Source organism: Papaver somniferum, chromosome 10 (genome assembly GCF_003573695.1).
Source record: "Papaver somniferum cultivar HN1 chromosome 10, ASM357369v1, whole genome shotgun sequence".
Taxonomy (NCBI): Eukaryota; Viridiplantae; Streptophyta; class Magnoliopsida; order Ranunculales; family Papaveraceae; genus Papaver; species Papaver somniferum.
In genome coordinates, this window is record NC_039367.1 from 100,399,435 (window position 1) to 100,471,523 (window position 72,089).

The following is a 72,089-nucleotide window of genomic DNA, read 5'->3' on the forward strand; positions in this document are numbered from 1 at the left end:
TCTTCAATAGAAGATCCCTAAACTATCTTATGATCAAGGAGACTGATTTGTCAAGATCTTCATCCGAAAAATCACCCTCAGACTGATAATCCTCAGAGACATAAACACTTTTACTTTTATCAAGTAATTTAATGTTCTTCTGTGCTTTGAAGGCAACATCCTTTACGATTTTGGATGTATGCTAATGATCAAAGATCTTTAGCTTTCCAACCAATGTATTTCTGGAAAGATTATCAAGGTTATTTCCCTCAACGATGGAATGCTTCTTAGACTCTTATCTAGATGGCAGTGATCTGAGAATTTTCATCACAATGTCCTTTTCAGGAACAGTCTTACCCAATGCAAAAGATGCATTAACAATTTCAGATACTTTGTGATTAAACTCATCAAATGTATCTTCATGTGCCATACGAAGGTTCTCCCAATCGTAATTAAGGTTTTGAAGCCTAGCTTCCTTTTCACCGGAGTTACCTTCAAATACGGTTTCTAAGATATCCCGAGCATCTTTAGACCTAGTGCAATTTGAGACATGGTGCTGAAGATTTTAGGTAATGGCATGTATGATGGCATTCAAACCGCCGGAATTTTTCTTTGCAGCAAGTATCTCGGCAGGATTATATTCACCAATATTCTTGGGAACGTTTACATCTCCAACTACCACAACGGGAGCATCATATCCATTAACAACATATACGCATGATTGAAAATCACGCGCTTGAAGAAAAGCTCGCATAGAAATCTTCCACCATAAGTAATTAGAGCCATCGAAGACTGGTGGTACGTTAATAGAGATAGCACCTCTGTCCATAGAGTCAGATCGTTATAAACACAGACTTGTAAGGTCTTAAACATGTTTGCCTGCTCTGATACCAATTGAAAAAGCGGGGGTCTAACAACACCACCCAATATTTCGCTTAGCAATCTGTATGGACAAACTCGAATATCCTTTTAAGAGAATCAGCAAGACTCAATCAATTAAAAGTATATCAACGAGTTTATATCTCTCTTATTGATTTGATTTACTCAAGCAAGAACTGCGAGTTCTAATCAAATACAAGGAATAACTTGGATGGTACCAAAGACCAATATCCAAGGATCAATCAATGACAATCAACAACCAAAGGTTGGATTACTCTAGTTGATGATCTAACGCACAACCTGTATTATTTCAATTATAAAGATAAAACAATATAACGCGGAAATTAAAATAACGCAGACACCAGAAATTTTGATAACGAGGAAAACGCAAATGCAGAAAAACCCCGGTACCTAGTCCATATTGAACACACACTGTATTAAGCCGCTACTGACACTAGCCTACTCCAAGCTAACTTCGGACCAGACTGTAGTTGAACCCCAATCAGTCTCCCACTGATCCAAGGTACAATTGTACTCCCTACGCCTCCGATCCCAGCAGGATACTGCGCACTTGATTCCCTTAACTGATCTCACCCACAACTAAGAGTTGCTACGACCCAAAATCGCAGGCTTTGACAATAAACAAATCTGTCTCCCACAGACAAGTCTATCAAAGGATCAATCTGTCTCCCACAGATAAACCCAAAAGGTTTTGTTCCGTCTTTTGATAATAATCAAGATGAACATGAACCAATTGATAATCCGGTCTTATATTCCCGAAGAACAGCCTAGAGTTATCAATCACCTCACAACAATCTTAATTGTATGGTAGCGAAACAAGATGTTGCGGAATCACAAACAATGAGACGAAGATGTTTGTGATTACTTTTTATATCTTTCTTATCGAAGATATCAATCTCAAGCCAATCAATTTGATTGTACTCGTACGATAGAAGATGCAAGATCAGATCACACAACTACGATAAAAGTAGTATCGGTCTGGCTTCACAATCCCAATGAAGTCTTTAAGTCGTTAACCTGGTTTTAGAAGAAGAAAACCAAAGGTTAAAGGATAATTGACTCCAGCACGCAAACTAGTATCACACATAAGATGTGGGGATTAGTTTTGCACAATACTATATGTCTCCTTTATATAGTCTTTCCAATCAGGATTTGCAATCAATGTTAGCTTAGTAACAAAGCATTCAATATTCACCGTTAGATGAAAACCTGATTTAGATTCAAGCTAATATTTCTCAACCGTTAGATCGAAAACTTAGCTTGTTATACACACTTGACAATGCATGCTTCTAGGTTTGTCAACCGTACCCAAACGTATGCACTTGTTGGTTCAACAACAATTAACCAAATGGTTAGCCATATGAGTATTTCATATCAACCATGTTCTTCTTCACCATAACTAGTTCAAATGAAAAATGAACTAGTTAGAGAGTTGTTCAATTGCAAGGAAATCTCATATACTACACAAGACACAATTGAAGCAAAGATGATTTGATTCATTCGAATCGGTTCATGAACTTTTATAGCCACGGTTTGCAAACTTCATTCCTTAGTCTTTTGAAGTTTAAGTTCACAAATCATCTTCAGATATATAACCTTCTCAAGTTCGTAGACTAGGTTCGCGTACTTAAGTTACCGGGCAGAGTTTACAAACTCCAGCAGAAATTCTCGGGTTTGAGAACTTTGCCGGTTCAGGGACTGAGCTCGCGGAATTAGCTTTACGCAAGTATTTTGTCAACTCCAGCAGAAATTCTCGGGTTTGAGAACTTCGGCAGTTCGCAGACTTGGCTCACGTCATTCTTCTGGTTCTCTTGATCAACAAAGTTCGCAAACTTTGGTTCAAGGGATAGGACTTATACATAAATGTGTTTCCACAAAAATGCTTATGTCCACCATTTTTTATGTAATCTAAACTCTCATTTCAATCATTGAAACATTCTTAGAGGACGTTATATAGTTGTTACACCATTTCTCGTCAAAGAAATTTTCAAGATGATTGAAACATATTATGACTTTCGTCACATGGTAAAGATAAAATTGATCGAAGCGAAAAGCAACACATATTTCGAGATATATATAGGCGAGGTATACTCAGCTTGAAATACCAAATGTGTATAATCCAAGTCTATATATATAGCATACGACTTCTTGTCTCAAAGAGTAGGAGATAGAGTAGATAGAATTTTGGGTGACAGATAAGTTCAAGTCTTCACATACCTTTTTGTCGAGAAGTTCCACCGGTTCCTCGAGTAGTTCTTCTTGTATGATAAATCGCCATGAAGTCCTTGAGCTCAACTACACTTTTTATCCTAGTCCGAGACTTAGCTATAATAGACTAGAAATAAAGACTTATAGTTTTGATCACTAACATTGACAAACATGCTTGAGATAGCAACGCATGCGAGTTCGACCGAGCAATGCTCTAACACTAACTGATAGAGATAGTATTGGAACTTATTTCATAGATTATTTCAAAACCCTTTATTCTTCCCATCCTCAGCAATTTCAAGAGGAAATCCTGGCAGACCTCCCCATCAAATTCTCCGATGAGGATAATGTTTCTCTAAAGCCTCTCTCTCCGGAGGAGATTAAGAATGCAGTTTTTCAAATGGGAGAAAAAAAGGCACCAGGACCTGATGGTTTTACTGGCCTTTTTTTTATCAAAAACACAGGGACATTGTGGGGGAAGCTATCATTGACATGACTCAAACCTGCTTCAGAACTGGGAATATTGCTAAGGTTTTTAACCATACTAATATTACTCTTATCCATAAAGTCCCCTTAGCTGAACTTATGTCTCAGTACAGACCCATTGGGCTCTGCAATTTCATTTACAAAATTCTCTCTAAAACACTTGCTAATAGACTTAAATCTTTTATGAACACTATAATATCCCAAAATAAAAGTGCCTTCATACCAAAGAGGAGTATTTCAGATAATATTATTGTAGAGCCCCCAAAGCTAGCAGCTGACTAATCCAAGAGATTAACTAAATAACGAGGCACTAAGAATCTAAATCATTTACTTAGACATTCAATTAAGAAAACTGCTATACAGCTTAACCCAAAAACTAACCCCTCTCTGAAATGTATACAAGAATTCCTCTCAAATAATACATATACAATAATTATTTCGTTTGCAAATAAAATAAATAACATAATAAACATGGCAGAAGATAACTAATTAACGGAGTCAACTCCTCGAAGCTTTCGTTGCGCAACTCTGATCTGTCTCTGAAATTGAAAGTGGGTAAGGGTGAGCTCATCATCCCTATAAGGGGTGCCCAGCAGGAATAACATTCAACTTTAAAGAAATCATGAGCAAGATTTGGAAAACAATACATGTTTTCCCAAACAACAAAGTGACTAAGTCACTGGTAATACTCAAACATGTATATCGACAAACTCCTTCGCCAAACAATGTATACTATGGTTGTGAAATTCTGAACCCGCAAATCCACACCTAATCGTATGTATGGATGTCGACAGTTCCGAACTCGCAAACTGCCGACCAATATATCATAAAATCTATAGGTATAAATGTGAAAGAGCGTATCCTATATACCCCAGGTGTAAATTCTTATTTCCCGTAACAAATCATAATGAAAACAAAGATTACAAGTCATTTCCAAACCGTGGAAAGATTCAAAGGATCAACGGAACAATTTGTAATGCAAGCTAAACAAAGCATGAAATGCACAAACGGACAATGCATGAGTTCGTTAAACATAAACTTTTGTAAAAGGAACAACAATGGTTTCAAAAGAGTCAAATGTATTCCCACCTCTTTTGATGACAAGCCACACCTAACTCGATATCCACGATCCACTTGTCCATCCTATGAATCGACCGTTGTTAATATAGACTAACTGTTAATCACACAAGAAGTCTAAGAATCTAGACAAAAGGCTCACACAAGAATCATACAAGTCTTTCTAATGATTCTAGGCCCATTTAAGGTTCTACACCTTTTCATTATCTACTTTAACTCATCTAAGGGTTTACTAATCTGATTAGGTTGGTTCCATAGTCCATTAGCTAAGTCTTATGAATATCTACAACTTTGTAGAAGGAATCAAAGGCTAAATCAAACCATAAGGATCCAATACATCAAACTAGGAAAACTAGTCCTAAGCCCAAGTCCACTAAACAGGCCCATTACCTAAAGTCCAGTCCATCTGAGTCAATTAGCAGTCACTAACGGTCACAGGTCAACTAACAGTCAACTCCTAAGTCAACAGTCAAGGTCCTGGTCGAAAGGTCAATTGAGTCAAATCGGGTCAAGGGTTAACTCGGTCAAGTCTGGTCCTGGTCTACTGAGTTAACTCAGTTAGATACACTGAATCAGCTAAGCTGACTGGGCTGACTAACCAGCCTAATTCTACCGCAGTTACACGAGCACAATTAACCTGATTCTATTCATTACAACATTACACAAATACTTCACTTAAACAGAATTCTAATACAACTGTAATTTTAAGATTACCTTGATCTGCATTTGCAGCCTTCCACTAAGATCACTGCCATGACAACATTACAATCTACTTCAGCTTGCACATCCTATAAGCACATACAAAATCTAAGAGTTATAAATAATTCCTATGTTGCTTCAGTTGCAACCCAAATTGAACTCTCACTGCCATTAATCAACACCTTTACTTCATGAAAACATCATAACTTATTTACAATTGTAACTTCAGCTTACCTGAAACAGTAGTTGCGAGCTTTTACTGAACTATCATCTACAGCCTTACAACTACTAGCAAAACCACTCCTTACCAACACCAATAGCATTTCAACACAACCACACCAACTCATTTAACATCATCACCAGTAACTGCATATCCTAAACATCCATCTAAGACTCAACAATCTAACACCACCTTCCTCATTTCTGAATTCCCTCAAGAACACCAGTTCAGTATTTTCCATCCCATCTGAATCATACCATAAATATAATTCTCATCACTTGAGAAACACACACACAATCAAGCAAACCTCATAGAGATACGATAATAACTCAGCTTACTTGTCAATATATCCATAGTGAAATTTCATCTCAATCATCACCTGTAACCTCAATTATACTTCCAATTACCACTACCAAGATTCATATACATCCCTGTCATTCAACACCACAACTTTATAAACATCACCAATAGCTACCGAAACTCCATTATGGAACTCAAGTCCATATGCAACAACATTTCATCTCCAATTCTAAACATATTCCACTCTATACTCATAACAACCTTATTTCCATTATCTATTACATATACAAATCAATGAACTGGTCAACTTTACCAATTTTACTCAGAGAAATAAATACCTCAAAGTAATTCATCTCAGATAATCCAATTGAAATCGAACTCTTATTCTTGCTTGACTTGATTCATCAATTCATCTTAAGACAACAACCATCCACCAATTCAGTTTAACCAAAACCCAATCATCTCCATCACCAGCATCAGTTCTCAGTAAACCTAATTCAATTCCAAAATATTATTTTTTCTAATTCAAACCCAGAACATCAATTAAAACTTCAATCTATCACACCCATATCTAATCATTCTTCCAGACATCAATTTCATCTTCAATCGAAACTCTAGATAATCTTCTGAGAAACCCTAGTTCTTCGATTCATTAATGATCAACTTCAAAACTACAATTAAACGTCAACCCATTCAAATCTCATCCATCAGGAACTCAATACGCTAATCAATTCCATGAAACCTCTATCAAACTTCATCCTTCATCCTTCATAAAACCCTAACTCTGATTCATCTTTTCTTCTTCATCAACAACAACCTCGACTCCTCCATCATCTATACAAATCATAACTAGATTCTTATCAATCAATTATCACTCATCACTCTCAATTTCTCGATTTGGAAACGACTGAAGAAATAAGAAGAGAAGAGAAAGACAAGAAGAAGAGAAAATAAAGAAGAATAAAGAAAAGGAGAAAAGAAAACGAGTTTATCTTCTCTCTGGATAAGGCCGACCAAAAATTGTTAAAGGTACCCATCACATGGATATGAGAAGCCAAGCAGCTATGATGAGAAATAACAATTTTACTCTTCGTACATATCTAAAGACATCTTCTTCGTCTGGTATCCGAATGACACGTTCGTGTAGTCCATTTCGCATAAATCCTCGAGTTATATCCAATGATACTAGTTTCGTATCTAGATCGTTGTTACAGTAATTTCTAATAATTAGTGTTCGAATTACACTAATCGAGTAATTAGCGGCTAAGACGTCTCTTGACTAGTCTAATAACGTTGACGAGCTTGAGGGTCCTTACAATTCTTCTAGCAAATGAAGCCATATATGCTGTCAATCACAATGACAAAGCTGAAGGTATAGCATCCATCAAACTTGATATGTCCAAGGCTTATGATAAGCTTGAATGGGATTTCTTAGAGAAAGTACTGACTAAAATGGGTCTTTCTCACCATTGGGTGAAGCTTATAAATCAATGTGTCTCTACTGTTTCCTACTCTGTCCTCCTTAATGGTATCCCTACTAGTTTTTTCAAACCAGAAAGAAGTCTAAGACAGGGTGACTCTCTTTCTCCTTACCTCTACATTATATGCTCTGAAGATCTATCCTCTTACATTGATAATCTTCAGAAAAAGGGTATTGTAGAGCGTATTAAGGTCTGTAAAGATGCCCCTGAAATGACACGTATTTTGTTTGCTAATGATTCTCTCTTGTTTTATAAAGCCACTGCCCAGAATTTTCTTGTCATAAAAGACTACCTTCAAAAATATTGTTTGGCTTCTGGTCAAGAAATAAATTTTGAAAAATCTGGAATCTTGTTTAGTAGGAAAATCCCTGAACATAGGAAAGCTCTTTTGGCCAATATTTTAGACATTCAAAGCAGGGATCTGGGAGTGAAATATCTTGGAACCCCTACTGTTTTTCAAGCTTCTAAAATCCAAATTCACATGGGAATTTTTTAGGCTGTGGATGCCAGAATCACAGTCTGGCTTCATAAGCTCTTATCCCAAGCTGCTAGAACTACCCTTATTAAGCACATTGGCCAGGCTATTCCTCTTTTCCAAATGGGTGCCTTTCTTATTCATAAACACCTCTGTAAACAGATGGATTCCCATCTCTGTAAGTTCTTGTGGGGTGAAACTTTAGACCCAAAAGATAGGAAACTGCATCTGCTTGGTTGGGACATTCTTTGCTCCCCCAAAGCAGAAGGAGGTTTGGGTTTTAGAAAGGCTGAACTAAACAACCTAGCCATGCTAGTTAGAAATGCTTGGAGAATTATTGAACATCCTGATTGCTTGTTAGCTATTGTTATAAATGCCAAGTATTTCCCTAGAACTGATGTCTTGAATGCTAAGTGCACTAGAAAGTGCTCTTGGACCTGGAGGTGCTTGCATGCCAGAAAAGAACTGATTAAGCCTTTTATTTCTTGGATTGTGGGGGATGGAAAATTTATTGATCCTTGGTGTGATAAATGGATTCCTTCTTTGGGTTCAGCTAGAACAAATCCCCTTGTCCCACCTGACCTTAATGTTAAAATGTCTTATTTTATTAATCCTCTTACTAGAAACTGAGATGTTTCTAGACTCAATACCCACTTCGACAATGCTTATGTTCAGAAGATTGTTACCATTCCCTTAAGCTAGCTTTGCACTCCTGATAGGAGGGCTTGAGATCTTTCAAAGAATGGCAAATTTACCTCTAAATCTTCCTATATGGGACTCGGAGGCCTTAGGCCATCTTCCTGTAAAAATATTTGGATGCGTATCTGGAAAGTTAGAATCCTATACATGATTCAAGTGTTTTTATGGAAAGCAGCTAGAAATGCCCTTCCTTCTAGAAATATTTTGCATACTAGAATGCTTATGCAGACTGTGGATTGCCTCAGATGTTCTAATCCTCATGAATCCATTATGCATGCTTTGGTCCTTTGTCCCTTTTGCTAGCAGGGTTTGGTTTATTTCTGATTTCAACATTAACACCCAGTTTTTCCAAAATAAATCCTTCATTGATTAGCTCGTTTTTTTGGCTAACTGATGTTGTTTCTAAACTTTCTGATGAAGCTCAAAGCCTGTTTGTTTCTATCCTATGGTCCATCTGGATCAACGGAAACAATTTTGTTTTTCAAAATCTGTCTGAGAACCATATCACTGTCTTAGACAGAGATAGAGCTATGCTCCTTACTAGGAAACCTAGTATCACTGTCTCCCATATGTTGTCTGTTGGTGTTTGTGATAAATGGATGCCCCCTCTCTTGGTTGGATTAAATGTAATACTGATGGTGCCTTTGATGTGATCTCTGGAGCAAATGGTGCATGGTATGTGATGCGTGATTTTGCAAAGAAAGCTACCTTTTGTGCCTCCTTAGTCTTCGAAGTTCACTCTTCCAAAGAAGCTGAAGCCAGAGACATATGGGCAGTTCTGAAGAAAGCCTTGGAGCAACAGTTCACTCACATCATAGTGCAAGTGATGCGAAATCTCTCATTGACCAATTTTATACTGGCAAGTTTGATGGAGACTCGCGGACGGATGCAATCTTCAAAGACATTCAATTTTTCTCTTCTAAGTTAGTTGCTTGTGTTTTTAGTTTTCAACCGCGTATTTGTGACTCTACAACTCATGAGCTTGCTTTATGGGCAAAGAAGAAAAATTCCTCTATGTACTGGTCTGTTCCTCCTATTTGGCTCATTCCAATAGTTGAGGGGATCATTAGCCTTTTTGAAGGCCTTTGATTTAAAAAAAAAAATATTATACAAATATGTTAAATTTCAAAATCATTTTCACAAATAAATACATAAGTGTTGGTAGACTAGTGTTTCACATCTAAATCAAACATGGTGTATTTATGCAATTAGACACGTACTAGTTTACCACCATATAATTCCTTGGATGATTACCGTGACTTATTTCTCCACGTATCAATATAATGTTATATTTTTATATGCAAGAAGTGTAAAATAAATTACAAATTAACCAAGTCGCTACCTAAAATTATACAAATGTACGTTTTCTTTTCTTTTTCTGTATGCTTTGGTTTTTGAGGTGCCTGATTTTTAGCTAATTTATGATCGTCTTTAACTTCTTGAGTTCGACATTCAACTATGTGACTTTGGTCACAAGACTCGTGATTTTTCTAAATTTTAGGAGCACGTATGTAACGTCCTCTAAACTAGCAACTGACTAATCCAAGAGATTAACTAAATAAAGATGCACTAAGAATCTAAATCATTTATTTAAACATTCAATTAAGAAATCTGCTACAAAACTTAACCCAAAAATTAGCCCCGCTCAGAAACATATATATACAATAACTCCTCTCAAATGATACATAACAATATTCATCTGGTTTACAAATAAAATATACAACATAATCGAAGTTAATCAGCTAGCGAACTCAACCCCTGAAGCATTCCCTGCACAACTTTGATCTGTCTCTGAAACTGAAAGTGGGAATGGGTGAGCACATCATCCCTAAAAGGGGTGCCCTGTAGGAATAACATTTAACTTTCAAGTAATTATTGAAAATGATTTGAAAACAATTCATGTTTTCCCTAAACGTTAAAGCGCAATCAATTTCACATAGGTAAACAATCATGTATATGGAACTAACTCCTTCCAAACAATATATAATAATGGTGACTCGTCCCGCACCTAGATAGCTATATGGTGACTCGTCCCTCACCTAGTGATTGCATAAAAGCTCAAATTCATGTAGATATAAATGAAGGAGCAGTATCCTATATACTACAGATGGAAATTCTCATTTCCCAATCAATTCATAAAGACGAACAAAGCATTACCATTCCTTTTCAAGCAATGGAAAGATTAAAAGAAATAACAGAACTTTCGTAAATCAAAGTTAAACAATGCATGAAATTCACAATCAGATAATGCATGAATTTGTTAAACTTAAACTTTGGTAAAAGAAAACAACAATAATCACAAAAGAGTTAAAGTATTCCCACCTCTTTTGATGACAAGCCACGCCTACCTCGAGATCCACGATCCACTGGTTCATCCTTTGAATCGATCGATGTTAATATAGACTAACTGTTAATCACACAAGAAGTCTAAAAATCTAGGCAAAATGGATCACACAAGAATCATACAAGTCTAACTAATGGTTCTAAACCCATTTATGGTTCTACACCTTTCATTATCTATCTTTAGCATAGCTAAGGTTTACTAATTGAACTAGATTGGTTCTATAAACCTTTACCTAAGTCTCGTGAACATCTACGACTTTATAGAAGGAACCAAAGTCTAATTCGGATCCCAAGAGGTCCAAAACATCTAATTAAGAAAACTTCCCTAAGCCCAAGTCCACCAAAGTCAACTAACAGTCATTAACGGTCGAACCAAAGGTCAAGGGTCAACTAATAGTCAACGTCCAAGGTCGGGTCCAGGGTCAATTAGTCAAGGTCTAAATTCTAAATCGGTCACTGAGTCAACTCAGGTCAAGACAATGTAACTCGGTGAGTCAACACCGATTCAATTCAGCCAGAAAACCGAGTCAGCTAAACTAACTCAGACCGACAACTGACTAGGATGACTAATAGGTCTAAACCAAAATATCTATTACAGCAACTCAATCAACTCAAATAACTATAATGCATTTACAATTAGAAAAATCTATTTACCTCAATCAGTAGTTGCAGGCTTTCACTAAGGTCACTGCTACAACAACAATTACAATCAACTTCAGCTCAAACATTCTTAAACAAACCTCAGAATCATTTACAAATACAGTTACAACTTACCTGCAATCGGCTCTAAGATTGATCTACAAGAGATTAAACTCCACACATTCACTTAACTCTATTCTAACAACACTGCCAATTTAATTTTATTAACGTCTTCCAGAACCTGGCATTCAGATAACTTCAACACAAACAAAACTGCACAAACAAATTCAATCCATACAACAACCCCATTCACTCATATCACCTGAACATTAACCACACTGCCATCCTATGTTCAACTGCAACACATCCATACAAAATAGAATTTCCAATAGCTGAACTCAACTCATCCACCTTTCATCAATCATGAGCTGATACAACTCCATCTGAACCACCAGTAACTCAAACTACCAGAACTACCACCACCCATTCAGTTCAACTTCTCCAAGTCACAGCAATTGTGACTTTACTGTCACAACGTCATCATCTCAGGTTACTAAATCTCACTAGACTGCAATAAAACTAACAATTACAATCATTTATATAAACTTCAACTCAACCACAGCTGAATCTCAATCCATTATCATCAGTTTTCCCCTTTCAATTGCAGCTGCAATCTAGCCAGCATCCATAACACAACTTAAACCAGCTACCCTCTAGAACTTCAATCATACCCTGCATCTCAACACAACACTACCATTTGCATACATGTAACACATCTCAATACCTCCAATTTCACAACCTTGCAATTGTGATTCATCAGATTCAAACCAATACAACCAGACGAGCAACACTCTTGATTCTAATTCCAACTGTAACACCACAGCCTCAACCCACTGGCAAGACTCATTCCCTCTGCAAACTCCAAACATTCATCTAAATCTCAACCATTGCAGACATCAACAACATCTCTTACAACTTCCAATTCCAACACGGAACCTTTGTAAATCATAAACCACTATAATACCAGTTTAACCGACCATTCAAGACTCAGTACAATACCATCTTCAACAACCACCAGTACCTAGAGTATCTAAACCTCCACCAGTTCAATTACAATTCATGCATTAACACCTCCAGTTCACCAACAAACCCATTTACTTGAGACTCTCATATCCAACTCCACCAACAATACAGCACCAACACCCACTGTAGTTCACTTAAACCCCAACTTCTTAATTTCACAATCTGATCAATTTCTTATCACCACAGGCTCAGATCCTCCTTGAAACTTAATAATCTTTCTACTAGTTCAACATCATCACTAACAATGATTTATAATTCCACATTCACAGCAAACCCCTTCAAATTCAAACTAAAATGAATAACTAAACTAAATTTACTGATAAGAACACTTACCGTGATTCAGTAATACTCAGGCAAATAAATTCAATTTCTTCTTCACCTGGCTTCACTTCAGCAATTCATCACAGCTCATCAACAATTTAATAATCTTTAACACCATTAATGGTTCTTGGAAACCCTGACAAATTCCCAATCCTCTATTTTTATAATTCCAACTCAAGACGTAACCCTAACTTCCATATCGATCATACCAATATCAAATCTTCCTCTTGAACTTTTAATTTCATCTTCAAACTCCAATTCTGATAAAACCCATCTCTAATTCATCTCTAATCGAATTCCAATCCAACTCAGGAAACCCTAATTCTTTGATTCATCTCCAAAACAACTTCAAAACTGCAATTAAACCTCAACCCATTGCTTCTCCACCTACCTGTAAATCTATTCTTCATCTCTCGATCTTAATCTTATTATCATCTTCACCTTCATCGATTTAAATAGAAACCCTAAATACAATTTATCTCATATTTGAATCCAGGCTGCTCTTCTTCATAGCTATCGACCACACTATCTCCTTCATCATCTATCAGTATCACCAAATGATTATCATCATCAACTCTCACTTAAAACTCACACCACCCACACAGGCGAAGAACATGAGAGAAAGAAGGAGAAAGAAGAAAGAAGAAGAAAAGAAGAGAATGAGCTCTTCTCGAACCGGCTGGGGATAAGACCAACTAATCCTACTGAGGCACCCAGCTCTTGATAAGGGCAGCCAACAATTCCATCAATCAAGGTGCCTATTTTGTTAAACTAATCTTGTGATTTCTTTTTCGTCCCGTCTTTGAATGGCATGAGCGAGTAGTTCATTTCGCATAACTTTTCGATATCTATTCAGCGGTACTAATTTCATATCTAGATCGTTGTTAGATTAATTTCTATTAACTAATATTCGTGCTAAATTAATCGAGTTATTATTGGCTATCACGTCTCATGACTAGTCTAATAGCGTTGACGAGTTTGAGGGTCCTTACAACATATCCCAAGAATTTCGTTAAAAGTAGATTTATAAATAGTTGATTCAAATATTTTATCCATGACAAGAGCACCAGCAAGATATGTTTACTTCCTTCAGATGAAGAAGACGAAGATATTTTGTACTAAAATCACGGTATTCAGAAGATTATAAGAGATATCCCCCTCCTTTAATAGCAGCAAGGAGTCTCCAAAAACGTTACCAAATTTTCGCCTCCTGCACGTTTTTTTTTCCCCACACGTATTATTGACAGGAGCCGTTGGATTTTCTTAATCTCCACATTAAAGTCGTTCAATTCAACAACTCTGCCAAATTATAAAACTATCCCTTATAGAAAAAAACACAGGAACCCATTGCATTTATGTTCTTTTTCTTCTAGAGTTCTCCTCCTCACTCTATCTCACAGCAGGAGATCATCAACTCCTCTGTTAACAAGTTTATGCGAAAAAAATAGGATATAATCTATTTCTTCTTTTCCATTAGCTCTATATCACACGAAAATTCACTTCTTCTTCTCCCTCACATCCTCCATTAACATTAACATATGTTTGAAAAAACCCTAGAACTCAAATTAGAGCTTGGTTCAAATCAAATGCTTTCTCGATCAGTTTCCGGATGATGATAATAGTTCCGCAATTATATAATTGATGACAAATTAGTTGGTAATGTGATTCTCACTTTCTTCTTCTCCCTCACAATAAGATTCTAACTAATTTACTAAAATATTAATAAATTTGTATTGACACTTTGAGTTTGATTTTGATTTAAAATTTCATACTGATATTCAATTTAATTCGAGAAATTATTTTCATTGTTTAGGGAATCAAAATAGAGTTTTTTGGGTCATTGGTACATTCAGTATTAGGTTTTATGAAATCAATGAGTTGAGATTGACAAAAGGGGTTTCTGAAATTTGTGGTAATGATTTTGATTTGGGAATTGTTTATGAGAACCTTAAAAATTAAAACTTTCAGCGATAGAAAGCGAATGAAATGCTAGATTTTAGTTCTTCTGATTTATAAATATATGTCATCTCTGATGCTTCTTTTAAGTTAGTGATGCTTACTCTTTTAAATTAGTGATGCTTCAACTGGCTTCATATTGGTAATTGTGAGGTATTGGTAATGTGAATGTCAATGTCAATTTAACAGCTGATGCATATGCCAAGTTAACAATTTATGTCAATCCAAGTTTTTCTTCATATGACAGAAGTAAATATTGAGGAGGAAGAGGAGGAGAAATTTTGTTGAAGTGTTTGATCCGTGTAGGAAGGACTTCCACGGGGCTAAGAATTTTCTGCAGAAGGTTACCCATTTGGTTAGTAAGTTGGTTTGTCTTCCTTGCTCATCCGCTCATCCATAAATTTTATTCGTTATTTACATTCTAATTATTTTGCGGCTAAGTCAATTTACTGATTCAAATTTAGCTAACATTTCAATTGGAATATATATGCAGTCCATGGCATCTCTCTACGAATGGGGTACTCAATTTCATGTTAATCTTCACTGATAGAAAGAATGGCAGACATTGTTAGGATACACGACGTGAAGTCTTTTGGTGTGGCATGTATAGGTAGGCAACTTGCTGATTGGATTCATTTTTTTTACTCCTTTCTTTTTTCTTTCTTCTTATACTGAGGTTGTGTTTTAATTTATTGGCATTCCAAATCGATTGGATTTTTTGTACGATTGATTCAGTTTCTATGAAAGGCTTTCCGAGGATCCAGAGAGATGCCCCAAATATGGTGACAGAAAAACTTATTCAATTTGGCAATTGGGTGTTCGTTATCTTGCTGAACAGTCTGGTTTTGCATTTTAATTCACTACTAATTTTTATGTAAGAGAAACAACATTGGCTAACAAGGGTACCAGAGTGTCGTTGTTATGCACACAGAGAAGATAAATGTGAAAAGTTGATGGTTTGTCGACGTGCAACGCACGTGCATTCTACTTGTATATATAAGGTAACAACCAATAATCGGCTCGGCTTAAGCAAGCTAAATTAATATCCTAAGTGTATTACGGCTCGAATATCCAATGGTGAGATATGGATTAATCGATGGGCAGAAAATTAAGTTAAAAACTTAAGTTAACTTCTTAAGTCAAGGGATCCGGTCCCAAAAATAAAAAAGATAATAAAAGTGTTTCTTTTTCAAAATTTAGTCTAAAGTTGCGTACACCCATACACAAGATAAAAGTCAATCATTGACATTGGAAATGATAAATACCAATAAAAAAATATAAGAAATAATATGTTTTGCATTGGAAATGATAAATACCAATAAAATATATAATGATCTTATAATCATTGTCATTTTTTATTGGTATTTATTATTTTCAATGGCAATGACTGGCTCTTATCTTGTGCACCCATAACAAAACCTTTATAATATACTAACATCCGAGCATCGTAAAGTGCATAAAGATAGACTCAAGAAATAGAATCCTAGTCTTAGGCCTAGTCTAAGTATTGTCGCGGCTTTTGCAACAACACTTTTCTGTTGTGCGTTGCTGTGTTGTGCTGTGAGAAAAAAGCAGTTAGGCGTTTGGTAAAATATTAATTAAAGTTAAAGCTGATTAACAAAAGCAATCAAAGTGTGTTCTGTAAAATATCATATTCAACCACTGTTGTTGTAGCAAATGACAAAAACAGACATATATCTGAAAATAATTTTGTTTCAATTTTATTGGGTTTAAAAATAATTAAATTTTTTACTATTAAATATAAACATATATAATAGTAAATTTACCTAACCACTTTATATATATATATATATATATATATAAATAATTTATAAACAATCAATCAAACTAAAATTAAGTAATTATTTTAATTGTGCCAAAAGGGTGTTGGTGCGCAGCTTGTTGCCAGGCTACCCGCCAACTTATTACCAAATGATTGTAATTCTTTAATAGAAGTAATTATTTAATATTATTATCAACTGTGTTATTAAGCAAATATTTTATTATTTAATATTTGTTTTTATTTTTATTTTTGACAAACTAATGAAATGGTATCATAAAATAGTTTGAAAATAAAATATAATAATATTTAAAGAATAAAATATAAGAAATAAAAATTAATTGTATATATATATATATATTTAAGGGTAATTTTGTCATTTACAAAATAAAATAGGGACGCAAAGGATAAATCAAACATTAAATTTTGGTGGGAAGAAAGCTTATGCTTTTGTAGCTTTTAAAAGCTCCTCCTAGTCCTCCCCAGCTTTAAAAAATTGAGGAATTTGGGAAGTGCTTTGGTTAAAAAGCACATTGATTTTTTTTTACCAAACACCAATTTCAAAAATTATAACATATATAGGTTTTGAAAGTGCTTTTGGAAAAGACAAATGCTATCCCACATGACTTTGCGGGATGGCTTCCCGCAAAAGCGGCTTCTTTATCGTTGGATGATTAAATCAACGATTCGATTTACATTTAGGAGAGGACACATCACTTTCAGAAAAGGACCCACCACTTTCAGGATAGGATCCACCGTTTCCCCTAAAGGGCTCAAAGTTGTTAGATCGGAATTTTAGCATGATCTAACAGTAAAGAAGTCGCTTGAGCGGGATAGCTTCCCTCAAGGTCCTGCGGGATAGCACTGCTCGAAGGAAAAATAAAAGCATTACCAAACCCAGCCTTAAACATAACCGAATCCTAATTGGTGTTGGTGTCCCAACACTTTCCACTCCTCCAGTGATATAAATCAAACTTTTCCGTTTCATTAATTTGTTAGTATGGCTTTAATAAGTCTTGCTTAGATTTTCTATGCGACCCAACTGATGAAGTAAAATTGGAAGAATCGAAAGAATTGAAATGTTGTGTGATCCAAGGTTGAGATCGTGAAAACCTGGTGATCCTTGCCAATTTTTGACAAACTTCGATTGCTTCCACTTTTCCTGAAATCCTAATGTAAAAGGCAAGTTTTGCTATTTATCTTGCCGTACGTACTCCGTGTTTACGTTAACGGTCTGTTAAATCGGGTTAAAATGTTTGAGCCTGAGGGCACGTCATTTCGATATCGAATCTCTGGTTTACTAAATTGGAAAAGGTGGGGCTTTTCTGGCCTACTGCACCAGGCCAACTTCGATCCAAAATAACATAAAGTAGTGAAAGAAAAACAGCACTTGCACCAAAAAAAAGGAGAACAGAGCTAGAGCTAAGCACATCTCTTTGCAAGAGCTGAACCAGTGCACTGCTCGTCCAGATTTATTGCACAGGAACAAAAAAGAATAAACAGATGGCAAGCATAACCAAATAAGTAATTTTAAAACACCACAGAATGTATTTGTTTGTAACAGCTAAAAGGATTAGCTAAAAAAGCCAGTAAGAACTTGAGCACAACAAATAGAAGAGAGAGAAAAGGGCAAAGCATATAAAAGAGAGCGTATTTGTTAACAGAGAGATCCTTTTTAAGTCCTATAAACTGGCTGTTCTGAAAGCCACATCTATCTCACGAGAAGCTTGAATATTATACCCCTGCATCCAGAAAAAACTAAAGCCGGCCAATCCAAGAAAATCACCATCTTCAACCGCTTTAAGCCTGAGGACACAAAATTTCAGAAGACTCAGTTCAACAATGTAGGCCAACGAAACTTTTAATCTTATCTGTTTGTATAAGTTTAAGAACTAAATTAATGAGAAACAAGAAAAAGCACCAGCAGCTGTTATTTAGGCACAGGATTTTTTTTTACAGGAATAGACTCGAGCTAAATATACCAGAGAATGCATAACTATTTATGGGTAAAGGTCATTTTAAAAGATTTAACCATATTTTTACTATTAGATGATTCTTCGCGCAGAGATGTACTAATGTTTACCTTGTTGGCAATGTTGTTGGATAGCCAATCTAAACCCTCGTAAAGTCCCTCCCCAGAAGTTGCGCATGTACTCTGGATGTACCTGAAAGGACCACAGAGAAAAGCACGATCAATAAAATGGGTATTAAGGCAAACCCTTGTAGGACAGCAAAGAGAAAATAGATTTTACCAATGGCGTTGGCGAAGGGAGTGGAGGCCAAGCTTATCAGTGATTTCAGCAGCATTCATTGCATTGGGAAGATCTTGTTTGTTAGCAAAAACAAGCAACACAGCATCGCGTAACTCGTCCTGAACCCACGTTTATGAGATTTCAGTTAACTTAAAACATTTCTCTTCATTAAGACTTAAGGCTCTACAAGAATTCTGAAGCAAAGAGAGAATGGTAGCAAGGCAAATGGAGAAACTGAAAACTGAGAGGAGATCCGCATTTGATCTTGCAATTTCTAAATTCAGGGTCATCAATTAGAATTTCACTATACTTAATAACGAAGCGAACAGGAATTTGTACCCAGACCACACCCATACTCAAAATACACGTGCAGTAAACTATAATGGTGATAGCACTGAGTTTGATATTCTAACATACCTCATTTAACATCCTATGCAATTCATCCCTTGCCTCAACAACACGATCTCTGTCATTGCTATCAACAACAAAGATAAGACCTTGGGTGTTTTGGAAGTAGTGCCTCCACAGTGGACGGATCTGTAAAAGATATCATATAACTAAATGATCTTTGTATCCACATAAAACGTAAGAGAGAACGAAGAAATAAAACACGTAACAAAATTCAAACCTTGTCTTGACCCCCAACATCCCAGACAGTGAAGCTGATGTTCTTGTATTCAACAGTCTCGACATTAAACCCTGCAATATGAAAAGCACTGGTAATGTGCAAAATTTCACAGCCACAAGATACCAATTGTACCAGTTACTCCAACTAAACCAACCAAACACTGTAATCTCCCAACATCCAAACACTTGATTGAGATGCCAATTATCTAAAGTTTCTTAACCATGATTATAGCTAGATGACCTATGTACTAAGACTGAGATGGAGGGAATTCTGTTAGATCCCAGTTTCAGGACTCAATTGGTCGAAGCGAAATGTTTGCCTGTGATATACAACTATTCATTTCGTAACAACTTATTTATACAGATCTAGACAAGATGGTGAATTGCGGATAAATCCCTATTAACTCTCCTCCAATACTACCAACCAAACACTAAACCAACCAAACACTGTAATCTCCCAACATCCAATACTAAACCAACCAAACACTGTAATCCCTATTAACTCTCCTCCAATACTAAACCAACCAAACACTGTAATCTCCCAACATCCAAACACTTGATTGAGATGCCAATTATCTAAAGTTTCTTAACCATGGTTATAGCTAGATGAGCTATGTACTAAGACTGAGATGGAGGGAATTCTGTTAGATCCCAGTTTCAAGACTCAATTGGTCGAAGCGAAATGTTTGCCTGTGATATACAACTATTCATTTCGTAACAACTTATTTATACAGATCTAGACAAGATGGTGAATTGCGGATAAATCCCTATTAACTCTCCTCCAATACTACCAATTAAACTCCTCAACCTCAAAGGATCTCCAATAAAGACTGGAATAAACTTACATACACCGATCTAATTCAATGCAACATTAACAGCATAATACTATCATTCATACCAAATATTGAAACCAAAAATAATGCTTAGGGACCATCATATAATAACACAAAAATATGACTTACCAATGGTAGGAATTGTGGTTACAATCTCTCCAAGCTTGAGCTTGTACAAAATGGTAGTCTTACCAGCAGCGTCCAGACCAACCATCAAAATACGCATCTCTCTCTTAGCAAATAGCCGACTAAAAAGCTTAGTGAATGATAACCCCATGATTCGTGTCTTACAATAACTCCTTCAAATCTGTATCTCAAAGCATGAATTGCATACGATCAACAATCAAAACCAAAGAATTCTAAATACAATTCAATAAACCTCGTATAGATCTTATACAGATACATAAACATGTTACACATCTAATGGATCCGGGAACTTAAACACAAAACGAACCACAAATACAAAATCTACTGATCAGGGTAGCATCTGATAACCAATCAAACCAAAATGAATACCTAAGGCATCACCAAATATTATAAAGTAACTGCTGATGCAGAATTTAATAAATTTTGAATCAAATTTAGAGGAAAATTTACCAGATCTATTTGTTTTGAGATCTTCTTCCAAAGGTTCTTCGGGGTTGAGAGAGAGGGAAAAGGTAGAGACGCGTAAAATGGGGTAATAAAGGTCAGCGAAGAAGAGAGAATAAAAAGGAAACGAAATCGAGACGCATAATAAATATCTCCTTCTTGGATAGCAGCGAAAAAGTCCAGAATTGAAGCCGAACCAAATGTAGATCCCAGCCCATTTAAAACTCTACAAGTTCCGGGGTGGGTGAGCAACCGGTGGAATCCGTGGATTTTATGCCACCCATATCCGGTGTATTTAAATGATTAGTGATAGATTTTTACCCGCGTTCCGTCCACAATCTACGGGGTTTGACACCCTCGGGGTAGATGGATGGGTTGGATGCGATAGGTCCACGGATTTGAAAGCAAAAGTTTTTTCCGCTTTCATTCTTTTGGCTAGGTTATCCATGAGGCTCGCTGGTAGGTTAGCACAATAACCTGTTCAATTAATGTAGTAGTATGTTGTTAGAGCTTAGCTTGTTAGGCTTTCAACTAGTTAATGTAATACTCTTTATCCAATAATAAAAAAATTGATTTAGAATATTGATTTGAAACATCTAAATCATTTTTAGATAAATATTTATATATAGTTACCTAAACTTTCTCCGAACATTTTATTAGGAATGTGTAAACCTAAAATTTTCCATAAATGATGTAGATGACAAAATATAACATCCACCCAAGAACAGACGGCTGAAGACTAATACAACTGAGATGTAATTAAAGAAAGACTTAAGGACAGATGTCTAAGATCCAAACCACGGGTCTTCAAATAAAACATAGACATGAAGATAGATGTTGAAGACCTGAGTTGAATATCGAAAGCTGAGAAGAACCTCGATGTTGTCAGCTGATTCAAATCCTGGAAAGCGAGATAGTTATAACGAAGAGTTGTCTGAGGTCCGAACAAGTGTAAGGCGGGAAAACTAATTGGGTTTCAACTGTCACGTGCTTAAAATGAAAGTCACTTACATGTAATCACATGTTCATACAATGTACAAATAACCTGAAAGATTAATAATGTAAAAAGGGAACATTTCATTAATAAAAATCATACTTCGAACATTTATATATCTTCTCTTATTTTCTTCTAACCGCTTAGTTCCTTAGCCGACTTATAAGGTAATCAGAAAGCTTAACTTTATATTGTCGTAAATCCGAACAGAGATTAGATATTATAGTGATAACCAAGGTTGTATTCTCAAATCAAGGAGTACAATCACCAAATTGTGATGGTATGTTTCTCGGTAGAGTTGACGCATCCTCATTAGCGCAGACTAGGCTTTTAGTACTTCATGATTTTGATCATAAAATAACTCATGAGTCTAATTTTCATGCATAATTCAGTTCAATTACACGAAAAAGCATGATATGTGTAAATTTTGATGACATGAATGTTTATTTTAAGCATGATTTGATGATTTAGAATGATATCAAACCTTAAATGATTCTAATGGTTTTAATCCTAAAAATGTATTCATCATAATCAGATTTAAAGATCGTTGATGAAAACTTCTGATGAAAATGAAATTTCCTATTCTAAATCTATAATATTCTTGATTGTTGTTCTCTTGACGAAATCTTGGAAAACATATTGGTTTTTTTAATGATAATCATAGATTCGTACTTGCTAAGACGTACTGTTGATTTTAATCGTAAAATCTTAATTAGTCGCTATATAGCATGTGAATTTATTTTGATTTCTGCACAAATTTGTTTTTAATATGTTGATGCTACGAATCAATTGTTCAGATCTAAATTTCCAATTAAAAATCACATGTTTAAAGTTATTTATGATGTGGATCTGAAGTCTTGTTTGGTTTTCACCGATAAATCTTTATTTATGATTTAGATTTGAAATCTTGTTTGGTTTGCACCGATAAATATTTAATTTGATGTTTCCATAAACATAAATTGTATGAAATGCATGATTACCGCCCATAACATATAAAAATACATGCGCTGGATTCATTTAGATCTTAAGATATTCATATGAAAAATAGATCCATAATTAAAACATATTTCAATTATTCTTTAGCGTTTAATTTATGTTAATATGTCTAACGCACAATAATTAAACAATGTTTAATTAATGATAATCAAGTCATTTAATCAACCGACCAAAAAAAAATTGTCGTCAAAATTATAAGATGGTGTTCTTTAAAAGCCAGACCTAGTCAGTGATTTTCATCTTGACATTCTTTATTTATTTATGAAGTTATAAAATGAAATGCCAACAAAAACATTTACCATCTAAGACCAGGTGTAACCTCACCGTTGCGACAAACACCAATAACGCCTATTGTGGAATGCCAAGGTGTGATCACACTAGATATAGCCATGACAAGCGCACCGACATCGACTACACCAACACCAATTGGAAATACAATAAAATTTATACCCGAAATAATAGTTTTACCGCGAATAATCACATCCTCAATTAATAGCGATGGCAGGTGAACAACCACAAGTTGTTCTAGTTGGGCCAGCTATTACAACTTAACAAAGCAGAAGGTTACCAAGATCCCCATTTCCAAACACAATACATGTGGTACAAATATCAGGTGATATGTTTCAGGACTTGCTACGATCTATCAGCTCCCTAGCCGAGAAGGTCATTCAGCTAACACCACTTCAGCCTCAGTTTAGCGCCACACCAATTGTATAGCAGCGTCTATTACAATTACCTCATAATACAGAGCCAGAACAATCAAATTTTCATCTCAATATACCACATATGCCAGCTCAATCATCCATGTTAAATAAGCTACCAAGTCAAGAACAAAGAGATATGAGACAAGAGTTTAGGAATTACAACTTGCTCGCTAATCAGTACACGCAAACCTCAATGCATATAATTTATGAATCGGTACCAGCTGTCATAGTTGACTTGGTACAAGAATCAGTAGATTAAAGATTGAAAGGATGTTGAAAACCCAAGAAGATATAATCAAGCTAATGGTCAGCAGGTCAAGATCTGACTGAACATATATGTTTAAAGAAAATACACTATCCAAGAAAATACATGACTGTCGGCTGCCTAAAATTTTTCAGCTACTGACCTTTAAAGGGTTCAAAGGTTATTCATACCAAAATGAACATATATTTCATTTTGATGATGGCGTACCTGGATAATACTTGGATAGTCTTCATATTCTTTCGAAGTAGTCTGCAAGAGGATGCTCTAAAATGGTTTAGATATCTTACATCAAACTCAATTCAGACATTTAATGACTTGATAACGATATTTATTCAGATTTATTACTGCAATATCAAGCAAGGATATGTTTTTGATGATATTTGAAAAATAAGTTAAGGAAATGATGAAAGCTTCACTGATTTTCTAAGAAGATTCGAAGTAGCAGCTGCTCCAGTTGACATAGCACATGAAAAAGTATTATACATATTATTCATAAATTGTAACTTCCCGAGTTCCGGATCAGGGTCAAACCCGTATGGAGGTCTGAACTCGAAGCGTTACGGTTGGAAAGAGACTTATGCATATATTTCTCTTACTTAAATTTTTATATCAAACATGATAAAAGCTTTATGAAACATGAATCGCTGAACTTGAATTTACTAGAAATCTTTAACATTTTAGTTCAAATTTACATTTCAAACAATTACAAGAAAACAACGCAATCACTAAGCTTCTATTCCTATCTTCCGCTGCGCAACTCCGATAAATATGCAAAGATGTCAATTGGGGTGAGATGGCAGCTTAGTAGAATGCATTTCCAGTTCTCTAAAGATGCGCAAACATAATCATTTTGTTACGGAAAAACATATAACAAGAAACACAATACAACTTCAACGAATCAATGATATATTCAACAATCACAATACCAACAATGTTTTCGATAAATTATCCAAACTAGATTTCAGACTATGAGTTCACCTATCGTTTCTCGGCACTGACAACCTCCATAAACGGCCAGGAACAAAAGTTCCTATGGGGATCATACCCATATGCTCTCGGGGATCATCGCCCGTTTCATTTTCGTTATCCAGCACGAATAACCGCCATCGATGGTTAGGAAACACAAGTTCTTACACGGGGATCATTACCCATTTAACTCTCAGCGATCATTACTCGTTGTTAGCATGAAACCATATTTCGTCAAACGGAAAAAACATGAACTCATTTCCTTTTGAAAATCATTTTTACAAACAACACAAACAACCATGGCTTAACAACATAAATTTCTTTCAAGCATTTATGTAAACAAGCTAACTGCATACATTCTACATCATGCATCTCAGGGTGATTACTTTATCTGATCATCCTAAAATTTTATGAAATACATAACTCAGTAAACAACAACATATCTAAATTTCACATGAAACTAACAACTCAATCAAAAGATAATGATTTTTCAAACCCATCATGTTATTAAGATATTCACGGTAAATTCATATTAATCTGAAATGTAGAAAATACAGAGCACAATGAAATATAAGATATTTATCTACAACTTATGTTAAGACCTCAAAGCATTTTTAACATCATTGAGACTGCCTATGAACATCAAAACCGCAACAAAATCAAACTCTCCAGAAATTCAGAAACTATCACACAAATTCAAACAAACATTAAACGGTGAATTTACGGTGGATTAACCTCAAATTTTAACTATAGATACCTAATAATATTATCTATCAATATTCAAAGGCTGATCATCAATCGGGTGAAAAAAACCACACAGGTAAATTTCAAAATCCTAATGATACAAGATTAAACGAAATTAAAATCAAGTATAAACAAAAACACAAGGAGAAAGAGGATTTAACATTCTACCTTAATTCTGTTAAACCTCTACTGATTTTTATCAATAAGCTTTCCTCTCAAGAACCCTAGCTCCAATTTATCTCCTTTCTCTCCTTCTCATTCTCTTTAATTTTTGGTTTTTAATCTAAAATTTATTTCTCCCAATTTTGGTTATAAATCCTATATTAATACTAATACTAATAATAACACATATTTTATATTTTATTTATCTTAACCAAAATATGTTTTTAGAAAATTATATTATCCAAAATATAATCCTTACAAGGATTCGTACAAGCTTTAGTTGGTAACCGAGCAACGAGTCGAGCAACGAGTCCTTTTCGAATAGCAACACCCAATATATGAAAAATAAAACTGCCTAGACCACTACCAGCATCATTACTAAATAAACAATTCTTCAGACGCTTAAAAAAACAGTATCCTCACTAAGCTCCCCCAAGGTTGTGAAAGCTAAAACACCCAAACCATACCCATGTGAAGTACATTCATCTAAGTATTTAGCACGTTTACACTAACTATTTTATTTATTTGTATCCTAATTCTACCTATTACTAGGATTTAACCCGTACCGTTATATAAATTATGTATAATCATGTTAGATTACTAGGATATGACCCCTGCAATAACGGCACGGGCTTGGGTCTATTTTTATTACTTCCAAATGTGATCTCCACCAAACTAGTCACTAACAATATGCTCACTACAAATGAGTAATTCTACTAAATGACTACAACATATAGATGGTAAGCATTAAAAGTAAGATAATTTCTTATCTCTTATCGCGTATTTGTCTTGATTTCTCCCTCGGTGGGTAAAATGTCATAAACAAAAAAAAAACAATGTCATTAGTTTTATCTACCAATAATCAATACAAAATTCTTGCAGGACAACCATTTTGAAGTCCCTAAAAACTGCCAAGACACAAACAAATAACAAAATGGGACCCCGGATTTTTCCAACGTGACATGGCCTACCATTTTTGTGTCTTGACGACTTTAGAGTGGTTGAAAAGGACGTTTTGTCCGGAACCACTCTAGTTAATAACTACCATGATGCATATATAAGGTGCAAAAGAGTGATTTTAAAATGGAAAATGTAAAAGAGACTGCAGAAAAGAAAAGCTTATCACCAAAGTATTTGGACAGTGGAAACATAGGGTCTATATTTTAGCATTACGTTAACCATCATCCCGAAATCAATAAAATTGCTAAAACATTGGACTATTAATTGTGAGATGCCTTGCAGCTTCGATGCAACTTCACATCCCGAACATGTTTCCTTCGGAGTTATATCCAAATAAATAAGCGAAATCATGCAAAATCACCTTTAAAAACAAATAATGCGTGTGGTAAAAAATGCAACGTTTTGCGAAACTTTGCCGAATGTCCGTTGTCAAAGGCCTCTTTTCTTGTAGTGTTGTTTACAAATAAGAATAAAAAACCACTGCACAAAAAGTTGATTTCCTTAAGGCACCATCAGTAGAGTCAATATTGTTCATACTCTCTGCTTCTTGAAACATAGATGAAAAGTCTACATTAGTGGGAAATAGAAAAGAAAAAAAAGCAAGCGATTCACACCAACTTAAAAAATTAATGTGGGAGAAACTGGACCTATGAAACATTTAGTGATGAAAAATTCTAATTAGCGACAACATAAGCCACATGTTGTAACTAATGCATGTTTTTCGGTGTATCCAATTCCTTTTTTTTTAGTTTTAGTCCTACTTGAATAGTGGTTTGTAACTCATAGCTAAATAGTCCTTTGTAATGTATAAGAAAATACCTTGAAACGAACATTTACTTACATTTATTCACCTTGATTATTGATCAAGTAGTCCACTCCTAGCTGCAACATACACGGTGTTGGCTAGGCTCCAACCAAAAAATGGTCACTCTCAACATTTCTAAGAAATATAGTAAAAATGAGTTAACAAAACATTATACTTATTTCAATAAAATAGCGCGCAAAAGTTATATGAAGATACTTTTATGAAGCACTCATACAGATTACACATTTAAGGTAGGTAAGTAAATCATGGTGGAATACATTGGCACAGTTTTTTAACCTCATTATATACCACTGATTTATTATGCTATGTGATTCATGTTTATTAATCTAAATAAATCATGGTGGAATACATTGGCACAGTTTTTTAACCTCATTATATACCACTGATTTATTATGCTATGTGATTCATGTTTATTAATCTAAATAGTTTTTTGTACCTCTCCCATCATGATGACCTCTGATGCTGGTGCTAAGACAATATTTAGCACCTCACTATCAAGTGCAATAAAAATTAGTTAAGCCGGCCTTGGAATTCTAACCGGATCATGAACCTATTCCAAATAGAACGATGAGAGATTTAGTGCTCATATAACAAATAAAGGAAGTTTTTCAATAAGAAACTATTTATAACAGCGGTTGGGTGTGGGTACATCGAGCTTTTCTTTGAATTGGTGCATCATTGGTCACTCTCTTATACAATGAATTCCGTTGTGCAGTTGCTGCATACTCAGTAGTACAAACAACCATCGGTCATAAGCCTATTCACAGTTGCACGACACAAATATATATTATGTTCCTGCATTAATCTACAGTTAGAAACATAGCTGGTATGGTTGGATTTTTCAATTCAAAAAGGAGAAATATACATTATGCTCCGCATCTCATTGGTCATCATTAAGTCAGAGATTGTCTTCCGGTTCTCAGACATCAAAAGTGTGGTCGTGGAATTCCCTCTTTTGATAGGTAGAGTTACTTGACGGGGTGTGTTTTTTGTAGGGGTGGGACTTGGGTTGTGTGACTCCCCAAATCCTAAACCTGCTTAGCTAATAGGATTACAAATTAATTGAAGCATAAAATCTAGATTAACGATCTTAAGAATCTAGACTACATAAGCTAAGCCCAAAAGCAAACCCTTACACTCCGATGCAATAGAAACGAAGATCTCTCATGTGATATGAATATAACCATGTGTTGTTTACATAGAAAGTATACATATATAAGATATAAATAAGCATCTTTAATTCGCTGAAACTTTACGCTACGGAAACGAATATCTTCACGTGCGCCTTTTCTTATGAATACTGAAACTGAAGTGGGAACGAATGAGCACATCATCCCAAAAAAGGGGCTCAAAGAAAACATGCAACTCTCAAGTAATCATTAACATTCTTCACAGTTCTAAAAGAATATAAATCGAAATAACAAGAAGAAATTAATCAGTCAGCTATTTACGCATCATGAAGCAAGTGTCACTCTAACGTCGCCAAACTCATTGGAGAAGACGACGCGAGAGCAACCCTAATCAATAATAATAACATCATCCATACAGATTGCCCAGACAAACCATGATTCAGAATATTACTATCAAGATCAGAAAGTTAGACAAACAAGTATAATATGCATACAAGTGATTTCCCCAAAATAAAATAGTATATATTATAACGAAACGGGGAAGAAGCCGCCCTACTAGGTACTATTATAACGAGGAAGCCCTACTATATATTATTTATATACTATCGAAACGGGGAAGAAGCCACCCTACTAATATATTGAAACGGGGAAGAAGCCTCCCTACTAATATATTGAAACGGGGAAGAAGCCGACATACTTAACTTAGCAAAGAGCCGTGGGGAATCATATACACTCCTTGCGGGGAAATCATACAACGCATATTACATGCACATCAAGGCACATATAAGCATTTACATAGATAATAAACACACAAACATGCCAAAAGTAACAAAGACTCATCATGCTCGCAATAGAAGGAATGCTTAATGATTACAAGAAGGTTACAAAGTTCCCACCTAAATTGATGACAAGCCATGCCTACCTCGAGATCCGTGATCCATTAGTTCATCCTTTGAATTGATCGTTATTAATAAAAGAGTAACTGTTAATCACACAAACACTTTAAGATATTAGCCAAAGGCTCATACCATATTCTCACACAATTATCTAATTATAGGGTAAGTGAACTATCTAATGGTTTTAAGCCCATTTATGATTCTACACCCTTTCTTTATCCAACTTTGGCACATCAAAGGTTTACTAATTCAATTAGGTTGATTCTATAGTCCATTAGATATGTCTTATGAATATCTACAACTTTTTAGAAGGAATCTAAGGTCCATTCGGACCATAAAGGGTCCAAACATCAAACTAATAATACATAATACTAAACCCAAATCCTCTAAACAAGCCCATTAACTAAAGCCCAGTCCAACTGGTCAATTAACAGTCAAACTAACGGTCACGGGTCAGTCAAGGTCAAAGTCATAGTTCAAGGTCAAGTCAACTAAATCGGTCAAAAGGATCAACTCAGTGAATCAGACTGATTCAGGTGAGTCGGCTCAGTCAGATAAACCGAGTCAGACAACAACAAATCGAATCACTGCAATTCTAACTCCAGTTCTACCTGAATCTATTCATTACATTCAATACATTCATTTCAATACAAATCTTATAACTCATATAAAGGATCTAACTTAAACTATACATAAGCCATGTCGACAATCTAGCAACATCATTTAGTCTAAGCTAAACCTCAGCCTCCTCATCATTCCTAGTTGCAGTCCAATTTCGCATTAGCGCCTCAGTTCTATACATGAAACTAACCCAAACTTATCATTCTAAAACAATGTCTTTTCTACACCCAATACAACAACAGCGTCACCACCCTTCACTTCATATTTTCACCAGCTGCCATGCATTTTGAACACCAACAACTTCTTTGTTTCTTTACCAAGAACTTGGATCACAATAGAAACTCCATTACCTCTTACTCATACACACCCATTTATCTATTCACTGCCAATTCCATGAACTGCAACCCAACAACTCATCCACACAATCAAGTTTAATCCCATACCACCATAACTCTAACCCACTATTCAGATGCACCTAACAAACTCTATGCACCTCCACCAGTTCATATCATCTACTCTGTCATACCAACACCAACTCCATACCTGTACAACGAACTTCAACAGTTCCTACCTAACGTTCGTCAATTAGTAGCACCACTATTCACTTTATCTCAAACACCATTGTACATCTTACATGTACCAACATCAACACACGAAATTCTATTTCCAGGCAATCACCACCACAAGTCAGAATCTAACACCCAACTAACACACAACATCACTATCTGAGATACAAGCTCAGAATTCTAACAACACCATCATTCATACTTCAACTAAGACAAACCGTTTATAAAAAATTACAACACTGCCCCCAATTCAGCTTACAACTCTTATCCGCACCATAGTTCAGTTAAACTCAACTTCTACCATTTGAGCTACATCCCCTGTAATTCGTCTTACAACTGTAACTTCTAACTTCCAAGACCATAAGACAATCTTCATTATCTTCTTGTTTCAAAACTCTAATTCCAGACCACTAACAGCAACCCTAATTCTCCAATTCAAATTCCTTCCAATATTATACATTTAATTCCTGATTAAAACTCAAATCCTAATTCTATAACCAATCCAACAAATAAACACGACAATCAAATTCACAAATAAACAAAAGTAACTAAGAGATTATTACCTTGAATCGAAATTCTTAATTCTTCATTTCTTCTACAGAACAACTCCATAACATCTAATTAACTTGATCTTTCTCCTCAATCATCTAAACCCACTCCTCAATTCTTCTTAATCTCCATCTATAAAATCTTAATCTCAATTTTGGGGAAGAACAGAAACCCTAGATTTTCAAATAATCATTAGAACAACTTCAATACAATAATTCGTCCAAAACCCTCGAGTTCTTCATCCATCCACAGCTCTATCAACCCATCAGTTCACCTATAAACTCGAACTCATTCTCAAATCCTAGTTCAAATCTTACAGCAGCATCCACTCCTTCTCCCGGGCTTAAATAATATCAACATCACCACCAAAATTCAATTCCTATTGTTTCCTTTAAGTTTCCGATCTCAAAAACACAAAATCCTCTCACAGAAACATGAGCTGAGAAGAACAGGAGAAAGAGAGGAAGAAGAAAGAAGAAAGAAGAAAAGAAGAGAAGAATGAATTTCTCTTCCTCGGTTGTGAAGATAAGGCCGACTAAAAATGCTAAAGCACCACTAAAAGGATAAGGGCAGCCAGGTTGGTTAAAATGCCCTTCATACATATCTAAAGATATCCTCTTTGTTCGGTATCTGAATGACGCGTTCGAGTAGTCCATTTCCCGTAATCTTTAGAGATATATCTAATGATACTAGTTTTGAATCTGAATTATTGTTATATTAATTTCTATTGATTAAAATCTATGTCAACTAATCGTGTCATCAGCGGCTAAAACTTCTCTTGGTCATTGCTAGACCAGTCAAATAGTGTTGACGAGTTTGAGGGTCCTTACAGGTTGGGTCAACCCACCCAATCAATGGCCAACTCGAACGTTGGGCGGACATGGGCAACGTATTTCAAAACTTTGGGCAAACTTCGATATAAATTTTATGAACCCGAGTTAAATTTGGGCAAGCATGGGCACAAATATTTTTAACCTAAACAACCCGCCCAACCCGAAGAATTATATATAAGATATTTTTTATAATTGGTATTATCATCTATTTAGAGAAATTTTAGATATTATCTTCAAATCTATTAATGAAAATATATATTATATCAATCTCATTAATCATTCAGTATGAAAAGAGTTTATATTATTGTAAATAATCTTCAGTTATTTGGAAATTTAAAATAAATTGAGCAATTAAATTTTATTATTATTAAATTTATTATTATCACATTAAAAAACTTGTATGTCTAGTGGAACTTGGGCCAACACCCGAGGAACATAACTTGGGCGGACTTGGGCAACACCTCAATGAATTCCACGTGTTTGATGGATAATCTGGGTAAATAATTCCTAGTTCGGGTCTTCCTCGGCCAAGCCAAGTCCCACCTCTAGTTTTTTTGCCAGTATTTGTATTACACATTAGTTTAATATGAGTGTGCTTCATTGTATGTGGATCACTCCAAGGCATGACTACGAAAATATGAGAAGGTTCCTTACCTTTGCCGCATTTCCATAACTTCAGGAAGGTCCATGTTGAAGTGGATCTTTGTGACATTCGTTGATGACAAAGAGAACTTCCTTGGATAGAGGTTAGGGGCTATTAGTTTCTTGTATAGGTGTAAAAATTATTTGAAACTCATATTCAAGAAAATAAAGCACGATCGGTGTCTAACCTAGATTTTTTTTTTAACATAGGATCCACTACCACAAATACAAATGATATTTGTTCAATGTCATGTTGGTCCAAGTTTCATCTTAGCTCGTGAAGTCATCCCGCAAAGTAATCTTCACATTAGCACCGATGCACATAAACAATGGAAGTTCGATATTAGCGGGTATCCAAATAGTTTATAGAAAATCTTGGTAATACCTCCATTATAGAGATGTTAGATATAAAACTTAGCATACTTGTTCCTGGGGTTTTTAGAGAGAGAGGTTTTTTCAAGTTGTTCTCTTTATTTTTGGATTCGCTGTGGGTGAATCCAGAATCCTAACCTCGGTATTCCTTTAAAGAAAAGGTGCAAAAGTTATTCCTAGTAAAGCCATATTAGTGAGATATATACATCAAAATAAAACCTGAGAATAGGATAAAGATCAATGACAACATTTCCTGACCATATTATACATAACGAAATCAAAACAGTTAACCAAAATAGCTAGGGTAGAGATCAAACAAAATCGATATATTTAAAGCAAGGTTAAAAAACCAATACCTGGTGTTAGGGATGTGAAGGCTAGAGAAGTAGGTGTGGTCACCAACGATAACAGTGATAATACAGTTCTTTTGCTTGTTAGGTGCAAGTTTTTCTGCATGAGATGCCCTCTGTTCATATTAAAAGAAAAACCTAGTCAACATTTTCCCAAAAAAATATTGCATAATCAATAATGAATAAACAAGCATGAATTGGTGGACCCTAAATTACATGCTACAAATTAATTAAGAACTGAAAATTGAAAATCGGTGTAAAGAAATTAGATACCTGAGTACCTACGATCTGTTCGACGGAGAAAGGTTCGTTCATCTTGTGGTTTTTGGAGGTGCGTGAAAAAAAGAGAAAGAAGCGAAACGGTCAAACGGATGTTATCATCCAATATATACAGTATAAGATTAATGGAGAGGCTTAGGTCAAGGGTGTAACGCACGGCATTTATGCTCTAGAAAACCATCGTGTCCCCCTGGTCATATCTCGGCCATCGTTTATATGCCCAAAATGTATATCTCCATCCATTGTGTGTGTAACTATATCCAGACCATTGTATGTATCCAAATTGTAGATGACCGTCTATATGAAAAAACACCATTGTCCCTTATAATATAGATTTATTGAAAATAACTTTTAGTCAAATTATTCTGGACTTTGAAACAAAAGCCTGGATAACAGGGGTTTTGTATACATGTAAGATCATTTTTTAAATACCAATCTATTGTCAAATTATGACGTGTAATTTGAATAATCTGATAAGTTTATCTATCAAGATGAAATCAAAATTCTATTTCCACTAAGTCTAAGCAAATAGAAATGAAAGATTGGTTCTTGAGAAAATCTCACATTTCTAGACTAAAAAGTTGTGAATATATTGGAACCCCGACGACCCGTGATAGCCAAATTTTCACGATCTGACTAATCACAAAATACAAGCACCCCTAAATTTTAACCATCAGCTTATTGTAATCAATAAGGTTATCTTTGAAAATGTATACTTCAACTAAATATACAACAAATGATTTTTAAGAAAATGATAGAAACCCCAGAAATTCATACATGAAACAATGTAAAAAAAAAAGAAGATTTTCTCCTAGCTCATAGTAGTTTAACTGATCACAGATGTACGTTTTGGTGGACGAAGATTGAGATAAAATTGAAAGAAGATTGAATGGAACTATTCTCTTGAATTTGAATTTTTTCCTCTCCACAATATATCTCTCTTCCCAACTTTATTTTTTATTTTCGTTTGCTCCAAAGTAAGGAATTATAGTTTTCAAACCCACTCATCCTACCAAATGTGAGCGAGAGAATCAATTGTTCAGTTTTATAGGAAGGTAGGTTTGTGATTGTTGTCGTAGTCAAAAATAGTTACACTTTCTTACTACTCAAAATATATTATGAACCAAGGGCAAGAAAGGATCGTTACCACAGAGAGGTCTTGGGTTGTCGTTTGTTTCGGTTTTCTATAAGTAACAAGGGGGGATTTTTCTTATTTTCAATAAACTAAAATAAAATAAAGCAAACAAAGAAATAAACAAGCAAATCAAAGATGTAAAGATATTGGTTAAGGATTTCGTTTTCATTCACTAACATGTTATTGTCTTAATAACTAAAATTGATATTTTAATCTCTCATTATCAAAGGCCCTAGGATACTTTGATCGCAAGAATATCCCGCTCATTTCCTCTTGTCATCAACAAACACACTAAAAGATGCGAATATGAATTCTACCCAAGAGAACAACCTAACGTGTAAAAGCACTAATCAAGTTTAATTCCCTAGGTGCACTAAGTTCTATGAAATCAGGCCAATCAAAGCAATCGAACGTGTAACAAAGGTTATGACTCACTTGTGATTACTAGGATGTACCACTACAAGCAATATTCACAATTACGCTACTTGCAATCAGAAATTTATCACGTTTACGTATAATAAACTCTAATCTAGTAATAAGTATGCATGTGAGTTCTACCAATTTGCAACTTGACAAAACAAACATTCAATCATACATGGCGATATTTCTAGTGAATCATAATCGATAATATTGAGACAAAACTAATATATCAAACAAGAAATCATGTTGTGTGAAATCAAATTATTTCATAACCAATAATAAAAACTTAGTTCATGTTCATGGAGTTCATAACAAGAAAGAAAAGAAAACCTATCTAGGCAAAAGTAAAAGCAAAGATATGATATCCCAAAAGATAATAAAATAGAACCCTTATATAGGTATCCAAGTAATAGAAGTCCCGTGTAACCGAGTCTCGTATCAATCAGTTGCCAAAACTAGCCAAAGCTCCCTCTCGTCAAAAAATCTGGTCGTGAAAAGAAAATCTCACCGATGGGCCACGCTCTGCTGTTGTAGAGTCCAGCCCATTTAGTCTTTGGGCCAAAACTGACAAGCCAATGCTCCGCACAACTGTCTGTTATACAGAACTGACAGTCTATCCATCACACTATCCCTCCAGCTGCTCTCCTGTTCTTCCCTGTGTTCTCCTACTCCAATTACTCGGACAATCTCAACCCGTTGAACCCCAACTTCTCAACCACAGACATCTTCTTAACAATGGCAGCAAGCCACCAGATTCGTCGTTCACATTGTACTCAGTTTGTTGTTGATTCGACACACACCCATATAGCTCATAATCCCATTCAATCATTCCCAGGCTTCAATGAACCAATAACAGTCCCCTGTAACTGTGCTTCAATCCACATTCCATTCTCATCAGCATCACTCTCTCTTCCTGTAGCTTCTCCACCATTCTCCATTCCCTGGATACTACACATTCCATTCAATCTAGCTCCAGTAGTAGCGCATCTTCCTGCACCGCAGCTGCACTACCAATGCCTTCAATTCCATCTCAGAACTACCCATTCAGTCCCTTGCTCTTGACAGCAACTACAACTTCAATACCACGGTTCCAGCTGCATTATTTCACAGCTACAAGCCCACCTGTAATATCATCTCAGTAACTTCACCAACTGCAATTCCAGTTTTCCCTTGTAATTCCAGTTGCAAACAACTGCAACAGCTTCTTCACTGCCGCCATCTCAAATCATTTCCTTATTCCATTTGCATAACCTGCTCAACTGATATGTCCCCAGCTCATGTCTTTTGTAGCTTCAATTCCATTTGCAGTCCCATTATCTCAACACAGACATTTAGTCCTTGCCTTCTACCTGCCACATTAACATTCTCCTCCATTTATCAGTAAACACCCATGACTGTCAACTCGAGCCTCATCTGCATACACAGCTGTGTGTGTTTCTTAGCATCAGAACATCACCAGCACCTGCAATCACTTCAAATGCTCGTTCTCAACTGCAACATCAACACTATCACCTTAACTCTATAAACCCTTGGTAATCACCCTCAACATCACTGCAATCACAAGCACCTTAGCCTCAATCTGACCCTTCTGTAGCAACAGCAACCCATCTTTAACTGCAACATCAGCTACTCTCAGTCCATCTCCTTTCTTTCCTTCACTGCTTCAATCACTCTGCAGTTTCTATGCAGCACAATCAATTGCAGCAACACCACAGACTTCTTCTTCCTTGCTTAATCTGTAACTAACAAACCCCATCACTGTTGCGGCAGAATGCAAATGCAAACCTAACCCCGTCTTCTGATTCATCACAAACCCTTGTATACCAAATCGAGCCATCAATTGAACACCGAAATTCTTTAGAACTTAAATATGCTCCATCTTGTTCATCACTGATTCACAACATTAGCTTCATCTTCTAATCCCTCATTTCTTCTACAGCAAAATCCCAATCGACGGCAACACTCACAGCAAACTGCATCTCTTTGTATTGTGATTTCAAGCCTTCAAAATCAGGGTCACAGCAGCAACAGATTCCACAGAAACTCAACCATTGTTCCTTGTTCTTCTCGGTATCAAATACGAGCAAATCAAACCCATATCTCAATTGAAAGCAGCTTCAGATCCCCTTCTCTTCTTCTTGATTCAACAGCAACAGCGCCTCCCTTTCCTCTCTCTCAAATTCATTTCAGGTGGGTTGTAATGAAGACACCACCTCAATTTTAGGGTTAGGCAATGATTGGAGACCCTAGGCACCTAATAACTCTGATAAGGACTGCCTAGCTGAGGTGCCCCTAATTCTGAACTTGTATAGGTGATGTAGACCGTCTCTTATCCTCGACTGGCTCCGAATATCGCTTACCTGTAAAATGGCCAAATTGTCTCTTGCTCTCTTGAATTCTTCCACCAACAACAGTTGTCTCTTATTTCTCAGATTCACTTTTTCTTTTCAATTTCTCTTCATCACTAAAGTTGTCATGCTTTTCAGACAATGAATTTGCATCACTAAAGCCGACATACTTTTCAGACAGAGATGAAGAAATAAAAGCAAATAATGAGACATAATCCGCCTTGCCCTTTTAAGCGACGTTTCTTCTTCTTTTATTCCAAATGACTCGAAAGTACCTAAACACTCAAAACTAAACATAAGATACATAATTTACAAGAAAACTTAGCAAAGAAAGCATAAACAATATTAAGGTGTTTTAGACACCTATCAGTTTGTTATTTTCAGTTGATCAAAATTTCCCATTTTGATTTAGATTTTTGAGATGGGAATAAGAGTATATGTAATAATTTTTTCTCAATTAAAGTGTGTATTCATGGGATCGACCGCAACTGTGAATTTACCAATTGGGAGGAAAAATCAAGATTTGTCTTTATCTTTCCTAACTTAGCGAAGCTTCATTATATAATTCAATACAAAGAAATAGGCAGAACAATATACATAACTAGGGTACAATCCTTACCATAACGACACATCTCGATAATAAGTAATTATTTTTGTATTGATTTTGACTTGTGCATGTTTGTTTGTAGTAATTATATAATGTGACATTTTGTGGTTTACTTTATGTTTTTTGATCTTTCATGTATCTTAACCGAGTTTATGTTATTAATAAGATGATTAACCACGGATTTTAATTTATAATGTTATCCATTTTGTAGCAACACAAGATTAACATAGATTATTGCTACTCAACAACCGTCACCACCACTACAAACCATCTAATACCATTTGTTTCTCAACCACAACTGTCGCCTACCTCCCGTTGGCCGTTTATCGTACTTCTAATTTTGAACCACAAACATCATGAATAAAGTTTTGGTTGAGCAAACTTAAGTCGTTAATTAATTTATTCCAATATATTTTTTATTGTCATATACTCTGTTGTATTGCGATCCATTTTATTTGAACGGTTAGAACCATGATTTGTACAATCATATACTAATGGGTAGCAGGGTTACCGTTTAGGTGATCTGGCGGCTATGACCATTTTTTTCTGAATGGTATGGTCTCATCTTCAAAATATGATATATGATTTTATCAATCGTGATGACCAACTACATCTTTCACGATACAATGTTGTGTTATTGTAAATATACAGGACTAATAATGTCCACGACTATTCACAAACATCACCACCATAAAACCACCCATCGACATTATTTTTTCCACCACCATTGATATTATCGCCTCCACCACCACCGCTTCTACCAGCCACCGGTTCTTCCACAACTAACCACTAAAATCTATTGATATAATTTTTATTAAAATGTTTATTAATGTAAAAGTACATATTTATTAGATTAATTAAGAGGACATTTAATGATGAAAATCAAATAAATTATTAATTATGAGAGATTAATGAGACACTAATTAATAAAATCTTGCGTTGTCTGGGAAATATGGAAGGAGAGATGCAATGCAGTTTTTGATAACATCAAGCCTAACCCCCTCTCTTGCATTAGAAGATCACAAAATCTACTACATTATGTCACCTCTGACACTACCATATATAACATGCTTAGGACCAATAAAACTGTGCCTAGGAATAAAATATGGGCGCCACCAGCCGCATCCTTTCTAACTATTTAGATGCTTCTTTCGAGTTATTAAAAAATTAATATGGCATTGGACTAACAATTAGAGATTTTGCAGGGACTCATCGATGGTCGAAATGTATCTACAAAGTAAGTGCTGAGGAAGGAGAGTGTATGGCAGCATTGGAAGCAATATATTGGGAAATGAGTTTGCAATTGGAGTGCATCATTCTGGAGACAGATTCATCTAATGTAGCTGCTGCAATAAATGGGGCCGTCACGAGTATAAGCTGGGAACTTCTATCCATTATTAAAGATGTTAAGTTTTATCTTTGTCGTTTTAGAATGTGGAAAGTGAGGTATGTAATAAGAGAGTGCAACAATGCAACTGACATGTTAGCAAAACACTCTAGAAAGCATAAGGTGAATGAATTGTGGTAAAACACAACACCTTTGTTTATCTGTAATCAGCTTGAAGAAGATTTGAGGGGCATTCCCCCAATTGCTTCTCAATAATCAATAAAACCTCACTTTTGGATCAAAAAAAAAAGTTAATAAAACATTCAAAACAATGTTGCGCTATTATAATTATACATGACTAATAATGTCCACGACTATTTACCAACATCACCACCATAAAACCACCCATCGATATTATTTTTTCCACCACCACTGATATTATCGCCTCCACCACCACCGCTTCTACCATCCTCCTCTTCTTCCACTACTAACCACTAAAATCTATTGATATAATTTTTATTAAAAATTTTTTATTAATGTAAAAAATATATATTTATTTGATTAATTAAGAGGACATTTAATGATGAAAATCAAATAAATTATTAATTATGAGAGATTAATGAGACATAGTTAATAAATCATTCATAATGATTAATTTTAATTAGAGCAAACCACAACCATGGATTTAGCTTTTCCCAGAATGCACCCTGACCGCTCTTTATCCAGGCTAAGTTGTCCAAACTATATGCTTTATATTATTGATTGATTAATATTATATTTTCATCCTAAATTATTGACTTTTTAGTTCAAAAAACCCAGCTAGGCTAAGGCAAGGGAAACAACTTAAATCACATAGTTCACTAATTTGAGTATAACCCGACCCGAAACCGTAGCTCAAAATACTGGGTATTACATAAATGCTCTTCAACAGGGAGAAATTTGAAACTCGCTTATTGGACACATTCTCGAATCTCTTGAGGAAGTTTATAATAGAGCTGAAAAGTTTGTAAGAAGAGAACAAGACAACCTGGATCTTCCTACGTTAGACCATAAAGTTTACTCAGCTGTGCAGTCTTCAGGCGAGAAAAAACCTCACTCGCCTAAGTCACCAAACCAGCAATCCAAGAGGAAAAACTTCATAAAAGAGTCCGAGCTGAAACGGAAATAAGAGTCCAAAAAAATCTTGAAAATGGATACACGAAAGATAAACCATACTTTCTTGCTTCAAGAAAGCTGAGGGTCTAATGGAAATAAAAAGTCATATTGTTCCTATCACGAGACAAACATGCACCTCACCAATTATTTCAAGAACTTAATCAGGTTCATAGAAAGCAGGCAAGAAAAGGATATCTGACAAAGTTCATACTCCAAAAGCAAGGTCATAATGGGAAAAATCATGTTGTACAGGTCAAAGGATGTATCAATATGATACACTCAATACCTAGAGCTAAAACAGATCCAACACTAGACCGTATGATAGAAAACAAAATCACTTGGAAGTGAATGTCACAGGTTACTAAAAATGAACTAGCTGGAGTAACTTTTCCATATTCATATACGTTGGTGGTGGAATTAATCATAGATGTCTTGGACTGTCAAAAAATCCTAATTGACCAGGGGTCCCACCTGTGACATCATCTACCTTCAAGCGGATGAGCAGATGAAACTGACAAGAGATGGAGTTTTCAGAAGCAATGGTTCGGCTATTGTGGGCTTTAATGGATCAAAGGCGTATCTAAGAGAAGAAGTAACTCTAACAATTGAGGCATACCCAATAAAAACAAATATGGTTCCTAATTTTCAAAACCAAATCATCGTACAATATGATTTTGGGAAGAAATTGAATCAATGTGATGCAGGTCGTGCCATCAACATATCACCAGAAACTAAAGTTTATGCAAGCAAAGGCGAATATGTTATTAATGGTAACCAAGTTGTGTCTAAATAGACGGTTGTACTATCCCTCTCTCACCCATCAAAAAGATCCATATGGAGGATCGAGAGATTAAGAATCAAAGTTGTCTGGGGAAATTCCAAAGCTCTTGAAGGCAAAAGCTGAAAATAATTATTTGGCAGCCAAGCAACAGTTTTTTCAACCGGTTATAACTGTGAAAACTGAGGCACAAAAATATTTGGTTAACTTACTAGACAAAGAATTTAAAAAAGAAATAATATAGCTACTTAAGGAAGTAAATATGGTTTATGAAGAGATCCAAAAGAAACTTTCTTGGCAAAAGATCTCACGGATAAAAAAAAAAGGTTTGGATCATCTCCTAAAAGAGATTGATGATTTCTTCGCATGGAAAATGTCATAATGGCAGATATATATCCAAACATCACTTGTCACTCAGTTAATGTATTTTGTGTTTCTTTCTTTTTTGTTTCACTAGCTTGAAGTATGGATTAATGTATGATGCAGTTAATGCTGACATCCAAAGGATGTTAAAAGCAAATGTGATAAAAGAATACATGTATTGAGAGTGAAGATCAAATATTGTTGTTGTAGTGAATAATAATCGTAAAGTAAGAGTCCGCATAAAAAAAAAAAAAAAAAAAACTTTACAAACCTTAATAAATCCCGCCCCAAAAATAGTTATCTTCTGCCACACATTGATAGGAGAATGGAAGCTATCATAGGGTATAGAAGATTATCCTTCATGAATGGATATTCTGGGTACAGTTAGTTACTTATAGATCCAAAAATTGAAGAAAATATTGCATTCATAACACACAAGGGGATCTACTGTTTCAAAGGAATGATGTTTAGTCTGAAAAATGCAGGATCAACTTACCAAAGGTTGGTCAACATGATGTTTAAAGTTCCCTGAAAGCACAATGGAATGCTACGTAGACGACATGGTCCTGAAAAGCAAAGAGTCGGCTGATTACTAGCAAGATTTTCTCAAAACTTTTGTTATACTAATAAACTATAATATTATTGATGGTGGATTTTTGACAAAGGCGAAAATCATAAAATCGCCTCCACCCAAATGTAGAAATATCAGAATTTTGTATTTCTCTGACCTAGGATCAGAAATATAAAATTTATATTTTATATTCTTCAAGAGAATTAAAATACAAAACTCATATTGCAGGCATATCATGTTGATCATGTGACCACTTCAATATATGTATATGTAACATTAGAGCCTCACCAGACTGAGCTTTCCATATTCTATCGATTCTATTATTTATATTGTATGACTCAATATGTGCTTCTGTATTAAAAAATCATCTTATTGAGGCATCAAAACACTACTGGTGCTTGTTGTAACATTTCCCAGAGGTTTTCTATTATACATAATATACTTTTGGAGCCGGTATGGTGCTACCACCATCCTTTACCTTGTTTTCGAGTAAATATGATGATCCTAGATAGATTGCCTACTAATTGATAGATGCATTTATGTGTCTATTTTGTTCTCAATGTTTTGTATTGTTAGACTCGATTAAATACTTATTGTGTTATTTTATATTTTTGTAGATGTTTTTGGAAAAATAATCTCTTGCGGCGAAATTGGCTCGAAAAGTGGTGTTTTACACCCTAGGATAGAGTACTAAAGACACCCCATAAATGCACCGGAGGAACCCAGAAAAAGTGTTGGAAACACCCCAGAAAAATTACTAAAGGCACCCCAAGGGACATGTGTTATTCGGATTCCAGCAACGGATAAGGGGGCGACCACTAGATAAGGGGTGACCTTCTTCACAAATTCAAAAAAATATTTTGGCGGGAAAATATTTGCTCTTCACTAGCAGATTTTCTCGATTGCATTTGGACGTGATTTTGTACGCTTCAATCGCTGAAACTTTGTGGAAAGATGTAATATATCATAACAGAGCTGGTATGGGTGATTGTTTCGACTGAATTTGGCTGGATAATCACGTGGAAGAAATCAGGGAAACACGGGTTTGAAAATGATATTCACGGATTTTTAGCAAGTTTGATGTGTGCTGCTCGTGTTTGGATGACACTTAGTCATTGAAGATGCATGTAGAAGCTAAATAAGGAAGTATCATAAGCTGTTTACGCGTGGAGAATCATTTCAGGGAAGAAAATATTCGGAAAATATTTTCTTTTAACATCGAGTAATGGAGGATCATCGAGAGTTAATGAGCGTGATTTCTTGTCGCTGTTGGGTATAAATAGGTTCCCTGGGTGTCCTAGAAGGGCTGTCGAGAGTTTGGGGTCGATAGGAGAGCTCAGGAGAGAGAAATCAAGAGTTGATGAAACATTGTTTTTTCTCCTGTTGATGATGAAGAACACCAAGAACACGAGGAACAGACTCGCAGGGACAGTCGTTTATCAACAGTGAAACAGACTCACAGGCGTGGGTCGTATGTGTGGGTCTTAGAACCACATCGACAATAGCACTTCTCTTTTATCGTTCTTTTGTGACGCTTCATGTGGGTCACACATTAGCTGTTTACACCATTTTCTCTTCTTCTCTTCATTGTAAACACCATTTGAGCAATAAATAAATATTTTGGGCGTGTTTTTATCATGATGAGCTAAACCCAACACTGGGACGACGGAGGAGGGTGAATTTCATACACGGGTAAATTTATTATATTCTTTTTTATGACTTTTGCATTAATTTAAAATTGAAATATGATTTGAATTAATTAGTTGTTATTTAATTTGATGATGTATGCTTAGAATAGGTGTTTTCATACATCATGCTTAGGACTTACAATCGATGTTTTGAGAATCTATCTTGGCAAAATCAGAGTCCATCTTAATTTTATTGAGTTTTAAATTGTCAAAGAATATATGAATGAACCCTGTGTAGTGAATTCGGCCAAATCCTTAGTCCCAGTACCTCTCGCCCATTGTTAATATTTTTGTATATATATTTTTATTAAATCTAAAAATTCCATTTCCTCCACAAGTCTGAAACGAATCCTATTTAATACAGCCCCATCAAAAATCTTAATCATTTTGGCGCCGCCGACGCGGATTTGTGCTTAGGTAGAATTTTTAGGTTTTTTTTTTTATTTCATTTGTTCTTTTTACGTTTCTTTGGGTGTGTCTTTGTATTACAGGTTTGAAGTTGGATACTAAAGACTTGGAATCAAAGCTTAAAGCTAAAAGAGAAGGAAAAGACAAAGCAAAAAAAAAAAGAGCGAAAGAAAAAATTAAAAAAAAAAAAAAAAGAGAGAGAGAATTTATTTATTCATTATTATTTTTTTAGAGACCTTCCATTTTTTGTAATTATTATTTTATTTTTTTATTCTCTTTTCTTTTCTTTTGCACTTTATTTGGACTTTGGACTTGGACAATTATTTTATTTTATTTTAAACCCTAAGGAAGGGTACATTAAATATAAAACTGTTTGCAGGGAAGGACGACGATTACAATATCGTCTCGGCCCCTCGGGTTCGCACATGACATAGGAGTCGTGGCCCGAGTCAACTTCAGCGGTTCTGCGCCCGTCTGGTACGGGAGGTAAGCTTTCTAAACACCCGCGAATCCCCTGTCAGCGGGTTTATTGTATGCCTTAAGGTGAATATATGCTGAGGATTTGAATACGGTTGTTTTAATTTCCTAGTAAAGGGCAAGGCCTGGCCAAATTAAGATAAGGACTCGGATTTCATCACCGTTTCCTTCTTGCCCGCTTTAGGAAAACGAAACCAAACGCGAACCTAAGCTTAAAGTTTTGACTAGAACGATACCTATAGGGTAACGAGCTTAGTAAGAAAGTCGTTCGAAAAATATTGGTTACTCTTTTAGCATACTTCGAGTTCATGATGGTTTTTGTGAGTTGAATACGTGATTGCGCCGCCTTGTGATAGCGGTGAGGCCTTGGGTATCAAAGCTCCACTGAGCTTCCCTCACCTCAATTCAACTTACTTTGACCCGGATTGATTCCAGAGGGGTTTGCTTAAATTGTAACGAATTCCCTTTCGAAGGATTAGAAGCTGGTCTAGAAACAATCTAAGTGGAGCCATCATGCTTGTTGTTTGCTAGATTTTATAGGTTTGATTTGGTCAAGTCAGCCTTGTTTGTGATTGTGTAGAATTCCCTTGCAATTAAGAATGTCGAATTGGTATGATAGAAGCCAATACAATGATTATCGACCTGAATTTGAATATGGACATCATCCTTTCTATGACCATGTTGGGAATAGTGGTTGGGAACGCCATCCTTTTCAAGGTTATGGTTCATACCATAGTGAGCCCAATTACTATCCACACGCGAATTGGTCTTACGAGCAAGAAAATCAGGAACATTATAGTACTAGTTACGCGTTTTTGGAAAATTACTTAAAAACTAGTCCTGATTATGATATTTCTGAACCTGTTCCTTCTCTAGAAGAGACCCAACGACGGATTAAAAGGACGTATAAACGTTTAGTTGCAATGAATAGTTTAAAAGAAGAGTGTACACGGTATTCTGAGATGATAAACGAGAGTAGTGAACGTATAAGTGTTATGCTCAGTGAAATTCAGGCACGTCTAGAGGCAGAAAATGAACAGTTAGCTAATGCTGCTCGAAATAATCTAAATTTCCAAAATAGTGTTTCTAATTCTACCCTTGATATCAATAGTGAATATTTGCCTAATTTAGAGGACGAGGTTAGAATAAAAGACACTACTTATTTAGATAAGGTTCAATCATCTTCGTACTATTATGATGAGGATAGTAGTAATGAAGAATCTGAAATGTGTAGGCATAGTGATCAGGAATCTATTAATCCAATTGAGCTTTATAATGATTCTAGTTCAAATCCAAATAATTTTTATGATTATTCACCTATTCAAAAGGACGAGGATTTGATTAGGGATACCACCGTTTTAGACGGTGTAGTTTTTCCTTTTGATTACGAAGCCGATAATGCTTTAGAGTAACGGGTTTATTCCGAAAATGCTGTTTTAGAGTCTAGCGACTTAGAAACAATAGTTTTAGAATAAAATGAACTCGTAGAGCTATTAAATATGAGTAAGGATGCGTCGCTTGAGTATAACCTCGAAGGAGCAATTGACTATTTTCAGGATTCCAATGATCTAGAAATTAAGGAAATTGTAGCTAGTCTATCTAGAGATACCCAAAAATCTAAGTTTGGGGGTGATTATCATTCTCCTTGTGCCATACCTTTAGCTCTTACAAAGATCCCTCATTTTGGACTTGATATCTCTGCCTCGACCATTTTACAAGATTACCTTCATACTCGTTTTCCCGAACCTAATGATGTACATGAAGAAGTTCAGTCATTAGAAACCCATCCTATGGTTGATGTGGTTTTCCCAGGCAATAATACCAAGATTGAATTTGTTTTCCCACCAAATAGTTTGCTTCCAATTGTGGGAACGTATAAATTTCAAATGTGTCACTTATTAAGTTCTGAGACTAAGCCTAAGTACTTTAGGTTGATAGAATCGACACATTTTCTTAAGAATGACAACTACTCTCATTGTGGTCAGTTATGTAAGTCAAACCTGATTGACTTAGAGGATCCTCAATTATTTAGGTTATTGTTTTGTGCTTCTAAGTTCTTATTTGAGTTTTTCCAGACTCTAGGACCTAATGATTCGGATCCCACCTATGAAGAAACGCAACCAATGAAAATATTTTATTTAGACCCTTTCATAGAACCTGAACCTGAACCACAATTAGATATAAATATCTTAATCAGGAAACTAGATAAGGGCATGTTATCCTTGTTCACTTTCTTGGGTTATTGTAGTTTCCTTTGGTCAGCTCTTTTTGGTTTTGAAGACCCACAATTATTTCGAATGTTACTTTTTGATTCTATGAGATGACTAATTCCTTCCGATGTCTGGCTGAAGACTTTAAACTTAGCGCTTCTTGGGAGGTAACCCAATCTCATGCAACACGGTAATATCTTTCCTTAACTCTTTTGCTTCAAATAATAACAATTTCTCTCCTTGTTCATGCTTTTAATTTTATCTTTAGAACATTGAGGACAATGTTATGGGAGAAACTTTTCAGTTGCAGAATAAATAAGTAAACTCCAGAGCCTAGAAATTTATGCTTATTAAGGTTGGCACTAACCAATCTAAGTGGATGGGAACATCTTGGTTATAGGAGTTGAGGAACCAATCTGATTAGATGGAAACATCGAAAGAGTCTATTCATAAAAGCACAAAGCTCATGTGTTAGTAATAACATGATAGTTTCACCATATCTCGTTGAGTCCTTTTCACTTCTATTCTTATTTTGTTTTGTTTTTAAACTATGTTTCTCTAAGAGAGTATGTGGGGCCCACGATTCAAGTTGTTACCACTGCTAGGGTGGAATAGAGTGATTGAGATACCAAAAAAAAAAAAAAAAATACCATACCAATTAGACCAATCGGAATAAACATTAACACTTGGATAGAAATATGTGTGTGTTCTCCCTGTCTCCGTCGCCTAAGAAAGCGTGGAATACAGGACCCGTGGGAACTATCATGTAATCTGCTGACAAGAAGCATGCGCTTGGATCCAAAAGATCTATTCATGCCGTTAATAAAAAAAAATAAAAAAAAATTGTTCTATGTAGTCAATCACTGGTTCCCTTGTATATGCCAGTGTGTTGATATTAGTCAGACCGGTATCTCAGTCCATTAGGATAGGTTCATCCTAGTAGTGGCCTTCAAACAGATATGGGAAACACCATTCACCTAGTAAACATCAAAACCATCTATGTTTTTATATATCCATCTCATTATCTATCTATGTGATTAGTTTTGACTCCGGTTATGATGTCCATAGTGAAATTATCTGAGTAGAGCTCTGTCACTTATATATGAATTTTGGAATTTCGCATCAGGGTACTTCCTCCTATTGTCAATGTTTGTATGCCAACCAAGGAGATTCTTTAGTGCCTTCCAAGGTTCTGCGTAGATAGCTAGGTTTTGGAGTAAATGGTTTTTTGTGGGTACACCTCTGATAAACCCACCCGAGATTAACTCGGTAACTTTTCAAAAATAAATTTTGCTCAAGGACTAGCAAATAATAAGTTTGGGGGTATTTGATAGACGCATTTATGTGTCTATTTTGTTCTCAATGTTCTGTATTGTTAGACTCAATTAAATACTTATTGTGTTATTTTATATTTTTGTAGATGTTTTTGGAAAAATAATCTCTTGCGGCGAAATTGGCTCGAAAAGTGGTGTTTTACACCCTAGGATAGAGTACTAAAGACACCCCATAAATGCACCGGAGGAACCCAGAAAAAGTGTTGGAAACACCCCAGAAAAATTACTAAAGGCACCTCAAGGGACATGTGTTATTCGGATTCCAGCAATGGATAAGGGGGCGACCACTGGATAAGGGGTGACCTTCTTCACAAATTCAAAAAAATATTTTGGCGGGAAAATATTTGCTCTTCACTGGCAGATTTTCTCGATTGCATTTGGACGTGATTTTGTGCGCTTCAATCGCTGAAACTTTGTGGAAAGATGTAATATATCATAACAGAGCTGGTATGGGTGATTGTTTCGACTGAATTTGGCTGGATAATCACGTGGAAGAAATCAGGGCAACACGGGTTTGAAAATGATATTCACGGATTTTCAGCAAGTTAGATGTGTGCTGCTCGTGTTTGGATGACACTTAGTCATTGAAGATGCGTGTAGAAGCTAAATAAGGAAGTATCATAAGCTGTTTACGCGTGGAGAATCATTTCAGGGAAGAAAATATTCGGAAAATATTTTCTTTTAACATCGAGTAATGGAGGATCATGGAGAGTTAATGAGCGTGATTTCTTGTCGCTGTTGGGTATAAATAGGTTCCCTGGGTGTCCTAGAAGGGGTGTCGAGAGTTTGGGGTCGATAGGAGAGCTCAGGAGCGAGAAATCAAGAGTCGATGAAACACTGTTTTTTCTCCTGTTGATGATGAAGAACACCAAGAACACGAGGAACAGACTCGCAGGGACAGTCGTTTATCAACAGTGAAACAGACTCACAGGCGTGGGTCGTATGTGTGGGTCTTAGAACCACATCGACAATAGCTCTTCTCTTTTATCGTTCTTTTGTGACGCTTCATGTGGGTCGCACATTAGCTGTTTACACCATTTTCTCTTCTTCTCTTCATTGTAAACACCATTTGAGCAATAAATAAATATTTTGAGCGTGTTTTTATCATGATGAGCTAAACCCAACACTGGGACGACGGAGGAGGGTGAGTTTCATATACGGGTAAATTTATTATATTCTTTTTTATGACTTTTGCATTAATTTAAAATTGAAATATGATTTGAATTAATTGGTTGTTATTTAATTTGATGATGTATGCTTAGCTTAGGTGTTTTGATACATCATGCTTAAGACTTACAATCGATGTTTTGAGAATCTATCTTGGCAAAATCAGAGTCCATGTTAATTTTATTGAGTTTTAAATTGTCAAAGAATATATGAATGAACCGTGTGTAGTGAATTCGGCCAAATCCTTAGTCCCAGTACCTCTCGCCCATTGTTAATATTTTTGTATATATATTTTTATTTAATCTAAAAATTCCATTTCCTCCACAAGTCTGAAACGAATCCTATTTACTACAACCCCATCAAAAATCTTAATCACTAATACAAAGCAATTTATAACAATCTAGTGCTATATTGGAAATTTGAATTTATAGAAATTATCTCACATTCATCACTAAATTATTTATTATTTTTCAGCAGAATTCTATAAATTAATTGTGAATGTTCGTCTTTTGGACATATGTGCTAACACCGGGTGGCCCGAGAAATAACATGGATGTACACAACAAGAATTCTTTTAAGAGCATGTCAAAATATTGTCTTAAGAATATATCTAGGAATGGTAGGAGGAGGAAGCAAAGATAAATAAAGTAAATAAATAAATAAAGTGATGCGGGACCAGCGCCATGGTCGGTCCTCCACCTTACTTTCATTTGTATTTATTATTTTATCCTCTATATATGGTTTCCTATTCCTATCAAAAAGAATTTGGTCTTTCTACCATAAAATATACAAAATAACCGTGATGGTCACACTACCATGGTCCTATCCCGTTTAATTTAATAAATTATTATTTAAATATTTCATAAATATGTATCTTTGTATTAATATCTTCTTTGGTCTTTGTATCAAAGATCCCTCTTATAGCCCTTATTACCAAAAATATTAAAATACTGTCATAAATACAAGACATAGAATAATAACCAGGAATGATCCCATGGCTACCACCATGGCGGTCCGTGGACCACCACCCATTGGCTGGTCCCTTCTCTTACCACTCTAGGTCGTTTCGTCCATCATCACCATTTGTCGGTCTTCTTTGCCTTATTTAGTCTGTCCCTCTTGCCATAACTTGGTTGGTCCTTATGCCATACTTTGGTTGGTCCACCAGCCATATTCGGTCTTGCTACCAATATTTTTATTAGTTTTGCAACCGATATTTCATATTGATTCGACCACCAATATTTCAATGGTGAAAAAAAGAGGGTGCCAAGTACACAATCAATTTTTTCGTTCGGTAACCTGAATGGGAAAACCTAATACAATTGCAGGTAAATCTGAATCAAGTATCCTTGAATATGTATATAAAGTTTTTCTATTTCTCTTCCACAATCAAAATGTTAGACTAAGAAGTCTGTGAACCTGATTATGTAGAAGAGTTTTTGGACGATCTCACAAATCAATATCCAAGATCAATCTAGTCGTACCCAAATAAAGAGGATCCAAATTCTTCAAAGTATAAAACTTCTTATCTATCTTTCAAGATATGAATTCAACAAGAATGAGTCTCGTTATTGATCCCAATTAATAAGAACTTAAACTACCTGGATTAAATACGTACTACTTGTGTTAATCCTATTATAAAGATAAAACAATACAATGCAGAAAAGGAAAAACACAAGACACCAGAATTTTTGTTAACAAGAAAAACGACACATGCAAAATAATCCCGGGACCTCGTCCAGCTTTGAATACCAAACAGTATTAAGCCGCTACGAACACTAGCATACTATCAGACTTCATACTGGAATATAGTTGAAACCAAATTAACCCTACAACCAATTCAGTTGCAGTCGTGCTCCTTACGTCTCTTGAACCTCGCAAGGCTCTACGCAATTGATTCCCTTATCTGAAGTCCTTTACAACCTAAGATATGCTTCAACCTAAGTGAAGACTTTTGATACCAATCTGCTTCTAACAGATAAACCTATTTAATTTTCCTTTAGATCGTATAGATAAAGGCTTGAAAATATGTTTGGAATAGAAAAAGCTAGCAAACCTCACGAATCCGGAACGCTTACACCCAGTTAGCTGAGAAGCACTGAACATCTCTTAACAACAATCAAAACCCATGGATAAATAAGATTTTTAGATATCTATATTGAGGAATTACAAAGTCTGAGATGAAGAAAACTTTGTGATTTCTATCGTTCTCGTTCCTGATCGGAAATTGACGAAAACCTCGATGATCAATATGAACAAGATAAGGATACACAAACTATCAGGAAAGATAGTCAGACCTGGCTTCACGAATCCCTAAGTGAAATCTTCAAGTCATACATAATTATGTTTTTAAGAGGAAACATGGGTTAATAAAGCACGAATCTATAAAGCAACTAGGATACATAAGTGTCGGGGATTGAAGTTCCCAGTTGTGTGAGTTTCTCTATTGGAGATTTTCAAGGCTCTAGGTATCTTTGAATTTAAGCTAATATAACTTGAGATTCAAGCAAACACTTTCTTAGTTTAGATGAAACTCTTGTAAGAAATTCATGTAAGCATGTGAGAAATATGCCTTAAAATTACACAGAAGACTATAAACTATGGTATAGGGTTCTGGAACCATGTACAATGATATTTCATGGAAAATATGCCTTATGAACTAATAAGCATAATCGTGTTCGGTGACACCCAATACTTAAATCATGATTCACAAACACAAAGTGATTTAGTAATTAAAGTTATCTTAGAAGTTTTTATGAGAGCTATAAAAATGCCAAACATATTTCTAAAATAGTTTATGAGCATCTGCTTAATTCGTATCGGGTAGGTATATGTAACAGTACGCATACCCGTAGACTAGTTTGTGAACTCGGTCTGCTAGGGTATGCGTACCGGGTATGTGAACCCTTCGTTATTCACAAACTCAGGTCATTGGGGTACGCATATTGGGTAAATGTACGTCTCCCTTTCACAAACTCATAGCCTTAGGGTACGTACCTACCTTGTTTCATAACTCAGATATCTAGGGTACGCATAGGTAAGCGTACCTTCTGGTATCTAGAATCTCAGTAGTTCTGAAAATTTTCTTAAAATAGTTTGAAACATTCCCAATTACCATAGATATGAAATATCATTTTCTTGGGAAATTTCCAAATGATTAACTTGTAACAAAAATAATTCTTGAACAAAAAGTTGTTCTTAACTAAGATTGTTAACGATCCATAAACATCAATTGCTTGAATCACATTTCAAGAGATTTATCAAGACAAGATTGACTCAAAAATTCTTCTTTGCAATATGAAATCTACCCTAATCATACGAAAAGATAGAATGGTAAATATCGTGAGTAAATAGGATGGTCAGTCTTCATATACCTCCTTATCGATGAAGTTCTTCAAATGTTTTCTTTTGTTTTTCAGTCTTCAATCTTAGAGGGTTATTCAAAGATGTCTGATACTCAACTATCATACTCTAATCCTAGTCCGAGACTTGAATTTAGTAGACTAGAAATCAAGATATAATTTTGTTCGTATAACATTGACAACAAGCTTGAGATAGCAAAACTTGCGAGTTCGATCGCGCGGTACTTTAACAATTGATCTTACTACCAAGATTTTGATTGGTCCTACTACCAAAATTTATAGTTTAATCTCTACTTTGTTGCTCGAACCATTTTTGAAATGGTATATAGAGGTTAAACACTTTAAAATTATTGCTAACATTAGCATTATTCATGCGAGTTTTCTTCAATGCTTGACATATCAAACCTTGTAAAAAATATATATATATATTGGTCTCTGCTCGATCCAATAATGTAATTCGACCTATGATTATCAATTTAACAAGTCATCCAAATATCGTTGCCGCCTCATCTAACACTATGATATGCCAATACTACCAATGTCGATACCAAATTTTATCAGACTCTCTACGTCTATGGTATATTAAGCAAAACTACTCGTTCCAGCAAACACTTTATGCTCCATCCACCAATGAGTTAGCATACTAGGATCATCACTGGGAAGCATGCTAGACTCATGATTGATGTTGTAAGTACAATCAAATTAAGAATCTTATTTCCACACAATTAACTGGTAATATAATTGAAGCAAGAATCGTTCCCACGAAGAGCAGTGAGTTTTAGTTATCATATTGTCACAAAGGGGGGGTTTGTTTTAGATTTTAAACAAAGTAAAATAAAGCGAATAAAGTTGAGTTGTAAGCAATATAGAGACAGATGATCGAGGAATCCTTCTTCGTTACTAAACCGTCAATGAGTTATTATACTTTTTTTACTCGTCGTTAATCATGGATTATTACCAACTGTAGAATAACAACTAGATCAGTGTTATCCCCTAAATTCCTTATATCACTGGATACTGAAGTTCTCTTCTACCAGATTCTATTAGTCTAAACCACCTAATAGTAGATCACTCAAGGTGTGATTTGGTCAGACGCTTTATCCTTTGTGAAATTTATAGGTCGATCCTACTAGTTAAACTCGTAAATTAAGGTCTACTTTTTAGTGTTGTTTATACACACAATGGCTCCACATAATCCGCAAGGTCTCGTGTTCTCTACTTGTGTACAAGTTATTCGAAGATTACTTATCTCCTAACTCAATACTAGAAATAGATTAAATCAATAAATAAATTTAGTTGTCCACCTAAACAATCTATCAATCAATCATAAATATTCGGTATAGTATAAACAAACGATAATCATATGAAAAACTTAAAAGTAGATTAATATAATAACTCAAATATTGTTTAAAACTTAGAATTCATCCTCAATAAATAGGTGTTTATATTCCCATGGATTTAGAAACATCCATGATATACATATAAGAAAAGTAAAGAGATAATGTTACGAAAGATGCACCGCTCCTAAACCCTAGCTTTCGTTCCATGTGTTGTTTCTCCTCTTCAAAACTTACAAATTTCGTGATCTCTATCTACATGGTCTAACAAATATTTATATAGGTTTAAATTTCTTGGTGTTTAAGTATCTAAGTTGGTTCAAGAACCTGACCCTAAGTTATGAAAGAAATACCTAAAAGATAGTTCGTGAATCTTGGCCTTCGTGGTACACGTACCAGTATGCATACCGTCCTTTTACAATATTTTCCAGGAAATTTTGGTATCCATACAAGGACGAGTACCCTCCAGTTCACAAAATTCAGAGTTTCCATGGTACACGTACCAGTACGTGTACCCTCTTGTAGACGTCGATATTCGATATGCTTGTTTTTGCCCATAACTTCTTTGTCCGAACTCGGAATGACCTCATTCTTTTTGGGTTCTTTTTGCAGTTGAATTATCTTAAAGACGGTGATAAGAAATACTGATTTTGGATGAGTTAAGCTTGGTCTTTGGCCTGTCTCTTGATTTTGAGCCTCTTTGTTCTGTTTCGTCGCACTTCTTCCGCTTCTGTTCGACTTGGCTACTCAGATACTTGGAATACTTCTCTTCTTAGCTCTTTTTAGCGCATTTATCTATTTTTTTAGATGATTCACCTAATAGATACAAATAAGAGAAAACAAGAGTAATAATACGAAAATATGCAAGAATAATAGCTAAAACAAATATGAAATAGACACTAAAATCATATGAATTATGCACTTATCAAATTCCCCCACACTTAGATTTTGCTAGTCCTCGAGCAAACCAAATAAAACTAATCCTAAATAAAACAACTCCCTTTCGTTGAGAATACAGTTACACTTAGCTAATGCAACACGCCTTTAAACCCCTAGGTGTCCCTAGCAGACGAGTTATAGTCTCGCAAGAGTTTACAAGAGGTATACCCACAAAACCTACTCCAATTTCTAGCCTTGGAAGAACTACTAAGGACAGACATAAAGCAGAAAGCAAAAAAAAAATAGCCTGCGTAAGTTCTTTAGCTGCAAAAACTCCACATACATTCCAATCATCACACATAAGCAATTATTTACGTGTGACATTCAACCTGATTGCATAACTCCACTCAGATAGTCATTGAAATAAACTTGTTGCAATGTTTAACAATATTTTTTCCGCAATACTCGCGCACTGAAATCACATGGATAGATAAGAGAATGGAAACAAATAGTGAAAGTGTGCAAATGTTGACTAGGTGAACGATGTTACCCACAATACTTGTATGAATATCGTCAAAGGATTTTTACATTTATTCAGCGCAATAGTTGAGATAAGCACCCATTTAACTCGACAACATGATTAGATACCCTAAGCGCGTGTTTCCTTTCAGCAAATATGTGATAGTTCCCATGGATCCTGCGTTTCACGCTTGTTTAGGCGACAGAGACAGGGAAAACGCGCACATAATGATATCCAAGTGTCGAGAAACCCATCGAGTCTTTTTGACTTTATAAACAATGAAGATAGTTCACTCAAGACCACATGATCAGTTCCCATGGATCATTCACTTATCAACTCACCACATTCTGGCCAAATAAATACACGTCTATAAATAGACATAACCATGCTCGAGACATCAATCATGTCACATGTGGGGATATTCACTAGGGTTTTGGTCTGACGGCCTACAACATGTGCGATGTTGCAGTGTACCCACGATAACAAAGCAAGTAATTTGTGCTGCCAGTTAAAGGAGTAAATAGAGTAGTTGTCTTACAACCACCAAATCTCTCTAACAAAGGGAAACTAGTTTCACCATGATTTCCACTTTTCTGCTCTTCTACTTATCTAAAACTGCCTCCACTTACGAGATCAATGTGTTAACTACCATTTTTACAAAAGGTTCTTCAACTTATCATAAGGATATCATATGATCATCTTATAAGCATCTCATAAAACTTAGACTTACGCAAGATAATCTGATTTACATCTCTAGTTCAACATATCCTACTACTATCATTCAATTCCATTGATTCCAATTCCTTCTCTGCGTTCCTCCCTACATATTGACCCTTTTCATTATCTTGTGACCGATGCAAGACCGTAACGACCATTTGTTGGTTTGGGCAGGGATTATATCGATTGATCTCTTGAATCTGAAAGTACTTATACCATTACATTTGTTTGAAGGGTTTAGACTATTTTCTCTTACAAGCATCAGTCCACTCCATCATTTTACCTTTTCCCCTGTAATCCGTTTTTACCCCCAAAAAAATATAAAAATCAATCCTTTAAAGTATGATTTTGGAGTTCTGAGTGATAGACACATTTCTGTGTCTAAATTGTCCTCAATGTCTGTATTGTTAGAGCTCGACTTTTGTACTAATATTGTGTTTTTTTTTGTATTTTTAGGTATTTTTGGAAAAATTTGGCTAGAAAAAGTGTTATTGGCACCCCCAAGAAGAATTACTAAACACACCCCTCAATTACTAATGGCACCCCACTAGTGTACATCTTCTAAAGGGAAACCGTATCCAGATAGGGGGACTCCCCCTTCCTCCTCAAATTTGGCGGGAAATTTCAACTTCAAATCTTCAGTTTACTGCGTAATTTTCTGGGCTAAGATTGTACGTGATTTTATGCGACTTTCTTGCGGTTTCAGTTTGGTGTTGACCTGTTAAGGCAAGACAAAGCTGGTCATTCAGTCGGACTCGAGAAAAAAGGAGGATTGCGTGGAGCAGGGTACACAAGAATATCGGGTTTGCAATTCTTCTTTCCCATGTTTACTGTGATTTCCAAGGAGGACGGTGTGTGGATTTACTGAGTCTTACTCTAACCGAAGTAAACTCGGTGTGTTGGAGTGTGTGGAATTAACAGAAGATACGAAGAATCAATTGCAGATGCGTGAAAGAGTTTTAAAAAGGAAAAAAAATTATCCCGTGACTGTGGAGTTTTAAAGACATAATTATATGGAGTAATGACGGGAGATTTCGGTGTTGTGAGACTATATAAACTGTTGAGGGGTAGTACGAAGGGAGGTGGAGAGTTTGTGAGACATTTTAGCACATTACAGAGCCAAATACCAGAGTTGCAGAGAATAGCCATTTTCTGCTGCTGTGAAGAACACCAAGAACATAAAACGCGCAACGAACAGTCGTTGTTGCTACAGTAACAACAACAGTTTCATTTATCATTCTCTGTAACAGCTGATTTGTAACAAAATTAAGTGTTACAAATCCGATTTTTAATTATTTTCTCCCATTTTCATCCTTTGTAAACACTTTCGAGCCATGAATAAATATTTTAAGTGTGTTTTCGACGTGACGAGCTAAACCCCAACACTGCGACGATGGAGGAAGACGAATTTCATACATAGGTAAAATTATTTAATTATGTTGAAGACTTTTGCATTAATTTTAATTAAAATATGATTTGAATTAATTGGTTGTCATTTAATTTGATGAGGTATGCTTAGCTTAAATGTTTTGATACATCATGCTTAGGATTTACAACCAATATTTTGAGCATCTACCTTGGCAAAATCAGAGTCCACGTCAATTTTATTGAGCTTTAATTGTTGAGAATAAATAAACTGAATTCGACGAAATCCTAGTCCCAGTAACTCTCTTCATCCAATGACAATATTTTGTATATATTTTCATTTGTTTTAGTTCATTAATTCTTAAAATCAATCTCATCAAGTCCGAGTGAACGACAACCTTTCTTACCACTATATAAAAATTCGATCAATTTTTAGCGCCGCTGACGCGGACTTGTGTATAGATTTGTTTTTAGGTTTTATTTTTATTATTTTTGTTCTTTTTTACGCGTTTTGGTATTTCTTGTTTGCTTTCAGATTTGGAGCGGATCTAAAGAAAAAGAGAGAAAGTGCTGAAAAGAAAAGCTAAGCCAAAGAAATAAAGAAAATAGGAATCTAAAAGGAGTGAAGAAGAAGATTTTGTATATAGTTATTTTATTTCTAGAAACTGTAAATAGTGTTTTATTTTTTTTAATTTTTTTAATTTTTGGATAATTTTGAACTTTTTTTTTGGGACTTTTTTATTTTTAAAACCCTAAGGAAGGGTTAATTTAAATAAAACTCCTTCAGGGAAGGACGACAGTTACAATACTGTCTCGACCCCTCAGGTTCGTACACTGACATCGGAGTCGGTGGCCTGAGTCGACTTCAACGGTTCATCGCCCGTCTGGTACGGGAGGTAAGACTCTATCCACCCATGAATCCCTGTCAGTGGGTTTTATTTTTTGTTGAGAATGTCGAACTGGTATTATAATAGCCAATACAACGAATATCCGACTGAGCAACATGGGCATTATTCCTATTATGACCATAGTATGAATAGTGGTTGGGAACGCCATCCTTTTGAAGGATATGGGTCATACCATGGTTAGCCAAATTACTATCCACATGCATACCGGTCATACGAGCAATATTCTTATGTTTCTCCTCAACTAGAGTCGGCACGTAAGATAATTGAGTCAACACGTAAGTTACTTGAGTCGACATATGAGTCAATTGAGACAAGTGACTTAGTTATGGAATGAAATAACCGCAACCAATAATGAACCTTATATACATGATACCATCAGGAAGTCTTGTGAGTCAATTCAGAAGCGTTGTTAGAGACGCAGAGTGCTCGATATAGTGTTTCCAATAATACCCTTGAAAATGAGGATAGTTATTCACATAATCAAAATAACGAGGTTAGAATTGGTAACACTACTTGTTTTGATGAGGTTCGATATTTTTTCATGTTATTATAATGATGATTATGATGAGGATAGTGTTGATAGAGAATCATACATATGTAGGCATAGTGATCAGGAAATGGTTACTCCAGTTGAGCTTCATAATGATAATATTATTTCTGGTTCAAATCCCGATAATTTTAATGATTAATCACTTATTCTAAAGGATGTGGATTTGACTAGAGATACCACCGTTTTAGACGATGTAGTTCATGATCCTTTAGCCTACAGTGTGTTGGATAATCCATTATTTGATGTGCCTATCAGTGAATCGGAGGAAGTAATTATGATTAACACCTTAGTTAATGAGCCTATACTATAAACTTTCGCTGATAATCCTTTATATGATTGTGATGATGGTTTAAAGGAAAGAGTTTACCTTGAAAATATTGTTTTAGAGTCTAGCGATTTAAAAACAATAGTCTTAGACAAAAAAAAGTGAACTCGTAGGGATGAGTGAGGATGAACCTGACTTAGAAGAATCAATTGACCATTTTCAGGAATCCGATGACCTAGAAATTAGAGAAGTTGTGAATAGTCTTTATAGAGACATTGAAAACTCTAAGTTTGGGGGTTATTATCATTCTCCATGTGCTTTAACTCTTATAAAGGTCCCCTCACTTGGGACTTGACATATGTGCCTCAACCATTTTACAAGATTATCTTCATACACGTTTTCCTGAACCTAATCATGTCCAGAAAGAAGCCCAGTTGTTAGAAACCCATCCTCTGGTTGATGTGGTTAAACTAGGCTATGATATTAAGATTGACTTTGTTTTCCCACCGAAAACCTTCCTTCCAATTATGGGAACATATGAGTTTCAGATGTGTCGGTTATTGAGTTTTGAGACTAAACCTAATTACTTTAGGATATTAGGGTCGACAAATTTGTTTAAGGAAGACCACCACTTTTATTGTGGTCAGCTGTGTGAGTCAAATCTGATTGACTTTAAAGATCCATAGTTATTTAGGTTATTATTATGTGCTTCTAAGTTTTTACTTGAGTTTTTCCAGACTATAATACCTGAATCGGATCTTAGCTATGAGGAGGTGCGGCTCATGAAAATACTTTATTTAGACCCCTTTATAGAACCTTAACATAAACCACAACTAGATGTAATTGTATTAAACAGGAAACTAGGCAAAGGTGTGCTATGTTTTTTCTTGGTTTGTTGCAGTTTCTTTTTGTCTGTAATAACACCTTTTGATGCAGACGACCCACAATTATTCCGGCTACTTCTATATGATTTGAGGTGATTAATTCTTTCTTATGTCTGGCTGAAGACCTTAAACTTAGCACTTCTTCGGAAGTAACCCATGCTCATGCAACGCGGTAATATCTTTCCTTAACTCTTTTTCTTTAAATGGTAACAGTTGCTCCTTGTTCATGCTTTAAATTTTATCTTTAAAACATTGAGGACAATATTAGATTTAAGTTTGGGGGTGGGAAGAAGCTTTTAGTTAGTTGCACCTCTAAAACTTCTAGCGTCACATAGTATCCGGTTAGCTAAGTTTACATATTGTTTTTCACCGAAAAGATGGAAATGGGAATTGCTAAGGATAACATTCTACTGAGACATTAGAGAAAAAGACATTGAGATCTTTGACATTCAGGAGAGAAGTTGTACCTTTTAGAGGGTAATCGTGATGGACCTAACCATCCATGATGGAAAGGCAATTAGGCCAGAAGGAAATGCCAGAAAGACAAAGCAACCTCACAATGTAGTCTTAGTTACTGGATTACAACTTTCTCTCAGTAGAAACTTATCATCATCAACAAGCGGAGCGACATCAAAATGTATGAAGAAAGTTGAAGACGTTTAGGGTTTAGATGCAACAATAGAAAAGCATTATTCAAAAATTAAAGTTGAAGACTTAGTTACAAGAAGTTATAGGAGCAAAGAAAATCAAACGATGTGAGTTGTTGAAGTTCATGATACCAAGACATTACAAGTTGTGAATATCCAAGTACTAAAGTCCTTCTCTCATTGGCCATTTAATTTTTTGTCTTGTGTTTCCAAAAAAATAAAAAAATAAAAAAGTGAAAAATGGAAAATGAAAAAAAATAAAAGAAAAAAATTATTTTGTTTAATAAGGTCACAGAGAAGTATAAATCTATAAGGAAGTTTCAAGCAAGAAATTGAAGAGAAGAGTTGATTGTCAAGGTTCTATGAGGTTCGAAAGTTTATCATCAACAGTGAAGCCGAAGAAGACGTTGTTTCTGCTGAGCACTATGAGAGAGTCGAAGAGAGATGCATATTGGTTGCTTTGTTAGTCTGCTTTCCATCTGGCACAAGATATTTCTAGCACTGATTCAACTCATCACACGTAATTAGTCCAGCTGTGTATCAGATGTCCCTCTCATCTTTATCTTTCTTCTAATTTTATCTAGTTGTAAAGCGGATGCATCTTACAATGTTTATCTAGCTATGTAGCGGATATCTCTTTATCTAGCAGTGTTGCGGATGTGTCTCCCCTATTCTTTATTCGACTATAAAGTGGATACCTTTAATTTCTCTAGCATTCTAGTTACTTGGCGATAGGTTGAGAATATATTTATCTTCATAGCTCCTTGGATACTTGTGACCAAGTAGAAGTCAAGGTTTTGTGGGTACACCTCTAGTAAACCCTCCCGAGACTATAACTCGATCACTAGGGCCACCTAGTGAATTAGGATTTTATTTTCTAGATTAGTTTTTCTCGAGGACTAACAAATAATAAGTTTGGGGGTATTTGATAGACACATTTTTGTGTCTAAATTGTCCTCAATGTCTGTATTGTTAGAACTCGACTTTTGTACTAATATTGTGTTTTTGTGTATTTTTAGGTATTTTTGGAAAAATTGGCTAGAAAAAGTGTTATTGGCACCCCCAAGAAAAATTACTAAAGGCACCCCTCAATCCCACTGGTGGAGAGCTGCTAAAGGGACACCGTATCCAGATAGGGGGACTCCCCCTTCCTCCTCAAATTTGGAGGGAAATTTCAACTTCAAATCTTCAGTTTACTGCGTAATTTTCTGGGCTAAGATTGTACGTGATTTTATGCAACTTTCTTGCGGTTTCAGTTTGGTGTTGACCTGTTAAGGCAAGACAGAGCTGGTAATTCAGTCGGACTCGAGAAAACATGAGGATTGCGTGGAGCAGGGTACACAAGAATATCGGGTTTGCAATTCTTCTTTCCCGTGTTTACTGTGATTTCCAAGGAGGACGACGTGTGGATTTACTGAGTCTTACTCTAACTGAACGTGAACTCAGTGTGTTGGAGTGTGTGGAATTAACAGAAGATACGAAGAATCAATTGCAGATGCGTGAAAGAGTTTTAAAAAGGAAAAAAATTTATCCCGTGACTGTGGAGTTTTAAAGACAAAATTATATGGAGTAATGACGAGAGATTTTGGTGTTGTGAGACTATATAAACTGTTGAGGGGTAGTACGAAGGGAGGTGGAGAGTTTGTGAGACATTTTAGCACATTACAGAGCCAAATATCAGAGTTGCAGAGAATAGCCATTTTCTGCTGCTATGAAGAACACCAAGAACATAAGACGCGCAACGAACAGTCGTTGTTGCTACGGTAACAACAACAGTTTCATTTATCGTTCTCTATAACAACTGATTTGTAACAGAAATAAGTGTTACAAATCTGGTTTTTAATTATTTTCTCCGATTTTCATCCTTTGTAAACACTTTCGACCCATGAATAAATATTTTAAGTGTGTTTTCGATGTGACGAGCTAAACCCCAACACTGCGACGATGGAGGAATACAAATTTCATACATAGGTAAAATTATTTAATTATGTTGAAGACTTTTGCATTAATTTTAATCAAAATATGATTTGAATTAATTGGTTGTCATTTAATTTGATGAGGTATGCTTAGCTTAAATGTTTTGATACATCATGCTTAGGATTTACAACCAATCTTTTGAGAACCTACCTTGGCAAATCAGAGTCCATGTCAATTTTATTGAGCTTTAATTGTTGAGAATAAATAAACTGAATTCAACGAAATCCTAGTCCCAGTAACTCTCTTCATCTTGTGACAATATTTTGTATGTATTTTTCTTTTGTTTTAGTTTATTAATTCTTAAAATCAATCTCGTCAAGTCTGAGTGAACGACAACCTTTCTTACCACTATATAAAAATTCGATCACATAGTCGCAAATTTGTGGACTTCATGGTCACTCCGAATGGGATAGAAGTTGACCCACTAGAGATCAGGGAAATTCTGGAGATGAAACATCTAACCATCAAGAAAGAGATACAACACTTGGCAGGAAAGTTAGGAGCACTGGACAGATTCATATCAAGACTTTCAGATGAGTGCATGTCATTCTTCAACTTACTTCTGAAGAAGCAAGACTTTCAGATGAGTGCATGTCATTCTTCAACTTACTTCTGATAACATCAGAAGAGTGAAGAATGTCATGTAGCTCTTGATAACATCAAATCTTTCTTATATTCTCTTCTCATATAATCTAATCTAGTCCAAGGTGAAGTGCTTTACCTTTATATCACCACCACTCAAAATGCAGTAAGCCAGCGCTACTACTCAGAGTGGAAGACAACAGAGAGAGGCGTTTTATATTTCATAAGAAAATCACTAACAACACCGAAGCCGAGGTACTCACAGTTGGAAAGAGTGACTTTCTCCATATATTTTTCATCAATAAAACTGAGACCATACTTTTTGAGATGGAAGATTACAATACCAGTAAAAAATGTCTTATTTAAGGAGACGAAAACTGAGAGAGCTGCAAAGTGGTTAGTCCACTTGAACCAAATCAACATGAGTTATAAAAACATAAAGGAAACAAAAGCATAACTGATTTTCCTGTTGAGGATCCATATTTTATCTAAAATTCAATGAAGACCAGTCAGAGGCGCCGAAAGAACCTGAGTACACACCAGATTGTGATGACTCATCACTTGACACACAATAAATATGGAAAATTTTTGTGGACGGAGCATCAAATAGGAAATGAGGTTGGGATGGAGTAGTCATAGTCACTCCATAAAACAACTTCATCAAATTCTTATATGCGTTGGCTATCTGCCCGACCAATAATCTAGTAGAGTATTCATCCAAGGATTTCTCGCCACTAAAAGTTTACAGCTAAAAAAGTTCAACATTTATAGTGACTCCCAACTGACAACTAAGCAGGTGTGAGGTTAGTTTTGAGGCGTAAAATATTTCCATGGAAAGGTACTAAAGAAAGGTTAACAAGATGATATCAAGCTTTGAAAAAGTGAGTATCAGACAGATACCGAGAAATAAATGAGACATGTAGATGCCTTAGCATTTATGGGTTCCATGATACCTGGAGCTTGTCAGATAAATATTAAGATTTGAATTCTTGATAAATCAGTTATTCATGAACCAGACACAGATGATGTCAGAATAGAGAGTGAAAACATGACTTAGACTGATGCAAAATGATCTTGGATGAAAGATATATTCAACTATCTGAAATACAAGACATTACCATATGATCCACAAGAGGCAAGAAAGGTTAAAACAAAAAAAATCCATATATTAGCTAATCGACAGCGAAATGTACAAAAAAACTAACCTGAAACCACTCCTCAGATGGGTAACAGAAAAGCAAGGAGAACAAATTCTGCTGAAATACACTTTGGAGACTATGGAAACCACGCCGAGTTCGTATGCGCATGCAACAGTACTTCGCTGGTACTATTACACCGACTCGGGTGCCATAGCTTCCCTGGTACTAATTTTGTAGAAGCGCGGGAGCGGGAGCGGGAAACTGGAATTTTCAATGGAGAACTCAATAATTCAACAGATCTGTCAAAATGTAAGTTCTTACTTTCAAATCTGAACCCTATGTTCCCATATTTTGATTTAATTTCGTCTTATTTTGTTATGGAATTCTCGCCATCACAAATTCAATTTTATTCTTGAGTTTGGTAGTTAATTTGCTCAGCAATTCAAAGATGTCGGAAGTCTGAAAATCCATGTATATTATCAATACTTCTTAAGATCTCTCCAGATTCAGATAATCAGATCATTCAGATTTCAAGTAAGAATTTAATTTACGGAAAGGGATGTCATCTACTTGAAAATATAATTTATTATTTTTGAAGCACAAAACTAGGTCAATTAAATAACTGGAAATCGTCGATTTCATGTTGTTAGTTTCAGATACTGGTGTTGGAAGTTCCTTGGTGGAGTTTCAAGATCTGCATTGCAAAGGAAATCAAATTTGTGGTGATAAATGGGGTATGTATGAGTAAGATACGACGTGTGAACTGTAAAGAACCTAGTGTAAAATGAGTTATATTTGTAAAAGTGCTAGCGTTTAAGATTTTCTGAATTCTTAGACAGCAATATACTGGTTATCCACAAATTAAGCTATTTTGACATGTCAATTTCATGTTGTGTTCTTGAAACTTGCTTTAATTTAGCCTCTTGCATTGTTTCTCAGACGGAGCGATTGACATTACAACTACAAGTAAGTATTTGTTCTTATTGTTGGTATATGTATTATGACGTTCCATTTCAAAAAGAGTGTAAAGAAACTGAGATTTGCTGAGTGGATAAGAATGCTTCAAACCTATATTTGATACAAATATTCCTGCAATTTTCCATGTATAAATACAGGCTTCGGTGATGAAGAAATTTATCATTACAAATTAAATTCGAAGGAACGTGTATATTCAAAAAGGCTGATAAGGTTGCCTTCAACCCCTAAAAATGGTGTAAAATTCAGGTACGCATACTTCCATCCCTTTTTTAGACTGCAAATTCATAGATAATCACCTCTTGAACTGATTCACTTGTTTTCCTTCCAGTGGAACTGAAGTATCCTTGTCCACCACTGAAAGCATTGACAACTTAGTGCAAGGGATTACTTGCTTCCTTAAAATGGTATGATCTACAAGCACAGTAACATAGAAGTCAATTGATGTGTTTTCGACATTCAACTACAAAACCTTGAGTAGCCTGAGTTTTGGCAAATTATCTGTCTTAGATCTGATTTTGAACTAATAAGAGACTAGGTGGTCATAAAGGCCCGATAGTTGATATTTTGAGCACACCAGCATGATGATGAACTTGTGCTGCTACTCATATAGGTTGGTTGCACCCTTATGAGCCCAATAAGTTGCACTACAGCTCGCACACAGTAGTAGAGTAAATACTCAGGTACACAAGATCAGGACCACCGTTCAATCAGAATAATTACGCTACATAATATCAGCTAGAACTTAACCATATTGCAAAAGTTGCAAAGCTTACATTATTTGTTTAATGCCACGCTGTTGTCTCATTAGTTCTTTCTAAATGTACAGAGTGTCGTAGAAAATGGTGACATCCACTGTATAAGAAAGGGGAATAACTGTATAATGGTTACTTGATTAGTCCTAAAATGATGAAGTCCACTGTAGAGAAAAGACGAATAACAGTATGATGCTTGGCTGTCCCAAGGATCTCAGTCATTGTTCTAGTTTTCTTCTTTAGACTAAGAATTCAGGTCGCCTTTTGCTACTTTTTGTGTTTTCCTACTCATTTACATGGTTCAACTTTTTGTTGTTGTCTTCAGGTGATCATCCTAAAACTTGATGTGAGTCGGTGTACTGCAGATAAAGATTTTGGGTTAACTCTGTTTGTTTATTCGCATTTCACTTTCCTTCCCTTTCTTTCTTCCATGATTTGCATATTACCATGAAAGGGAATTCTCTTAATAATCTTCTCTACGTCCCTTGTCGTGCTATTTGGTATATGAATATCAGACCTATTACCAATTTGTTTTATTGGATTGTTAGATATAGAAAATTAATTTAACTGTACTCTTCTCCAGAAGGTAGCAGTTGAATTGCTTGTTGCATGTACCACTGGTCCTAAACCTAGCCGTGAAACTCTTTTTTTGGCAAGTGGAGATATTCCTGTACCTTATCCAATGTCAAATGTTGAACGCTTGATCTTTGGCTTTGAGGACCATGTTCTTAAGCACGGAAGCAAATTGGACGAGGAATGCAAGTCTTGCTTCACGAGCAGGTAAAACTTCGAATTCCTTGGGAGTTGCAAGTAAGAGTTTTTTGTTAATTTGTTGGATATTTTGAGATTGATCTGTCACTTTCAGTTTAGTACTTATTATCTGTAAAACCACAACGCTTGTTGTATCTATATTAGTGCCTTTTCAACACTTTGATATTTTACATTAAATCTCATCAGCGTGAAGTTAATTTTACAGGTAAAAGTCTCTGAAAGTCATGCATTTGATAAAAGTAATATGACTCTGGATCGGCTGGGGGCCGATCCCAACCGAGTAACTCGGCGACAACCAACGTGAACATATTACTCTTTCCATAAATACCAATAATAAATATTAGCTCTTTCCATTGGTTGGTTTTAATGTGGCCGATTTACCCTCTTTTGCAATCAGTTTCGCTACGGCACCTGCTGCTCTAGCTCATTTTCCACCCTTTCCAAGTGTGATTTCTATGTTATGTATGGCCGTGCCTAAGGGCATATTAGTTGATGCATGACTTTGAACAACACTATATCTCGATATTCCCAAATTCAAACTTCCAGAGTAGCAATAGGTTAAGTGTTATTCTTTCTAGACCTGTAAAGCTCTGCATCGTCACAGCTCATACTTATAAAGTAAGAGGCTTGAGAAACTGTGAAAATTGGTTGAAAGTATGCACAAAAGCAAGTTGAAAGAAGAATTGGGAAATTAATCTGTCAGTCAAACTACTTTAGCATTTTGTAACTTAGTACCAAATAGGGGGTGAGTCGATGCTGGGGTCCACTCGTGAGACTTAGTTTGGAAATCTTACTTATAGCATTACCATGATGTTGACTGGGTTGTTTTTGATCAACCGTAAGGTACTGAGCTTCTACTGGCTTAGACAGTACCACCCTGTTCGTAGATCATTGCTGTTTGGTGAAAAGAGAATCAAATTTTCAGCTAGCTTCCTCATATCTTTTCCTCGTAAATAAATCAATTCCATAATGGGACTACCTAAGAGTTAGCTATAAATTGAAGAAAGTGCATTCTAAGCCCTATCATGCAGATGGAAGTAAAATGTTCTTGACTATGTTTTACCTTTTCCTTAAAGGGATTATTTGAAAGTTGGGAGTGGAGTTGCAAACAGCACTGAGACCCTCAGAAATACCGGGCAGGTCCTCGAAGCTGTGATAATAATAACAGAACTACCAGAAGAACTGAGTCCTTCATGCCTGATAACCCGTGGCACAACAACAAAGGTTAATGTCATGTTAATCTTTTCGTAGTCATGCTATTTAATTATCTTTTGTGCAATTATTTGATATGGTTCATGGTGTCTTTTTCATGTTCTGTAGTCTGCATTGACATATGCCATGTAAGTTATTGCTGCCCCATTCAGGAAAACAAAAAGATTCTTGTTAGTTGTCAAAGCATTTTTGTCAAATTTAGGTGTATTTATCATGCTCTGCATTTTGAAAGACCTACGAAACCTTAACAGAAACGGAAAAAGAAAATAATAAAAATCTCACGTGTAGTTGAATCTTTGAATTATCAATTGGGGAGCATAAATATAGTTGTTGAGTTCAGCTTGCATGATTGAAATATAATATATTTGCAGAGCAAGCTTCCATAAGAGAAGAAAAACAATCAACATTTATTTGAATTTGTAAAATTTAACATATTTATGTAATTGTATGTTCTATATTTATTCTCTTACAGAGTAAGCATTCTTCAGGTCTTATTTTTTCAAGATTTTGCACCTTCCTCCATCCCTCTAATACCTATGAATGCATTGACACGCATTGATTGGAAAAGTTATGGTTTGAGCTTGAAAGCGAATGCTCTGGACGGGGAAGGGCAATTGGTGCTAGAGTGGGAGAACTTACCGCCATTTACTCATGTTGACATCGCCATTCACAGCTACCACATAAAATATCCTACATTGTAATTGGGAACTATTATAGTTGCAAGGTGCCAAGATTTTATTCTTGTTCAGGAAATTATGCATGTTGTCTTTGACATTTTGTTAAGATCATGTTTCCACAGGCACAACCAAAGAGTTATTCTGAACGAAAGCTATTAAAGAAAGCACTTAAGCTTGCATTGGATGATATGAAGGAGAGATTTTCGTGTGTTCTTCTTAGTGCACATGCTCTGAAGGTAATTTTTACCCTCGTACAAGCTATCTCTCTCTCTATACACACACACATATATCACGGTCATAAACTTTCCAAATCATGGTTTTCAGATTTGCTTTAATAATTTTGTTAGAATTTAAATGACCAGTGTACTGGGTCTTTTTTAACGTCTAAAATATTGACTAGAGTTATTATTTTCTGTGATATCAGCCATTCCTTTACTTCGCTTTTTATATATACTACCAAATTTGATATAGATCTGCCTTGATTCCAGATCCGGAATTATGCCCTTGACCTTGCAGAATCAATTGCTGGTCTGGTATTGTCATCTAGCGATTTGGATTTCCTAGGGGAATGCAATTCTCTTCTTGGACTTCACTCTCAAGAGATTGATGAGCAGAACTTCGAAAATCACATTAGGGATAAGATTACCAAAGTCATAGAGATGAACGATAGAAAACCGCAGAAGAACAAAGAATCTGTGCCGTTCCTTTTTGGAGATGATAGCATTCACGAAGAAGGGTTCCATGAAGAAGAAGAAGATGGAGGTCAGGATGATTTCAATATCTTGAATTTTTAACTGCTTTTGCCCTTATCCTGATTCTCTAACAACATGAGACTTAGTATCATAAAGACCTATACAGACATGCAACCGTAGCCTTGCTCATATTACATGTCCCACAATTTCTCTTGTTAGCTGGTAAAATATAGTTCTTTCTGATAAATACACATGAATAGAACATTTCATCTGGTTTCTTTTGTTAATAATTCATCTCCCTTAACTATCATCGCCTAGTCTTAAACATGATCACGTACTTTAGTTTATGCTGAGTCAATTCAATACCTAGTATTAGCATGTTCTACAACATAAAGAGCACTATATGTAATGCAATCAGTTCATACTACAACAGAAATAATCAACAGCATTGGTACTAAAACCCAAAACAGATTCTAATACAAGAAATGGTAGATTAGCTTATTACTCAACTTGTTGCATCTCAACTAGTTTGCTTTCACCCATATCCGTGCTACACTAAGTTATCTCTCTTTTAAAATACTCTCAGACATGATTATGGGTATATACCTATGACACTCATGTGTCTTAGCTTCTCTTCCTTCCGTATCACTTCGTAATTTTTTTCTGAAGTTGCCTTTAAACTTGAAAGACTTTCATGTCTTTCCTCTTTCATTGTCTATTTCTGCCTCTCTAATGTGGGGAAATTTTTGTCACAATGTTTAATAAGTTCAGTAGTGCTAACCTTATAGATTTAATTTTGATGAACATAAATTATATTTTTCTGAAAAGCTAGATTTACCTAGTCTTCAGGATTTCCCTTTGATTTTGTGGAGAGGTGGGTTGAATAAATAAACCAAATTGATAATGTGGTGCCATGCGAAAGCTTCAATTTGCACCAGACCCACTCAAAATTTGAAGTAATGGTCACACGTTTATAAAATATGCTCAATTAGTTTATGTTACGTGCTATGACATATGCCTAAGACAGATGTTGGTTTCCTGGAGTCAGTTATCTGTCTGTATATAGCAGCCTGCAGTGAAGCGTTACTTTCTATTCTAGTTGGTGATACCGTGGATTTAAAAAGATCTGATTCAGTGGAGGATGTAGGTTTGAGAGTAAGAGAGTGATAGAAGAGTTATGTCATACATATATATATATATATATATATGGTCTATTATTTTATGTATTCCTGAAATTTTCCCAACAAACTGCAATTTTAAATAAGAAATCTACTGGCTAGCACCCACACCAATAATAAAATCAGTTTTTTTTTTTCTCTCATTCTAATTGATATCATTAAGCTGCGGAGGGTGCAGGAACATAAGAAACTGCAGGTTCCGGAAAATTAGCCATTACTGAAGATGACCTTGAGAATGTATCGTCCTCCGGAACTGTGTTATCACTGGCCTTGAAATCAAGTGATTCATCGTTATAAACATCCCACCATTTTGCTACTAACATCTTGATGTCTTCCCTTTCCATGTTAGCTTCTTTCCCGGTGTATCTCCATGGTTTTGATCCCTAGGTATACAAATTTAATTTGGTACTTAATATTATGATTTTCTGATCATTTCAAATCATCAAAAATGGAAGGTAATTGACAGCATGGAACTTACAGCTGCACAGTAGTGGACCACTTTAACTTTGTCAAACTCAACATTCTCTGGATGGCGCCACAGCATGGCAAGAACCAAGTTGTATGTGGGAGGGATAGGTTTATATATGTGGTTGAAGAACATATTCAAGAAATCCTATCATGAAAATGGAAAATAGAAAACCATCAAAATTTGGACCACCAAACTATTACCTTAATTAGCAATCAACTTGACATTTTTTCTAGAGTTAAGCTATCTCAAGATTACGAAAACTCACTTGCTCAGCAAAGGGTGTTGGAGTAGTGGCTTGAAGAGTCTGAAGAAGACTTTCGTAAGTCAACCTGCTTGGCTCAAACACAAACATTCCTGCATTGAAATACAGAGGAGGAGGTGAGCCCATTTCAGTAGGCCATGTAACTTTCTCAGGGCACTGTTGGCAGTAGCCGAT

The 72,089-nt window shown here is 35.5% G+C and overlaps 3 protein-coding genes and 2 long non-coding RNA genes across 8 annotated transcripts in view; 1 reads left to right on the plus strand and 4 right to left on the minus strand.

Annotated features, from left to right (window-relative positions):
- Positions 1-10,092: 10,092 nt before the first annotated feature.
- LOC113318200 lies at positions 10,093-13,560 on the minus strand. Of its 3 annotated transcripts, none has more exons than XR_003344316.1 (3): positions 11,522-13,560; positions 10,847-10,931; positions 10,093-10,321 (listed from the first exon to the last, which is right to left on the minus strand). It is a non-coding gene; the product is annotated as an uncharacterized LOC113318200 (long non-coding RNA). The 3 variants fall into 3 exon arrangements; XR_003344314.1 differs by having other exon boundaries at positions 10,131-10,321; positions 10,847-10,900; XR_003344315.1 differs by having other exon boundaries at positions 10,131-10,366; positions 10,847-10,900.
- Positions 13,561-18,135: 4,575 nt separating this feature from the next.
- LOC113317985 (ADP-ribosylation factor-like) lies at positions 18,136-21,128 on the minus strand. Its single transcript, XM_026566114.1, has 7 exons — positions 20,956-21,128; positions 20,488-20,665; positions 19,527-19,597; positions 19,316-19,435; positions 18,899-19,017; positions 18,730-18,811; positions 18,136-18,452 (listed from the first exon to the last, which is right to left on the minus strand). The coding sequence occupies exons 2-7, from the start codon at positions 20,633-20,635 to the stop codon at positions 18,447-18,449; spliced, it is 546 nt and encodes a 181-aa protein (XP_026421899.1). The 5' UTR covers positions 20,636-20,665; positions 20,956-21,128; the 3' UTR covers positions 18,136-18,446.
- Positions 21,129-26,873: 5,745 nt separating this feature from the next.
- Positions 26,874-32,306, minus strand: LOC113318616. Its single transcript, XR_003344696.1, has 2 exons — positions 31,343-32,306; positions 26,874-27,680 (listed from the first exon to the last, which is right to left on the minus strand). It is a non-coding gene; the product is annotated as an uncharacterized LOC113318616 (long non-coding RNA).
- A 32,753-nt stretch (positions 32,307-65,059) lies between these two features.
- Positions 65,060-70,324, plus strand: LOC113317546 (type 2 DNA topoisomerase 6 subunit B-like). 2 transcript variants are annotated; one of them, XM_026565680.1, is made up of 12 exons: positions 65,060-65,233; positions 65,350-65,458; positions 65,575-65,658; positions 65,864-65,890; positions 66,040-66,148; positions 66,231-66,306; positions 66,980-67,000; positions 67,238-67,434; positions 68,502-68,649; positions 69,126-69,322; positions 69,421-69,550; positions 69,803-70,324. In XM_026565680.1, the coding sequence occupies exons 1-12, from the start codon at positions 65,198-65,200 to the stop codon at positions 70,106-70,108; spliced, it is 1,440 nt and encodes a 479-aa protein (XP_026421465.1). In that variant the 5' UTR covers positions 65,060-65,197; the 3' UTR covers positions 70,109-70,324. The 2 variants fall into 2 exon arrangements, with proteins under 2 accessions (XP_026421465.1, XP_026421467.1); XM_026565682.1 differs by lacking the exon at positions 65,060-65,233 and having other exon boundaries at positions 65,258-65,458; positions 65,844-65,890.
- An 851-nt stretch (positions 70,325-71,175) lies between these two features.
- LOC113318939 (galactinol synthase 1-like) overlaps positions 71,176-72,089 on the minus strand; it is a 1,867-nt gene continuing 953 nt past the window's right edge. The window contains exons 2-4 of the mRNA XM_026567230.1: positions 71,919-72,089; positions 71,663-71,797; positions 71,176-71,567 (exon numbers count right to left, since the gene is read on the minus strand). The exon at positions 71,919-72,089 is cut by the window's right edge and continues 150 nt beyond it. Coding sequence (XP_026423015.1) covers positions 71,343-71,567; positions 71,663-71,797; positions 71,919-72,089 — 531 coding nt within the window. The 3' untranslated portion in view covers positions 71,176-71,342. The remainder of the gene's footprint in view (positions 71,568-71,662; positions 71,798-71,918) is intronic.

Coding starts and splice junctions, on each gene's coding strand:
- LOC113317985 (XM_026566114.1), bottom strand. CDS start 20,635: ATGGGGTTATCATTCACTAAGCTTTTTAGTCGGCTATTTGCTAAGAGA. Junction 19,436..19,526: donor ATGTTGGGGGTCAAGACAAG/GTTTGAATTTTG, acceptor TATCTTTTACAG/ATCCGTCCACTGTGGAGGCA. Junction 18,812..18,898: donor TCCCTTCGCCAACGCCATTG/GTAAAATCTATT, acceptor TGGTCCTTTCAG/GTACATCCAGAGTACATGCG.
- LOC113317546 (XM_026565680.1), top strand. CDS start 65,198: ATGGAGAACTCAATAATTCAACAGATCTGTCAAAAT. Junction 65,234..65,349: donor TTCAACAGATCTGTCAAAAT/GTAAGTTCTTAC, acceptor TGAGTTTGGTAG/TTAATTTGCTCAGCAATTCA. Junction 69,323..69,420: donor ATTCACAGCTACCACATAAA/ATATCCTACATT, acceptor ACATTTTGTTAA/GATCATGTTTCCACAGGCAC.